Source organism: Triticum dicoccoides, chromosome 7B (assembly GCF_002162155.2).
Source record: "Triticum dicoccoides isolate Atlit2015 ecotype Zavitan chromosome 7B, WEW_v2.0, whole genome shotgun sequence".
NCBI classification, from domain to species: domain Eukaryota; kingdom Viridiplantae; phylum Streptophyta; class Magnoliopsida; order Poales; family Poaceae; genus Triticum; species Triticum dicoccoides.
In genome coordinates, this window is record NC_041393.1 from 704,038,232 (window position 1) to 704,088,860 (window position 50,629).

General features: G+C 46.5%; 1 pseudogene; it reads left to right on the top strand.

The window, feature by feature from the left end:
- The first annotated feature begins 25,810 nt into the window (after positions 1 to 25,810).
- Positions 25,811 to 41,538, top strand: LOC119339458 (annotated as a pseudogene).
- The last annotated feature ends 9,091 nt before the right edge of the window (positions 41,539 to 50,629 follow it).

The following is a 50,629-nucleotide window of genomic DNA, read 5'->3' on the forward strand; positions in this document are numbered from 1 at the left end:
TTGGGCCCATGCGCCTAGGGTTGGGGGGGAACCCTAGAGGGGGCGCCCCCTTGCTTGGGGGGCAAGTCCCCCCTCCCTGGCCGCCGCCCCCCTCTAGATCCCATCTAGAGGGGCCGGCACCCCTTGCCCCTTCCCCTAGAAATAGAGGGGTGAGGGGAGGGCTGAACACCCAAGCCAAGGCGCGGCCCCTCCCCTCCCCAACACCTCTCCTCATCCGTTGTGTGCTTGGCGAAGCCCTGTCGGAGTACTGCCTCTCCACCATCATGACGTCGTCGTGCTGCTGCTGGAGCCTTCTTCCTCAACCTCTCCTTCCCCCTTGCTGGATCAAGAAGGAGGAGACGTCGCCCGTACCGTACGTGTGTTGAACGCGGAGGTGCTGTCTGTTCAGCACTTGGTCATCAGTGATCTGAATCACGGCGAGTACGACTCCATCATCACCGTTCCCTCGAACGCTTCCGTACGCGATCTACAAGTGGTATGTAGATGCAAACTCACTCCCTTGACTCGTTGCTTAGATGAACTCATAGATGGATCTTGGTGAAACCGTAGGAAATTTTTTAATTTTCTGCAACGTTCCCCAACACGGGCCCTCTCGATGGAGGTAAAACCCTACTTCCTGCTTGATTAATATTGAAGATATGAGTAGTACAAGAGTAGATCTACCACGAGATCGTAGAGGCTAAACCCTAGAAGCTTGCCTATGATGGTATGATTGTAATTGTGATTGGCCTTGTATGTGATTACCGAAAGTTGTTCGGAGTCCCGGATGGGATCCCGGATGTCACGAAGAGTTCCGGAATGGTCCGGAGGTAAAGATTTATATATGGGAAGTTGTCATACGGACACCGGAAGGTTTCGGGGGCATATCGGTATGTACCGGGGCCACCGAAAGGGTTCCGGGGGTCCACCGGGAGGGGCCACCCCTCCCGGGGGGGCACATGCGCCGCGTGGGGCAGGAACCAGCACCTAGAGGGCTGGGCGCCCCCCCCTTGGGCCCATGCACCTAGGGTTGGGGGGGGGAATCCTAGAGGGAGTGCCCCCCTTGCTTGGGGGGCAAGTCCCCCCTCCCTGGCCGCCGTCCCCCCTCTAGATCCCATCTAGAGGGGACGGCCCCCCTTGCCCCTTCCCCTATAAATAGAGGGGTGAGGGGAGGGCTGAACACCCAAGCCAAGGCGCAGCCCCTCCCCTCCCCAACACCTCTCCTCCTCCATTGTGTGCTTGGCGAAGCCCTGTCGGAGTACTGCCTCTCCACCATCATCACGCCGTCGTGCTGCTGCTGGAGCCTTCTTCCTCAACCTCTCCTTCCCCCTTGCTGGATCAAGAAGGAGGAGACGTCACCCGTACCATACGTGTGTTGAACGCGGAGGTGCTGTCCATTCAGCACTTGGTCATCGGTGATCTGAATCACGGCGAGTACGACTCCATCATCACCGTTCCCTCGAACGCTTCCGTACGCGATCTACAAGTGGTATCTAGATGCAAACTCACTCCCTTGACTCGTTGCTTAGATGAACTCATAGATGGATCTTGGTGAAACCGTAGGAAAATTTTTAATTTTCTGCAACGTTCCCCAACACGGGCCCTCTCGATGGAGGTAAAACCCTACTTCCTGCTTGATTAATATTGAAGATATGAGTAGTACAAGAGTAGATCTACCACGAGATCGTAGAGGCGAAACCCTAGAAGCTAGCCTATGATGGTATGATTGTAATTGTGATCGGCCTTCTAAGGACCATCCTCTCCGGTTTATATAGACACCGGAGAGGGCTAGGTTTACATGGAGTCGGTTACAAGGAAGGAAATACAATATCCGGATCGCCAAGCTTGTCTTCCACGCAAAGGAGAGTCCCATCCGGACACGGGATGGAGTCTTGAGTCTTGTATCTTCACACTCCAATTGTCCGGATGATGCATATAGTCCGGCTGGCCGGATACCCCCTAATCCAGGACTCCCTCAACGGCCTCGGTCGGCCATAGACATACTATTATGTCCTTCATGGCCAGTCCGGCCACCTTGTGCAGCTCGGACAGCTACTTCAGAATATCGCTTAGGGGCACTGGAAGCTCTGGCGCATGGTACTGCGACTAGAACAGCTTCTTCGTTGAGCTCCCCTCTTTCGGCTCGGAAGAATGCGGCGGCATCCGCAATACTCCGTGGCACATCCGCAAAGTCGCCTGGAGAACTCTGCACTTGGGTTAGTAAAATATATCTTCTACTGGTATATCTACTCCGCATAATAAAGGCCTTACCAGCCGCAATCTGTGTTGCACTTGGATTTCCTGATGAGCGCCCTGGGCATCAACCCGGGCTTCCTTCAGGCTCCCAAGAGCTTTGGTGAGCTAGGAGGCCTGCTCTGAACTCTTCTGATACAAGGACTCGCATCTAGCGATGGCATCCTTGAGCTATTTTTCAACCTCACCCACCCTCGCCTCATGTCGTTGGCGGGTGGTCTGCTCCTCCTCTAAACTTTTTTCCGCCTTGCTCGCCGCTACCTCCTTCTTGGCTTTGGCAAGGGCGCTTTTGAGGGACTCGACCTCATCGGCGCCAACTGCGAGCATAGTTAAAACATTTTTAGTCTATTTAAAACGACTAACACATATACAATTGGAGACATATGATCAAATTACTCAATGCACACATACTGTGCGTCTCCTCAAACCGCTTATTGATGTAGACAATCTCTTCATCGGCCAGCCGCAGCTTCCGGGTGAGTTCGGAAACTTTGGCGGCCTGGGCGCTCGCCGCCAGCAAGGAAGCCTGTTGTACAATAGAGTATTGTGTCACCTCTTCTGAACACTATGTGATCCTCTGTCCGGCTTCGTCAAACCCAGACAAAGTCTCAAGGGCTATTATCTATACACAGGCATATCCCTTTATTAAAATTGGTTAGAAAATTATATCGCATACCTCAAAGCCTATTAATATGCTGGTAAAAGCTTCGTTCAGCCCGCTCTTGGCGGACTGAATCTTCTCAACCACCATACCCATCAGGGTATGGTGCTCCTCCACGACGGAAGCACGACGAAGTGCTTCCGCCAAAGTATCTGGCGCCTCCGTACTTTTGGAAGCCGCCGGTGGAGTCGACGCTCCCCCCTCAATCGAAGGGGGTCGCTTTCCCAATTTCGTAGCCATATGGGTCTATGGAAAAGTGTCCGACTAGGGGCCGGATTGGTCATGGCCCCCGTCATCAGTCTCCATGGGGGTTGGTCCCCCCATGTCTTCAGCAGCCGAGGTGTTACCCTCTGGCGCCGCCTTGACGGCCTCCCGCGTCTCTCTATGGCCTGGAGAGGCTCTTCGGGACAAGACTTCAGTGTCGTCCGTAGCAGTTGGCGGAGAGGCCGACGGAGGCGTCTCACTCTCCAACATCCCCGGCTCCAGCGAGTTCCCCGGAGATGATAGTTGGGGGAGATCGCGGGTCGGACTGATGCATACAATATAAATGTATTAAAAAACTACAATCATAAACACCGATATATGTAAGGTATCCTTGGATACTTACGAATTGGCCAGGGGCTTCGACCTGGGGCGCCGCTCGGTGATGACTTCAGCATCCAAATCTGAGTCGTCTGAGAGTGATATCTTCCCCCTCTTGGAAGCCTCCACCTCTGGGTCTTCGGAGGCCGCTCTTTTTTTCCTCCTCCCTTAGGGGGAAAATCGCTCTCTTCCTCCTCCTCCTTTTCAACTTCATCTCCCTTGTGGGAGGAAAGGGCTTCGGTATCCGCGGCGGGGGCCGTTTTTGGCTTCCTTGCCCTTCTTCTTGGTTTTCTTCTCTGGCGCTTGGTACGGCGCCGGAACAAGTATCTTCGTCAGCAGAGGATCTGCCAGGTTTTCAGGCAGCGGAGTCGGACACTTGATCCGCTCTGCCTTCTTCGTCCAGCCCTGATTAAAGTATGAAAGTCTCAATACACCCCTGTGATTTCTGAACTAAGTTATGTTCGGAAACTAAAACTTACCCGGGAGGCTGGGTGAGCACAGTCGAGGCCGATATCATCGGCCGTCTCCGGCCACGACTTCTGGGCCTTGAAAAGCAGCCTCCTGATATCTTCGTGTGTCTTGCCGAAGAATCGCTGCAGGGTCCGCAGCCCTTCCGGATTGAACTCCCACATATGGAGAGGCCGGCACTGACAGGGAAGGGTCCGGCGGAATAGCATCACCTGAACCACGTCAATGAGGCTGGTGTTCTTTGCTATCATATTTTTGATGCGCTTTTGCAGCATCAATACCTCATCGGCCGACCCCTAGTCCAGAACCTAATATAAATAAGAAAAGGAAATCTTATTTGAATGCATGCTCAGTATGAAGGTCCCATCTAGCTACTCGTCGAATATAAAGGGAATAATAAATATGGCAGAGAAAAAGTTCTAGAACCTAATGTCTCATGACGGCCACGTGATTATGACGCAACTGCTTCCGCCTTGGCTTCTGAAGGATATATGCCCTAGAGGCAATAATAAAGTTATTATTTATTTCCTTATTTTATGATAAATGTTTTTTATTCATGCTAGAATTGTATTAACCGGAAACAAGATACATGTGTGAATACATAGACAAACATATAGTCACTAGTATGCCTCTACTTGACTAGCTCATTAATCAAAGATGGTTATGTTTCCTAACCATAGACATGTGTTGTCATTTGATTAATGAGGTCACATCATTAGGAGAATGATGTGATTGACATGACCCATTCCGTTAGCCTAGCACTTGATCGTTTAGTATGTTGCTATTGCTTTCTTCATGACTTATACATGTTCCTATAACTATGAGATTATGCAACTCCCGTTTACCGGAGGAACACTTTGGGTGCTACCAAACATCACAACGTAACTGGATGATTATAAATGACTACTACAGGTGTCTCCAAAGGTACATGTTGGGTTGGCGTATTTCGAGATTAGGTTTTGTCACTCCGATTGTCGGAGAGGTATCTCTGGGCCCTCTCGGTAATGCACATCACTATAAGCCTTGCAAGCAATGTAGCTAATGAGTTAGTTACGGAATGATGCATTACGTAACGAGTAAAGAGACTTGCCGATAACGAGATTGAACTAGGTATTGGATACCGACGATCGGATCTCGGGCAAGTAACATACCGATGACAAAGGGAACAACGTATGTTGTTATGCGGTTTGACCGATAAAGATCTTCGTAGAATATGTGGGAGCCAATATGGGCATCCAGGTCCCGCTGTTGGTTATTGACTGGAAACAAGTTCTAGGTCACGTCTACATAGTTCTCGAACCCGTAGGGTCCGCACGCTTAACGTTTCGTTGACGATATAGTATTATATGAGTTATGTATGTTGGTAACCGAATGTTGTTCGGAGTCGCGAATGAGATCATGGACATGACGAGGAACTCCGGAATGGTCCGGAGATAAAGTTTGATATATGGGATAATAGTGTTTGATCTCCGGAAGAGTTCCGGAATTCACCGGAAGGGGTTCCGGATGTTTCTCGAAATGTTTGGGTACGAGAACACGTTATTTGGGCCAAAGGGGAAAGCCCACAAGGTTTTTAGAAAGCGCAAAAGGAAATTTTGCGGAGTCCAGGGGCCAGACGCCAGAGTCCCTGGCGTCTGGGTCCAGACGCCGGGAACCCTGGCGTCTGGCCCTGGAGTCAGAGAAGGACTCTTGCCTTTCGGGTGAAACCGACTTTGTGGAGGCTTTTACTCCAAGTTTCGACCCCAAGGCTCAACATATAAATAGAGGGGCAGGACTAGCACCAAAGACACATCAAGAAACACCAAGCCGTGTGCCGGCAACCCCGTCCCCTCTAGTTTATCCTCCGTCATAGTTTCTTAGTGCTTAGGCGAAGCCCTGCGGAGATTGTGCTTCACCAACACCGTCACCACGCCGTCGTGCTGCCGGAACTCATCTACTACTTCGCCCGTCTTGCTGGATCGAGAAGGCGAGGACGTCATCGAGTTGAACGTGTGCAGAACTCGGAGGTGCCGTGCATTCGGTACTTGGATCGGTCGGATCGTGAAGACGTACGACTACATCAACCGTGTTGATAAACGCTTCCGCTTAGCGATCTTCAAGGGTATGAAGATACACTCCTCCTCTCGTTGCTATGCATCACCATGATCTTGTGTGTGCGTAGGAAAATTTTGAAATTACTACGTTCCCCAACAGTGGTATCAGAGCCTAGGTTTTATGCATTGATGTTATATGCACGAGTAGAACACAAGTGAGTTGTGGGCGATACAAGTCATACTACTTACCAGCATGTCATACTTTGGTTCGGCGGTATTGTGAGATAAAGCGGCCCGGACCGACATTACGCGTACGCTTACGCGAGACTGGTTTCACCGCTACGAGCACTCGTTGCTTAAAGGTGACCGGCGGGTGTCTGTCTCTCTCACTTTAGATGAACCGAGTGTGGCTACGCCCGGTCCTTGCGAAGGTTAAAACAGCACCAACTTGACAAACTATCGTTGTGGTTTTGATGCGTAGGTAAAAACGGTTGTTGCTAAGCCCGTAGCAGCCACGTAAAATTTTGCAACAACAAAGTAGAGGACGTCTAACTTGTTTTTGTAGGGCATGTTGTGATGTGATATGGTCAAGACATGATGCTATATTTTATTGTATGAGATGATCATGTTTTGTAACCGAAGTTATCGGCAACTGGCGGGAGCCATATGGTTGTCGCTTTATTGTATGAAATGCAAACGTCCTGTAATTGCTTTACTTTATCAATAAGCCGTAGCGATAGTCGTAGAAGCAATAGATGGCGTAACGACAACGATGCTACGATGGAGACCAAGTTGTCGCGCCGGTGACGATGGTGATCATGACGGTGCTTCGAAGATGGAGATCACAAGCACAAGATGATGATGGCCATATCATATCACTTATATTGATTGCATGTGATGTTTATTCTTTATGCATCTTATCTTGCTTTGATTGACAGTAGCATTTTAAGATGATCTCTCACTAATTATCAAGAAGTGTTCTCCCCGAGTATGCACCATTGCGAAAGTTCTTCGTGCTGAGACACCACGTGATGATCGGGTGTGATAGGCTCTACGTTCAAATACAACGGGTGCAAAACAGTTGCACACGCGGAATACTCAGGTCATACTTGACGAGCCTAGCATATACAGATATGGCCTCGGAACATGGAGACCGAAAGGTCGAGCGTGAATCATATAGTAGATATGATCAACATAGTGATGTTCACCATTGAAACTACTCCATCTCACGTGATGATCGGACATGGTTTAGTTGATTTGGATCACGTGATCACTTAGATGACTAGAGAGATGTCTGTCTAAGTGGGAGTTCTTTAGTAATATGATTAATTGAACTTAAATTTATCATGAACTTAGACCTGGTAGTATTTTGTAAATTATGTTGTAGATCAATAGCTCGCGTTGTTGCTTTCACATGTTTATTTTGATATGTTTCTAGAGAAAACTGTGCGTTGAAAAATGTTAGTAGCAATGATGCAGATTGGATCCGTGATCTGAGGTTTATCCTCATTGCTGAACAGAAGTATTATGTCCTTAATGCACCGCTAGGTGACAGACCTATTGCAGGGGCAGATGCAGACGTTATGAACGTCTGGCTAGCTCAATATGATGACTACTTGATAGTTTAGTGCACCATGCTTAACGGCTTAGAATCGGGTCTTCAAAGACGTTTTTGAACGTCATGGACCATATGAGATGTTCCAAGAGTTGAAGTTAATATTTCAAGCAAATACCCGAGTTGAGAGATATGAAGTCTCCAACAAGTTCTATAGCTAAAGGATGGAGGAGAATCGCTCAACTAGTGAGCATGTGCTCAGATTGTCTGGGTACTTCAATCGCTTGAATCAAGTGGGAGTTAATCTTCCAGATAAGATAGTGATTGACAGAATTCTCTAGTCACCATCACTAAGTTACTAGAACTTCGTGATGAACTATATTATGCAAGGGATGACGAGAACAATTCCCGAGCTCTTCGTGATGTTGAAATCGACGAAGGTAGAAATCAACAAAAACATCAAGTGTTGATGGTAGACAAGACCACTAGTTTCAAGAAAAGGGCAAAGGGAAGAAGGGGAACTTCAAGAAGAACGGCAAGCGAGTTGCTGCTCAAGTGAAGAAGCCCAAGTCTGGTCCTAAGCCTGAGACTAAGTGCTTCTACTACAAAGGGCTTGGTCACTGGAAGCGGAACTACCCCAAGTGATTGGCGGATAAGAAGGATGGCAAAGTAAACATAAGTATATTTGATATACATGTTATTGATGTGTACTTTACTAGTGTTTATAGCAACCCCCCAGTATTTGGTACTAGTTCAGTTGCTAAGATTAGTAACTCGAAATGGGAGTTGTAGAATAAACAAAGATTAGTTGAAGGGGAAGTGACGATGAGTGTTGGAAGTAGTTCCAAGATTGATATGATCATCATCGCACACTCCCTATACTTTCAGGATTAGTGTTGAAACTAAATAAGTGTTATTTGGTGTTTGCGTTGAGCATGAATATGATTTGATCATGTTTATTGCAATACGGTTATTCATTTAAGTAAGAGAATAAATTGTTGTTATGTTTACATGAATAAAACCTTATATGGTTACACACCCAATGAAAATGGTTCGTTGGATCTCGATCGTAGTGATACACATATTCATAATATTGAAACCAAAAGATGCAAAGTTAATAATGATAGTGCAACTTATTTGTGGCACTGCAGTTTAGGTCATATTGGTGTAAAGCGCATGAAGAAACTCCATGCTGATGGGATTTTGGAATCACTTGATTATGAATCACTTGATGCTTGCGAACCATGACTTATGGGCAAGATGACTAAAGACTCCGTTCTCTGGAACAATAGAGCGAGCAACTGACTTATTGGAAATAATACATACTAATGTATGCGATCCGATGAGTGTTGAGGCTCGCGGCAAGTATCATTATTTTCTGACCTTCACAGATGATTTGAGCAGATTTGAGTATATCTACTTGATGAAACATAAGTCTGAAATAGTTGAAAGGTTCAAAGAATTTCAGAGTGAAGTGGAGAATCATCATAACAAGAAAATAAAGTATCTGTGATTTGATCGCGGAGACAAATATTTGAGTTACGAGTATTGGTCTTCAATTAAAAGAATGTGGAATAGTTTCACAAAATCACGCCACCTGGAACAGCACAATTTAATGGTGTGTCCGAACATCGTAATCGTACTTTACTAGATATGGTGCGATCTATGATATCTCTTATTGGTTTACCACTATCGTTTTGGGGTTATGCATTAGAGACAGCTGCATTCACGTTTAAAAGGGCACCATCTAAATCCGTTGAGACGGCATCGTATGAACTATGGTTTAGAAGTAAACCTAAGCTATCGTTTCTTAAAGTTTGGAGTTGCGATGCCTATATGAAAAAGGTTTTCAACTTGATAAGCTCGAACCCAAATCGGAGAAGTGCGTCTTCATAGAATACCCAAAGGAAACTGTTGGGTACTCCTTCTATCACAAATCCAAAGGCAAAAACATTCGTTGCTAAGAATGGATCCTTTCTAGAGAAGGAGTTTCTCTCGAAAGAAGTGAGTGGGAGGAAAGTAGAACTTGATGAGGTAACTGTACCTGCTGCCTCATTTGAAAGTAGTTCATCACAGAAATCTGTTCCTGTGACTACTACACCAATTAGTGAGGAAGTTAATGATGATGATCATGAAACTTTAGATTAAGTTACTACAGAACCTCGTAGGTCTTACAGAGTAAGATCCGCACCAGAGTGGTATGGTAATCCTGTTCTAGAAGTCATGTTTCTAGACCATGATGAACCTATGAACTATGAGGAAGCGATGATGAGCCCAGATTCCACGAAATGGCTTGAGGCCATAAAATCTGAGATGAGATCCATCTATAAGAACAAAGTATGGACTTTGATTGACGTGCTCGATGATCAGCAAGCCATGTTAAATAAATGGATTTTCAAGAGGAAGACGGACATTGATAGTAATGTTACTATCTACTAAAGCTCGACTTGTTGCAAAAGGTTTTCGACAAGTTCAAGGTGTTGAATACGATGATATTTTTTCACTCGTATCTATGCTTAAGTCTGTCTAAATCATGTTAGCAATTGCCGCATTTTATGAAATCTGGCAAATGGATAAACAAAACTGCATTCCTTAATGGTTTTCTTAAAGAAGAGTTGTATATGATGCAACCAGAAGGTTTTGTCAATCCTAAAGGTGCTAACAAATTGTGCAAGCTCCAGTGATCCATCTATGGACTGGTGCAAGCATCTCGGAGTTGGAATATACGCTTTGATGAGTTGATCAAAGCATATGGTTTTATACAGACTTTTGAAGAAGCCTGTATTTACAAGAAAGTGAGTGGGAGCTCTGTAGCATTTCTAATATTATATGTGGATGACATATTGTTAATTGGAAATGATGTGGAAATTCTGGATAGCATGAAAGGATACTTGAATAAGAGTTTTTCAAAGCAAGACCTCAGTGAAGCTGCTTACACATTGAGCATCAAGATCTATATAGATAGATCAAGACGCTTGATAAGATTTTTCAATGAGTACATACCTTGATAATTTTTGAAATAGTTCAAAATGGAATAGTCAAAGAAAGGAGTTCTTGCCTGTGTTACAAGGTGTGAAGTTGAGTAAGACTCAAGACCCGACCATTGTAGAAAATAGAAAGAGAATGAAAAGTCATTCCCTATGCCTCAGTCATAGGTTCTATAAAGTATGCTATGCTGTGAACAGACCTATTGTATACCTTGCTCTGTGTTTGGCAAAGGAATACAATTTTGATCTAATAAGTAGATCACTGGACATGGGTCAAGAATATCCTTAGTGAGGACTAAGGAGATGTTTCTCGATTATGGAGGTGATAAAAGAGCCCGTCGTAAAAGTTACAACAATGCAAGCTTTTACACCAATCCAGATGACTCTAAGTCTCCATCTGGATACATATTAAAAGTGGGAGCAATTAGCTAGAGTAGCTCCGTGCAGAGCATTGTGGATATAGAATATTTGCGAAATACATACGGCTCTGAATATGACAGACCCGTTGACTAAGCTTCTCTCACGAGCAAAACATGATCATACCTTAGTACTCTTTTGGGTGTTAATCACATAGCGATGTGAACTAGATTATTGACTCTAGTAAACCCTTTTGAGTGTTGATCACATGATGATGTGAACTATGGGTATTAATCACATGCAAATGTGAATATCGGTGTTAAATTACATAGCAATGTGAACTAGATTATTGACTCTAGTGCAAGTGGGAGACTGAAGGAAATATGCCCTAGAGGCAATAATAAAGTTATATTTATTTCCTTATTTCATGATAAATGTTTATTATTCATGCTAGAATTGTATTAACCGGAAACATGATACATGTGTGAATACATAGACAAACATATAGTCACTAGTATGCCTCTACTTGACTAGCTCATTAATCAAAGATGGTTATGTTTCCTAACCATAGACATGTGTTGTCATTTGATTAATGAGGTCACATCATTAGGAGAATGATGTGATTGACATGACCCATTCCGTTAGCCTAGCACTTGATCGTTTAGTATGTTGCTATTGCTTTCTTCATGACTTATACATGTTCCTATAACTATGAGATTATGCAACTCCCGTTTACCGGAGGAACACTTTGGGTGCTACCAAACATCACAACGTAACTGGGTGATTATAAAGGACTACTACAGGTGTCTCCAAAGGTACATGTTGGGTTGGCGTATTTCGAGATTAGGTTTTGTCACTCCGATTGTCGGAGAGGTATCTCTGGGCCCTCTCGGTAATGCACATCACTATAAGCCTTGCAAGCAATGTAGCTAATGAGTTAGTTACGGAATGATGCATTACGTAACGAGTAAATAGACTTGCCGATAACGAGATTGAACTAGGTATTGGATACCGACGATCGGACCTCGGGCAAGTAACATACCGATGACAAAGGGAACAACGTATGTTGTTATGCGGTTTGACTGATAAAGATCTTCGTAGAATATGTGAGAGCCAATATGGGCATCCAGGTCCCGCTGTTGGTTATTGACCGGAAACAAGTTCTAGGTCATGTCTACATAGTTCTCGAACCCGTAGGGTCCGCACGCTTAATGTTTCATTGACGATATAGTATTATATGAGTTATGTATGTTGGTAACCAAATGTTGTTCGGAGTCGCGAATGAGATCATGGACATGACGAGGAACTCCAGAATGGTCCGGAGATAAAGTTTGATATATGGGATAATAGTGTTTGATCTCTGGAAGAGTTTCGGAATTCACCGGAAGGGGTTCCGGATGTTTCCCAAAATGTTTGGGTACGAGAACACGTTATTTGGGCCAAAGGGGAAAGCCCACAAGGTTTCTAGAAAGCGCAAAAGGAAGTTTTGCGGAGTCCAGGGGCCAGACGCCAGAGTCCCTGGCGTCTGGGTCCAGACGCCGGGAACCCTGGCGTCTGGCCCTGGAGTCCGAGAAGGACTCTTGCCTTTCGGGTGAAACCGACTTTGTGGAGGCTTTTACTCCAAGTTTCGACCCCAAGGCTCAACATATAAATAGAGGGGCAGGGCTAGCACCAAAGACACATCAAGAAACACCAAGCCGTGTGCCGGCAACCCCGTCCCCTCTAGTTTATCCTCCGTCATAGTTTCCGTAGTGCTTAGGCGAAGCCCTGCGGAGATTGTTCTTCACCAACACCGTCACCACGCCGTCGTGCTGCCGGAACTCATCTACTACTTCGCACGTCTTGCTGGATCAAGAAGGCGAGGACGTCATTGAGCTGAACGTGTGCAGAACTCGGAGGTGCCGTGCGTTCGGTACTTGGATCCGTCGGATCGTGAAGACGTACGACTACATCAACCGCGTTGATAAACGCTTCCGCTTAGCAATCTTCAAGGGTATGAAGATACACTCCTCCTCTCGTTGCTATGCATCACCATGATCTTGTGTGTGCGTAGGAAAATTTTGAAATTACTACGTTCCCCAACAGCTTCCACCGAGCTCATTCAGCAGTCTGACTTCACGACTCCTAGCTACCCCATGGATGCTATGACGGAGTCACACCAGTGCCAGCTTATGATGCAATGGTAGAACCTCAAAGTCAAGGCGGCTGCCGGCTCTGTGTTCCCTCTTGAACCCGATGCAACTTTTCATTGCCTTCTGATCCCACAAGGCTATGTTGTTGTGATAGTGGATGAAATAACGGAGGGATTTGAGGAGCTCCAGCTTGACTACCCTACAGGTGAAGAGGAGACTTAGCTGGGTCTTGCTCCGAAGACTCCATGTCTATGGCGGAAGGAGCACATCAAGCTTCTGAACTTCACGCCTCTGCCTCCTCCTCCTCCTCCGTCGAGTCAGCTGGGCACTCCGCCTCCTCCTCCTCCTCCGACGGGGACTCCGCCTCCTGCTCCACCGCGTGAGGGCGGCACTACGCCTCCTTCTCCGCCTGCTCCGGCGCATCCGAGCAGCCCGTCTCCTCCTTTGCCTCGTCGGCAACGGTGGAACACAGATGCCGCCGCTCCGGCTGCTCCGGCGCGTTGGACCACTCCGCCTCCTTCTACTACTCGTCAGCAGCAATGGAAGAGAGCTGCCGCCGCTACGGCGTTTACACTACTAGGAAAAGGGCTATAGATAATATGGACATTAATGACGCGCCGCATTTGTGGTGCGCCACTGCTATATTGCAGTTGCGCACCATATATAAGTACGCCATTAAACTCAAAATACTAATGTCGCACCACATCCACAGTGCGCCACTACTAATATTTTTTTTTCAAAACAAGTAATGGCGCACCAGGAGATATTGCGCCATTACTAGTTAAACTAGTAATGGCGCACTACACCCTCGGTGCGCCACTACTAACAATTTTTTTCAAAACTAGTAATGGCGCACCAGAGGATAGTGCGTCATTACTAGTTTTAACTATTAATGACGCACCACTCACTCGGTGCGCCACTACTAACAATTTTTTTCCAAAACTAGTAATGGTGCACCGGAGGATTGTGCGTCATTACTAGTTTAACTAGTAATGGCGCACCACACCCACGGTGCGCCATTACTAATTTTGACCAAAAATTCCACCGAATGCACCCTCCTTGGACCACCTTTTTAGTTTTGAAAAAAATAAAAGAAAATGATGGAAATTTCAAAAAATAAAAGAAAATAAGTTTCCCATGTGATATGTGCTCTATTTGTTGGGAAATTTACAAATATGAATTTCGACTTTATTTGTAAAATCTCTCTGGAATTTGTAAAATAGGCATACCTTTTGCATACTAACTCAGATTAAAAAGTTTTTATATGAAAAAACATCTACTTGGATTAAAAAGTTTTTTATATGTAAAATGGTCATGAAGAGTGTGGCGTCTTGTGGTCAGATTAACCGGAAGATCGTTCCGTTTGAGTTATATTGGCCAATACTGTAATTATTTTTATTCTTTGCACTCGATAGATGCACACCAACTATGAATTTGACTCGAAGAAACTGTTGGAATTTCTTTATTTATTTTGCTTTTAGAAATTGTTGGATTTTATATTTTTGAAAAGGAGGATGACCTCGTCCTCGGTATGTGGGCGATGCATGAAGCCATTTTTATTAATTATTCACACAGCCTTAAAGTAATACAACAGTAAGTCTGAAGCTCGCTACAGCTTTAGCAACATCTGTCACTACTCCGATTCAGTTGATGAAGGGGTGCTGATTGTCCGTCACGAATACCAAATGGACCTCGCACCAAAGTCTAACATCTAAAGACGGAGGCCCCAACCAAGCCGATTGCCGGGTCTGGGGCACACACCGGTCCGACGCACTCTCAGAGTCCGTCGCCGCTGTCTTTCATCGATCCATCTTCAGACCAGATGCTGACGCATCAACCTTGCTAGGCCTACCATCGACGCCACCATGGCGCCAGACAACGCCACACCGCGCGTCCATTGTCACACATCCATTGCCAAGACCCTGCTATGCCACGCCGCTAAGATCCATCGTCTTCGATGCCGGGACTAGATGCGAGATGCCACAACCAACCGGCCAACCACCTCCGTCGAAGGAGATGGGCACCACCGCCACGCCCAGCGCCGGAGCCCCCGAAGTCCTCGTGTTGCGGGCCTAGCCCAGAAGCCGCTTGTCGTCGCTGGATCGGAGGAGATGGACGACAGCCTGAGGTGTGGACCGTTGAAGCCCATTTACGGCTAGATCAGGTGCTCTAGCGCCCGCCGTCGAGCAGATCTCGTCGTCGCCGCCACCAGCACGCCAACCTTGCTCGCCGCCAGCCCGCGCTGCTACCCATGATCTGGCCGGAGTTTACCGCCACCACCCAGATCCGATCGTTGGCTGAGGAGAATTGCCGCCACCGCCGCTGAGGCACGCATTCTTAGTGTGCAAAGCCCTCGGCGGCGGTGGCGGGAGGGGGGCATCCGTCGCTGGAGGCAGCCGGCGGGGTTGCCTCGGTGCGGCGCGGCGCGGCCGCACGGGGGAGGAGGTGGGGTGGGGAAAAGTTGTTACTTCCTCCAATCCAAAAATCAGTGTTGTAGTTTTTGTTTGAACTAAAACCACAATACTTATTTTGGACTGGAGGTAGTATGTATTTGTGTGGTTGAATCGAACCGGTGAACTTAGTAGTTAGTCCAAAGTATGTTTTATGATAGTGGATCCCATCCTCTCTTTCTATTGATTGTGGAACTTTCTCTTCTCTTTTTTTTCAGAGGACTGCTTCTGAGGTCCAATGGAACTTCAAACTCATCATAAGTTTGCCTTCCGTATTTAGCGGGCTACCCGGCCGGGGCCAATTGATTTCTCTCGATAAAGTATTTGGTCCAGATTTGTATACACAAAACCCAAACGGTCAAACTGATAAAGTGCTGAAATGACCCTAAAAAGCCATTCCAGGAAAAATGGATAGCAAAAGCTGAACGATATTACAGGAGACACCACACCTAACACGAAGAATCCACAACCCAAATAGAAATGGAGACAACAACCGAAAACACTCCACGCCGAAGCCGAGGACGTTGTGTCGGCTCATTATGTTGGAGGTGCTCACAGTTGGAGGGTGTGCATGTGTTTATAGGGGTGAGCGTATGTGCCTGTATGCGGGCATCTGCATTGTACTATGTTCAAAAAGCCGAGGATGTGACACACCAAGATACCGCCAGCAAGCTGCAACAGAGAGGAACCGGCACTCCAAAAAGACACCCCAACAGGGAGAGGACACCACGAGGGTGCTGCCTTTGATGTTGAGTAACGTGATTGTATAGGAAAGTTAGGATGGCATAGGTTATTATTCTACCTGCCCTTGTACTCCAAGATGGTCATGTACTCCTATATATATGCCCACGAGGCTCAAGCAATATAATCGAACTATTCCACCAATCCCTCTTTCCCTTTTAACATGGTATCTATCGCAAGTCGATCCTAAAACCTAGACGCCGCCGCTTCCGCACCTGCGCGCCGCCCCCGAGGCGGTCGGCCTCCATGACCGCCGTCGGGGGCCGCGCAGCCCGTACCTAGGGTTCGTCCGCCGGCCGTGTTGGTCGGCTGCCCTAGAGAGTCTTTTTCCCGAGCCCTTGCTCCGGGTTTTTTCGCTCTCTCCCCGGGCCTGGCAAGCCTGGCGCGGCGCTTCGTCAACTTCGTCTTCGTCTACGATGTGTCCCTAGGGTTGTATTCCCTAGGGTTGTGACTGCGGGGGGTGTTGAGTAACGTGATTGTATAGGAAAGCTAGGATGGCGTAGGATATTATTCTACCTGCCCTTGTACTCCAAGATGATCATGTACTCCTATATATATGCCCACGAGGCTCAAGCAATACAATCGAACTATTCCACCAATCCCTCTTTCCCTTTTAACATTTGAGCCCTAGAAGCCGTACTACATTTTCACCTCGAGCCCTAGCATAGTGGAGGTAATCATACGATGCCCCTAATAGGGAGGAGACACCCACATGCATCATTGTTGTCGGCACTAAAGAGTGGAGCTTTGCTCAGAACCTCACTGACACCAACCACGGTATCAAGGAATCTGACCCAAACCGAGAGGACAACCACTGCTGCCAATTGATTTCGCTCAATAAATGAAGAATTGTAACCAAAACATGAAGTAACATTGAGGATACTCAATTTTCCTCCATGTCCCTTGCACATTGCACACACAATCATGGGCATGATGTAGCATGGATGACCTCCCAACCTCGATATGTTCTTATGTAGTGAGGCCAGGTGGAGCACACCAGCAAAACAAAGTTTTGGCACTGCCAAGGGAATCCGCTGGTGTAGGCCTGTCAGGAATCCAGGCACAGTCATCTTTCCTGGTAAGGTGCATTGAGGCATTGGGGAATGGACACACTACCAGTCAGATTATATACTCTTGAGGTGAGCATGGAGACGTATCAAGCCTCTCGGGTGTGGATGCGAAGTACCCAACACTATGATGAACAACAATTGAGGGTCACAATCAATGGGGCACTCTCGGTGTTATTTCTATCGAGGTCAAGCCTTGGCTAAAGATCTTCATGTGGCAAGACGAAAAAGAAGAATGAGGATGGTGCTACTTACGGATGGCTCTACAGTCGCACTGTCAGGTTGGAACCACCTAGGCAGATTGAAAGAAAAGCAAAGCAAATATACTTAAGCTTGTTACACAAGGATAGCCAGGGCACACGTACATCGGTCACCTTCAGACTGGAGCGATGGAGGAGGTGACATAACTGTTTCGATCGGGTTAACCATCGGAAGGCCGTCTTGTTGGCTATGGACTGACTTGCGTTCTTTATTTCCCAGCTTGGTATGTGGTGGATACGTGCATGTAATGTACTTTGAGTCGACACGAAGAAGTTACCCCGGGGATTGATAGCTTTTTTATTCTCTTTATGCTACGACATTGAATGAATCCAGATTATCATCGTTGGGTCAATTCATGCTCGTTATTGGTTTTGACGAACATCAAGTTCAAAATATCTAGTGCTAAATTTTGAATGAAAGATACTTCTGAGATTTATGGATTTATTTTCCATTTTCACTAATTTTGAGCATGGGCGAAAGATTCATGCGCGCGTGCTTATGTTTTTGAGAGTGTTCTTCACAGTAAAGAAAAATACTCTTAAAATACGCCATTAGCGCACGCTTTGACAAAATAACCTGACCCTTAAAATACGCCATTAGCACGCTATAGCATGTCTGGTTCCTTTGGTTGTGGATGGCTGTGAGTATCTGTGTTGCTGGTGTGGCGATCCTTGTGGGGTGGTTGATATTTATGAAGCTTGGGCGGAAGTCTAATTTTGGCGCTTTGGTCGGAACCGACAACAGTGATGTCCACGACGACGTTACCTCCTTGGAAGCGTTGTTGTGTACCACCTGCTCTCCTGTCCCCGAGGTCCAGGCTCTAGGGTAATCCCTAGATCTAGGCCTTAATGGATTGGACAATGGTGGCATTGCTGGTTTGTTTCCCTTCTACAAAGATTCTCTTTGGAGTAGGATCCTAATGCAGATGAGTCAGCTAGGGCTCGAGAGGGTGCCAAGGGTCGCTGCCTCGAGTTTGGTAGCGCAACTATTATCGCTGCTTGTCTCGTCAATGTCCTAATTTGGGTGCTTGAGGCATGCATGTCGTGCATGGCGGTAGGTCGCAGCGATCCAATGTGGCGGTGAGGCATTAGGGACGTGGTGCGTGACGGCAGTGCAGGCGATGATAGCCCGCGGCGCAAATGGCCGAGCTATGGATCCGGGTGCTCTGCGAGGTTGGTGGTTGTCAATCACCCCATGATGTTTTCTTATTCTCGTAGCCGCATCAACAAGAAGAGCATGATTAAGTTACTAATTTTAAGCTGGTCAAAATTATAACCAAATCGAGGGGACTTTGGTACCACTATCATGATTACTATGTGAACCTTGTACACGCAATTAAGTACACAAGTACTATACTTCTTTTTTTCGATCAATGTGATATAGGTGGACGTTTGGTTCTTACAAATGAAAGACGACAATGTGAATTGGTTTCATGTGAAGCCATGTTTTTTCTCTGAAATGTTACCCTTTTCTGCCAAGAAACATGTTTCAGCTAACTGACTTGAGCCTGGCATATCTTGTACTCGGCCACGTTTTCCTGTTTCTCGGATACAGAAAGAATAACTGAGCATGTAGTATTATGATGTCCCTGAATCCGAGGTTGTCTAACGTGATTGCGAAAACAGGAAAACAAGTAGAGAAAAAACGTGATCGCCTACACCAGCCGAAGTGGCAAAAGGCCCTTTTAACTTCACGGAGTCCAACCAAACCAGCCAGCCGCGGCCGGCCCTGGGTTTCCAAATCTACGCAAAACCTACCTCGAGGCTCCTCCGGTCGCACAGCCCCCGGAGGAAGAGACGACAGCGATGTCGCTCCCAGAGGACATGGTGTGCGAGGTCCTCGGGCGCGTGAAGGACGAGGGCGACCTCTTTACCTGTGCCAGGACGTGCAGGCGGTGCACTACCAGAATAACCTTATATGCCTACGGCCTTATCTATGCCGACGGGTGCCGTAGGCATAGTAAGGCCGTCGGCATAGAGGTGTCCCCAGTGGCCAGTGGACAGACGGCGGGCTGACGCTGTCAAATCTATGCCGACGGTCCTGACGGCGGCCGTCGGCATAAATATCATCTGTTTTCTTTACTAGGAGCAGCCACGTGGCAGAGCTATGCCGACGGCAAAGCCGTAGGCATAGTTTTCCATCTATGCCTACGGCAAGGCTGTAGACATAGCCCCGCCACGTGGCGCCTCCTGGTAGCCCCGAGAACTATGCCTACGGCATAGCCGTAGGCATAGATATCATCTGTTTTTTATTTTAATTTTTTAAGTTTGAATAATTTAAATCTAACTTATCTAAACTTAAACATACACAAATTATACACCGACTTGGGGTAGAATTTTCCATAGTTTATGAATATCCATTTTGTTTTTTTTTTTGAGTATGTTAGAAATGTGACCTCGTGTACTTTTGCATATAGGTCCTTATACTTTGTTAAAAGCATAAGTAATTGATACTTGGATCGATTTTCACAAATTTTATAAGGTTTTTTATCATAATCTTGAAAGGATTCTGTTGCTATACTATGTTTCAAATTTGAATAAACTTAAATCATGTTTGCTTCAAATTTATAGAAATTTGTTTTGAATTTTTTGTATATTTTTTATTCCTTGGCCAATCGAGACAAATTTTATATCTACATCCATCAGATTGTTTCAAGGATTGTGGTGGCACGCACAAACACCCGACAAGTGTTCCTATGGGCCGACCACGTTGGGTCGTCACAGAGGGAATCTTATGGTGGGTTTGCCCCAAACCTTATTCTCAAGTGTTCCTATGGGCCGACCTACCATAACCAGGTGAAAACATCGATTGGTCAAATCTCGTCCGGTGAAAGTCAAAGGCGTACATCTCTGGGTCAACTAGTCCAGGGTTAGGTCGGTCGGGGCCTTCGGGGGGTAGCAATGCCACCAGAGCATCGCGTCAGGTCCTCATACATGTCTTAAGGTGTGGTGGCATGTATGAAGAGGCAATACGCGGCTCCGGTGTGAGCCACCCCCCCCCCCTCAGGGACGGCAATGAAATCGAAGTAACCCCTCTGCGGTTTTGGCATCACATGAAATATTTCTGAATACTCGAAGTGTGATCAATTCATGAAATTTCTACACAGTGCAGACACATGTGATATAATAGGCGTGGCAATTTCTTATATTTTTTGAACATGCAAGAGTATGTGAAAAAAATCCCCCACTACAGATTGTTCTTCGCATGTCTACGAGTGTGGCCATGGGGCCTTCGGGGGCTAGCTATGCCACCAAATCTTGTGTTGTGTCCTCTTACATGTCTGGACGTATGGTGTCAGGTGCAAACACCCGTCATGCGACTCTGGATTGTGACCCGCCTTCACGAGGGGGGTCTGATGGCGGGTTGGGCCCAGACCTTGTTCTGAAATGTTCCTATGGGCTGACCTATCACAACCAGGTGGAAAAGTCCGGTGAAAGTCAAAGGCTTAGATCTCCGGGTCAACGGGGCTAGGGTAAGGATGTTCGGGGGCCTTCGGGGTAGCAATGCCACCAAAACTTGCATTGAGTCTTAATATATGTATACAAGTGTGATGGAGGGTTGAAATAGCCAACGGAGCAACGGGCAGCCCACTTCCTTCACAAAACCGGACACGTTCTCTCTCGATAACCAAATACTACCTTGGAGATGGTGCAGTTTACAAGTGACCTTCGGTCAAGCTTTGGCTAAACGCGTTAAAACTTTCACCGCACCCTACAAGGGCCATATGATGACACAGTGCTAGGTCCCGAGGATTTTGGGCATCGTATGATTTTTGGACGATTTTAACGGCTGGATCTGGCATGTCGTCGAGGTACATTTGCCTCCCGGTGGTGGGTCATGCCCCTCCTTCGGTTGCACTAGGCCTACACATACCGCAAAGGCATCATATATGTTTTGACAAACCACTTTTGGACATCATTTCAGGTGGTCGCCATGCAGATCTGCAATTCCCTCATTGAAACCCTACGGATGCAGTAAATGTCTCAAATATTGCAGGCGGGCCCGAAAAATGCCATGTACCGACACATGTCATGCAATTGCCCCATTTGAGATGACGGGAAGTTTCGAGGTCAATGGAGCAACGGGCAACACACTTCCTTCACAAATTGGACACTTTCTCTCTCCATTGCCCGATACTACCTCGGAGATGGTGCAGTTTACAAGCGACCTCCGGTCAGGCTTCTACGAAACGCGCTAAAACTTTCATCACCTTGGCGCGGTCTGGACGACAAGGATGGCAGGAGGGCGCCGTCCTTCCTACTCGAGGAAGCGGAGGACGAGGGGTGCACCTAGCTGGCGGCCCTATCCTGCTCGAGGACGCGGGGGCTTCCTAGCTCAAGCACGACCACGACGACCCACCTCGGCAGGTAGCACCTCCATCTCCGGCCAGGCTTCTACGAAACGCACTAAAACTTTCATCACACCCTACAAGGTCCATATGATGACACCGTGCCAGGTCCCAAGGATTTCCGGCATCGTATGACTTTTGGTCGATTTTAACAATTGGATCCGGCATGCCGCCGAGGTACATTTGCCCCCCGGTGGTGGGGACCTGTCCCTCCTTTGGTGTCGTCGTTCGATGGTGAGGGACGTCACACGTGTCGTCGTCGACGGTGATGGGGAAAGCCGAAGAGATGTTCCATGCGACTTTCCATAGGTCCCCGCCCGGACTCATAGTCGTCATACCGAACACACCATTCCCCGATCCATTCTCTCCCCACCTCACTAGACCATCTCCTCCTCGCCGCCCTCCTCCCCCCTCACGGACCATTGACGGTCGGTGCAAGGGAGTAGAAAAAATAGAGAGAAACAAAAGGGAAAACACAATTGTATGAGCTTCGTTTCTATTGTTGGAAACGTTTGTCCCACGGATCGATGACGTGGCGCATATCCATCCATCTATCCATCTAGCTGTCCACCCCACAACCATCCATCCATCCATCTAGAGAAAAGGAGAAAAAATAAAAATAATAAAAGCCCACCCAACCCCTACCTCGCTCTCTCTCCATGAACCTCTCTGTCTCTCGCGACTCCTCTCTCCCCCATGAGCCTCTCTCCCTCGCCGCCGCCACCACCCACGCCGGCCAGTTCCGGCGAGCTCCGGCGGCGCGCAGCACGCCCCCGAGCTCCCCTTGGTCCGCTCGACCTCCCCCTCCATCCAGAATCGGCGGTCCCGCCCTCCACCGTCCCCGTGGCTAGCTAGGGTTTCGGCCGCCACCCCTAACATCGCCGGGATCAGCCACATCCGGCGACGGCGAGGCCTGAGCTCGACGGATCCGTTACCGGCATGGCGCAGGTACCTCCTTCCCCTCTTTTCTCACCCGGATCCACCCTCCCCACCTCACCGTCGGCATAGGCATCTATGCCAACGGCCTTTCTATGCCGACGGGGCCCTGGGGTATGCCGACGCATATGTTGCCGACGGCCCTACGCCGACGGGGGCCGTCGGCATAGGCATATGCCGACGGGAATCAGGGCTATGCCTACGGCCTGGGCCGTCGGCATAGGGGCTCAGTGTGGTAGTGGTGGAGCTGCCTCGCGGCCGCCGTCCGGCACCGCCGCTGGCCGGACCACAGGTCGTCGTTCCTCTCTGGGTTCTTCATTGCAAAAAGTTCTGCAAGGTCCCTCTTCCCGACTCCGGCGTCCGTGTTCGGGCGTGATTGCCGACTCCTCCGTTCCTTCTTCCCCGACGCCGACAGAGGCCTCCTCAAACGTGCAACGCCCCTTGCAGCGCGCCACGGCCTTCTCCTCGTGCGCCTCCCTTCCTTCTGTGCCCTGCTTCACCTTGCCGTGTATAATCTGCTTGCCGGCACATGCGACGTTCTGCCCCCGCTGGAGAGCGATTGGAGGTACCATGACAGTGGCTATGCCATCTTTACCAGCGCAGACTGCTCCTCAAGTAGCGAGCAGCAATCTTCGCCGACGCCACGGGGCTACTCAGCTTTGTTCAAAGTTCTGGTCATCTGCAGCAATAGCTATCACCAGCCGTGCAGCCTCCACACGTTCTCATACAGCGAGGCAATGTGGAACACGCCTACAGAAATAGTCTCCGACCCTACCAGTGATGGCATCCGCGGGCCGCTCATGCATCACAACGCCGTTGTGTGCTACAGCACGGCACACTGGCTCGTTGGGTGGAATTTCTTGCCTCCTTATGACTCTAGCTTGCATACTATTGATGTGGATGCTGAGACCTGCAAAGTCTCCCTAACGAAGATTGTGAGCCCGATCAGATCCAATTTACACATATACGATGAACCACAACTTAGTGTTGCTGCTAATGGGGCACTATCATTGATTTACATGGAAAGGCCAGGCAATAATGTTCAAGGATTCCGGCTAAAAATATGCACACGGAAAGACGACGAAAAAAGCGAGGACGATGGTCCTGTAGGATGGCTTTATAGTCGAGTCGTTGAGCTAAAACTACCAAACCAGATTCGAGCAGAAGGGCTGCACTTGACCTTTCTGGGAGAGAAGGGTGGCACGGTGGTTGTCAGGGACAACTACATGGACTTCTACGCTGCTGATCTTGAGACAGGAGTGATGGAGAAGTTGATGTATCATGGCTGCGTTAGTAGACGGATGTTCATACCCTTTGAGATATATTGGCCGTGAACTTGAATCGAAGAGACAATCCTCCAAGATTTTTAATTATTTTACTTCCATATAAATTGTTGGGAAAACTCCTATGTTTGTGCTTGGATGAGTCCTGATAATTGAGCTACTAGTAGCTAATACAAAGTATTTTTTGGGTGTGTTTGATGTAGATACTGTACTAGTTTTTAAAGTTAAAGCCGTCATGCATGTACTTGGCAAAGTGCTGGCTTTGCATCCTGCACATCCTTTACTGAGTTCTTTATAGCCGCACTCAGTATTCTGTTGCCTTTGCTCAGTGCCCAACAGGATGCACTAGGCTAACAGCTTGAAACTCGGCAATGAGGCCGATTCCAGTAGTGATGACAAGTTTTGTTAAATTTAATTGATAATTACGTAGGTTGGAATTTCACCCAAAGAGAAACCAGGGGGTTCACTGAGCCAACCACTCATCTGTATTTTGCAATAACAAAAGGTCACTAGGTCAGGAGCCACATCATTATTTGTTTCTCAAAATCAAAACTTCAGCAAGGCTCCGGGAGGACTTTCTGGCTTGGCACCCGGAGCGTACTGGTGTGTTCACGGTACGTAGTGCATATCTATTGGCAACATCCCATCATGATGAAGTTTTTGCGGGTGGGGCGTGTAGCGCGTAGCCGGATGGGGAACGGACAGTATGGAAGGTCATCGGGCAGTCTGCAGTACCACAGAAGATGAAGATTATGGTGTGGAAAATTGTGTCCGGAGCGCTGGCAACGACAGAGAACGGAATGAACGGGCACATCTCCACGCACGCTACATGTCCGGTCGGATGCGATGGGTGCAGTCTGGCCCATACCACGCAAGGAGGAGATTACAAATTTTGATTGTGTTTGGTTATTGCTGCTACTTGCTCGCTGCTGCGGCGTCGTTCCTTGCATGATTATCATGCTAATATGGCGTGCATGGCAGCTTCGACAGGGAATCACTCATGGGAAGGAGTGCGGCCCTACCCATGTGTCTGTGGATTATCTAACCCTCTACATGAGATCAATCTTAGATGCTCAAAGGTATACCACGGAGGAATTATAAAAGGAAAGAAAAATGTGGAGGATCCGTGGGAACGACACAATATGACGGCGTTATATATTGATGGTTCTTTTTTGGAGGAGGATGGTGCGGCAGCAGCTCGAATGATTCTGCGAAGACATGACAGCTCGGTCATTTTCTCGGCATACCTTTTTTGTTTAATTGCAATGACGCTGTGGACACTAAAATCCACACGCTAATGATCGGTATGGCGCTTGGCCGTCAACATACAAAACTACCAATTATGGTTCAGTGTGATGCTTCTACTGCCCTATCTTCTTTATCCAGTTGTACCTTAGATCATTCGGCTTATGGTCATTTTCTAGCAGAGATTAAGTCTCCAATGATCTATATAGTGTTTATTCCCCAGAAAGTGCATAGGCCCCAAAATAGTGTTGCAGATTGTCTGCCAAGGTATACTCGCTCTGAGCGAGCTCTGGCTATGTGGCTCGGTAAAGGACCCCCATGTGCATCTCGAGCCCTGGGGGTCGCGTGAGTTTGGTAGCTTGACAAGGACAGTCAGAAACTTGCAAAACGACTGGACAAGCTACACCAACGATTGGTAGGGCGAGGCCCTACGGATGAGGAGAAGAATGGCATGCAGAAACTCCGAGAGGCGATGCGCCTCGAAGAGATATGGCTAAGACAGCGCTCCCGAGTTCCATGGCTGCGAGAAGGTGATCGTAACACGGCATATTTTCAAGCTCAAGCCAGGGAACGGAAGCGGGCTAACAGGATCGTGGGACTCAAGCGAGCGGACGGCTCTGTTTGTGTCTCGGAGGTGGAGGACAAAGCTGAAATCCAAGCTTTCTACCAGGCCTTATATACAACGCAAGGTGCTAATGACACTAGTGCGTTGTTATCCCATGTTCCATACCGGGTAACTCCAGAGATGAATGAAATGCTATGTAAACCATACGAGGCCGAGGAGGTACATCGTGCATTGTTCCAGATGGCCCCGTCGAAAGCGCCTGGAGTGGACGGCTTCACTGCCGGCTTCTTCCAGCGCCATTGGAAGTTACTGCGGGAGGAGGTGACCCAGGCGGTTCTTGCTTTTCTCAACGGTCGTGAATTACCGGTGGGCCTAAATGACACGTCGATCACATTGATCCCCAAGGTATGTCACCCCCAGAGCATAACGTAGTACCGTCCTATTGCTCTTTGCCCTGTTCTTTATAAGTTGGCAGTCAAGGTGATCGCTAACAAGTTACAACTATGCATGAATGATATTGTCAGTGAAGAACAGAGTGCATTTGTTCCGGGTCGTTTGATAACGGACAATGTTCTCGTTGCTTTTGAAAGTGTGCACACTATGAAGCGACGGAAGAAAGGGAAAAATTACACTTGCGCAGTTAAGCTGGATATGATGAAGGCTTACGATAGAGTGGAGTGGCACTTTTTGGAAGCAATGCTGCTGAAGTTGGGCTTTCACGCGGATTTGGTCAGGCTGATTATGAAATATGTCACTTCAGTTAGGTTTTCAGTTCGTGTCAATGGCGAACTTCAACCCTTCTTCAACCCATCGAGAGGGCTTCGGCAGGGATGTCCAGTGTCCCCATATCTTTTTCTTCTCTGCGCTGAAGGCTTCTCATCGCTGCTGAAACACTACGGAAACTTTGTTGATCGAGGAATCAGGGTGAACTTCAGAGCACCATGGGCGAGTCATCTCTTGTTCGCCGACGACAGTCTTATTCTAGAGATTTACGGTGAGGCGTCGGGACAGAGTGTCAACAGGAGCAAAAGCTCGATCTTCTTTAGTCCCAACACACCTGCATCTCTTAGACGAGATTTGAAGCTAACACTTGGGGTTCCAGTCGAGGCTTTCTCGGAGCGGCACCCGCATCTACAGCTGTTGGCAAAATCAACAGTGGTACTTTTGATTACCTAGGGGACAGAGCCCGCGGGTATATGCAAGGTTGGTCGGAGAGGCTATTTGCATGCGCTGGGAGAGAAGCACTCCTCAAATCCATTGTCCAAGCAATACCGACGTTTAGCATGAGCTGCTTTCTCCTGACTAAGAAGGTGTGCAAGGGTCTGACCTCGAACATGGCAAAATTCTGGTGGGGGAGTTCCATTGACAGGAGGTCACTCCATTGGATTGCATGGGACAAGCTTGCAACACCAAAGTGTAATGGCGGAATGGGCTTTTGCGATCTTCGGATCTTCAACCTAGCACTATTAGGAAAGCAAGGATGGCATTTCATGACAAATCCAGACTCCTTATGTGCCAGGGTTATGAAAGGGAAATATTTCCCGGACACCGACTTCATGCACGCCTCGGTACCGAACACCTCCTCGGCGACGTGGAGAGCCATCGTGGCAGGTCGGACAGCTTTGCAGACGGGACTGGTGAAGCGACTTGGTAATGGGTCCTCTATTTCAGTTTGGGAGGACAAGTGGATCCCTTCTATGGTGACAATGTCCCCGATGCTATGCCCCGCAGGTGCGACAATACAAACTGTTGATGAGTTGATTGACATTGCTAGTTGGAGCTGGCGAAGGGATGTAGTGAGGGAAATTTCATTGCACTGGATGTGACAGCAATTCTTAACATCCCGATACGGCGTGCAGGAGGTGAAGACTTCCTTGTGTGGGCTCATGAGAGATCAGGTATTTACTCGGTTAAATCAGCGTACCGGGCTCTAGTGAATCAAAAAGAGTGTTTAGCTTTGGATGAAGGGCAGGTTACCGACACCTCAGTGAATCAACAACCGATGTGGAATGCAATCTGGAAGCTAAAAGTGGCTCCGAAAGTGAGGGTTTTCTGGTGGCGGGTAATGAGGGGCATCTTACCAGACGAATGGACTCTAAAATATCGCCACATAAGACAGATTAGCACCTGTAAGATTTGTCTAGCCATGGAGGAGGATATGGAACATGCACTGATACACTGCTCGCATGCTCGGAGGTTTTGGGAGGAAACAAGACTGTTATTTCATGTTGATCTACCCTGACTACATCCTCTTACTTGGACGAGAGACATCCTATGCGATCTCCGTTTATCTGACAAGGAACGGGGCGATCTTCATCACGGTGATGTGGGCAATTTGGACTTCGCGAAACCGTTTGACTGATGACAAGGAGGGATGGAACCCAACATATTTAGTCAGACGGGTTAGAGAGGATCTAGCCATCTTGGAGTTTCCTTGGCAGCAGGAAATCCCACTACCAGGCTTCGGCTGGGAGCCTCCTGATGATCCTCATATCAAGATCAATACTGATGCTGCGGTTCACGTTGATGATGGCAATGCAGGAGCGGGAGGCGTCGCCCGTTCGTCCTCAGGCTTCAAGGGTGCATGGTGCAAGCCGATATTGGGTGTTACGGATCCTCTCATCACGGAGGCTCTAGTGCTGAAGGAAGGAGTCCTTCTTGCTACACTTTGAGGCTTCACGCATGTGATCATGGAGACTGACTGTCTAGAGGCAGTACAGCTCTGGAACTCTCGCTATACCGACCGGTTGGTAATAGCACCTATCTTGTTTGAAATTGGAGAGCTAGCCCTTAGTTTTACTTCCTTTCGTATTCAACATGTAATGAGAGCAGCCAATGGTCCTGCACACCTGTGTGCTAAGCGTGCATGTACGCTTAATGTGACCGAAAGTTGGCTCGATACCACTCCTAGTTTCCTGATCAGCAACCTTCTGGCTGACTGCTCAGCGAACGCTTTTGTTGAATAAAAGCTCCCTAAAGTTGCCCGCAAAAAAAGGACCCCCATGTATTGAGGATATATGTTGGGGAACGTAGTAATTTCAAAAAAATTCCTACGCACACGCAAGATCATGGTGATGGCATAGCAACGAGAGGGGAGAGTGTTATCCACATACCCTCGTAGACCGTAAGCGGAAGCGTTATGACAACGTGGTTGATGTAGTCGTACATCTTCACGATCCGACCGATCCAAGTACCGAACGTACGGTACCTCCGAGTTCAGCACACGTTCAGCTCGATGACGATACCCGGGCTCCGATCCAGCAAAGCTTCGGCGATGAGTTCCGTCAGCACGACGGCGTGGTGACGATGATGATGCTCTACCGGCGCAGGGCTTCGCCTAAACTCCGCGACGATATGCCGAGGTGGAATATGGTGGAGGGGGGCACCGCACACGGCTAAGGAATGATCCGTAGATCAACTTGTGTGTCTATGGGGTGCCCCCCGCCCCCGTATATAAAGGAGCCAGGGGGAGGAGGCGGCCGGCCAAGGAGGGCGCGCGAAGGAGGGAGTCCTACTCCCACCGGGAGTAGGACTCCCTTCTTTCCTAGTTGGAATAGGAGAAGGGGGGAAAGAGGAGGAAGAGGGGAAGGAAAGGGGGGGCGCCGCCCCCCTTCCCTTGTCCTATTCGGACTAGGAAGGGGAGGGGAGCGCGGCCCCCTCCTGCCTCCTTCCCTCTTCTCCCTCGAGGCCATTGTAGGCCCAATAACCCCCCGGGGGGTTCCGGTAACCTCCCGGTGCTCCGATAAAATGCCGATTTCACCCGGAACAATTCCGATGTACAAATATAGGCTTCCAATATATCGATCTTTATGTCTCGACCATTTCGAGACTCCTCGTTACGTCCGTGATCACATCCGGGACTCTGAACAAACTTTGGTACATCAAAACTTATAAACTCATAATAAAACTGTTATCGTAACGTTAAGCGTGCGGACCCTACGGGTTCGAGAACTATGTAGACATGACCTGGAACTATTCTCGATCAATAACCAATAGCGGAACCTGGATGCCCATATTGGTTCCTACATATTCTTCGAAGATCTTTATCGGTCAAACCGCATAACAACATACGTTGTTCCCTTTGTCATCGGTATGTTACTTGCCCGAGATTTGATCGTCAGTATCCAATACCTAGTTCAATCTCGTTACCGGCAAGTCTCTTTACTCGTTCCGTAATGCATCATTCCGTAACCAACTCATTTGGTCACATTGCTTGCAAGGCTTATAAAGATGTGCATTACCGAGAGGGCCCAGAGATACCTCTCCGACAATCGGAGTGACAAAACCTAATCTCGAAATACGCCAACTCAACATGTACCTTCGGAGACACCTGTAGTACTCCTTTATAATCACCCAGTTACATTGTGACGTTTGGTAGTACCCAAAGTGTTCCTCCGGTAAACGGGAGTTGCATATTTCTCATAGTTACAGGAACATGTATAAGTCATGAAGAAAGCAATAGCAATATACCAAACGATCAAGTGCTATGCTAACGGAATGGGTCATGTCAACCACATCATTCTTCTAATGATGTGATCCCATTAATCAAATGACAACACATGTCTATGGTTAGGAAAGATAACCATCTTTGATTAACGAGCTAGTCAAGTAGAGGCATACTAGTGACTATATGTTTGTCTATGTATTCACACATGTATCATGTTTCCGGTTAATACAATTCTAGCATGAATAATAAACATTTATCATGATATGAGGAAATAAATAATAACTTTATTATTGACTCTAGGGCATATTTCCTTTAGTCTCCCACTTGCACTAGAGTCAATAATCTAGATTACATAGTAATGATTCTAACACCCATGGAGTCTTGGTGCTGGTCATGTTTTGCTCGTGAGAGTGGCTTAGTCAACGGGTCTGCAACATTCAGATTCGTATGTATCTTGCAAATCTCTATGTCTCCCACTTGGACTTGGTCCCGAATGGAATTGAAGCGTCTCTTGATGTGCTTGGTCCTCTTGTGAAATCTGGATTCCTTTGCCAAGGCAATTGCACCAGTATTGTCACAGAAGATTTTCATTGGTCCCGATGCACTAGGTATGACACCTAGATCGGAAATGAACTCCTTCATCTAGACTCCTTCATTTGCTGCTTCCGAAGTAGCTATGTACTCCGCTTCACATGTAGATCCCGCCACGATGCTTTGTTTAGAACTGCACCAACTTACAGCTCCACCGTTTAATAAAAACACATATCCGGTTTGCGATTTAGAATCGTCCGGATCAGTGTCAAAGCTTGCATCGACGTAACCATTTACGACTAGCTCTTTGTCACCTCCATATACGAGAAACATATCCTTAGTCCTTTTCAGGTATTTCAGGATGTTCTTGACCATTGTCCAGTGATCCATTCCTGGATTACTTTGGTACCTTCCTGCCAAGCTTATTGCTAAGCATACGTCAGGTCTGGTACACAGCATTGCATACATGATAGAGCCTATGGCTGAAGCATAGGGAACATCTTTCATTTTCTCTCTATCTTCTGCTGTGGTCCGGCATTGAGTTTGACTCAACTTTACACCTTGTAGTACGGGCAAGAACCCTTTCTTTGCCTGATCCATTTTGAACTTTTTCAAAATTTTCTCAAGTTTTGTGCTTTGTGAAAGTCCTATTAAGCGTCTTGATCTATCTCTATAGATCTTGATGCCCAATATGTAAGCAGCTTCACCGAGGTCTTTCATTGAAAAACTTTTATTCAAGTATCCCTTTATGCTATCCAGAAATTCTATATCATTTCCAATTAATAATATGCCTTCTACATATAATATCAGAAATGCTACAGAGCTCCCACTCACTTTCTTGTAAATACAGGCTTCTCCAAAAGTCTGTATCAAACCATATGCTTTGATCACACTATCAAAGCGTTTATTCCAACTCCGAGATGCTTGCACCAGTCCATAAATGGAACGCTGGAGCTTGCACACTTTGTTAGCACCTTTTGGGTCTACAAAACCTTCTGGCTGCATCATATACAACTCTTCTTTCAGAAATCCATTCAAGAATGCAGTTTTGACATCCATTTGCCAAATTTCATAATTATGAAATGGAGCAATAGCTAACATGATTCGGACAGACTTAAGCATCGCTACGGGTGAGAAAGTCTCATCGTAGTCAACTCCTTGAACTTGTCGAAAACCTTTCGCAATAAGTCGAGCTTTATAGACAGTTACATTACCATCAGCGTCAGTCTTCTTCTTAAAGATCCATTTATTCTCAATTGCTTGTCGATCATCGGGCAAGTCAACCAAAGTCCATACTTTATTTTCATACATGGATCCCATCTCAGATTTCATGGTCTCTAGCCATTTGGCGGAATCTGGGCTCATCATCGCTTCCTCATAGTTCGTAGGTTCATCATGGTCAAGCAACATGACTTCTAGAATTGGATTACTGTACCACTCTAGTGCGGATATTACTCTGGTAGACCTACGAGGTTCAGTAGAAACTTGATCTGAAGTTTCATGATCAATATCATTAGCTTCCTCACTAATTGGTGTAGTTGTCACAGGAACCGGTTCTTGTGATGAACTACTTTCCAATAAGGGAGTAGATACAGTTATCTCATCAAGTTCTACTTTCCACCCACTCACTTCTTTCGAGAGAATCTCCTTTTCTAAAAAGGATCCGTTTTTAGCAACGAAAATCTTGCCCTCAGATCTGTGATAGAAGGTGTACCCTATAGTCTCTTTTGGGTATCCTATGAAGACACATTTCTCCGATTTGGGTTCGAGCTTATCTGGTTGAAGTTTCTTCACATAAGCATCGCAGCCCCAAACTTTAAGAAACGACAACTTTGGTTTCTTGCCAAACCACAGTTCATAAGGCATCGTCTCAACGGATTTTGATGGTGCCCTATTTAACGTGAATGCGGCCGTCTCTAAAGCATAACCCCAAAACGATAGCGGTAAATCAGTAAGAGACATCATAGATCGCACCATATCTAGTAAAGTATGATTACGACGTTCGGACACACCATTTCGTTGTGGTGTTCCGGGTGGCATGAGTTGCGAAACTATTCCGCATTGTTTCAAGTGTAGACCAAACTCGTAACTCAAATATTCTCCTCCACGATCAGATCGTAGAAATTTTATTTTCTTGTTACGATGATTTTCCACTTCACTCTGAAATTCTTTGAACTTTTCAAATGTTTCAGACTTATGTTTCATCAAGTAGATATACAAATATCTGCTCAAATCATCTGTGAAGGTGAGAAAATAACGATACCCGCCGCGAGCCTCAACATTCATTGGTCCACAAACATCAGTATGTATGATTTCCAACAAATCAGTTGCTCGCTCCATAGTTCCGGAGAATGGCGTTTTAGTCATCTTGCCCATGAGGCACGGTTCGCAAGTACCAAGTGATTCATAATCAAGTGATTCCAAAAGCCCATCAGTATGGAGTTTCTTCATGCGCTTTACACCGATATGACCTAAACGGCAGTGCCACAAATAAGTTGCACTATCGTTATCAACTCTGCATCTTTTGGTTTCAACACTATGAATATGCGTATCACTACTATCGAGATTCAATAAAAATAGACCACTTTTCAAGGGTGCATGACCATAAAAGATATTACTCATATAAATAGAACAACCATTATTCTCTGATTTAAATGAATAACCGTCTTGCATCAAACAAGATCCAGATATAATGTTCATGCTCAACGCTGGCACCAAATAACAATTATTTAGGTCTAAAACTAATCCCGATGGTAGATGTAGAGGTAGCGTGCCGACCGCGATCACATCGACTTTGGAACCATTTCCCACGCGCATCGTCACCTCGTCCTTAGCCAATCTTCGCTTAATTCGTAGTCCCTGTTTTGAGTTGCAAATATTAGCAACAGAACCAGTATCAAATACCCAGGTGCTACTGCGAGCATTAGTAAGGTAGACATCAATAACATGTATATCACATATACCTTTGTGCACTTTGCCATCCTTCTTATCCGCCAAATACTTGGGGCAGTTCCGCTTCCAGTGTCCAGTCTGTTTGCAGTAGAAGCACTCAGTTTCAGGCTTAGGTCCAGACTTGGGTTTCTTCTCTTGAGCAGCAACTTTCTTGTTGTTCTTTTTGAAGTTCCCCTTCTTCTTCCCTTTGCCCTTTTTCTTGAAACTGGTGGTCTGGTTAACCATCAACACTTGATGCTCCTTCTTGATTTCTACCTCCGTGGCTTTTAGCATCGCGAAGAGCTCGGGAATAGTCTTGTTCATCCCTTGCATATTATAGTTCATCACGAAGCTCTTGTAGCTTGGTGGCAGTGATTGAAGAATTCTGTCAATGACACTATCATCAGGAAGATTAACTCCTAGTTGAATCAAGTGATTATTATACCCATACATTTTGAGTATGTGTTCACTGACAGAACTATTCTCCTCCATCTTGCAGCTATAGAACTTATTGGAGACTTCATATCTCTCAATCCGGGCATTTGCTTGAAATATTAACTTCAACTCCTGGAACATCTCATATGCTCCATGACGTTCAAAACGTCGTTGAAGACCCGGTTCTAAGCCGTAAAGCATGGCACACTAAACTATCGAGTAGTCATCAGCTTTGCTCTGCCAGACATTCTTAACGTCGTCAGTTGCATCAGCAGCAGGCCTGGCACCCAGCGGTGCTTCCAGGACGTAACTTTTCTGTGCAGCAATGAGGATAATCCTCAGGTTATGGACCCAGTCCGTGTAATTGCTACCATCATCTTTCAACTTTGCTTTCTCAAGGAACGCATTAAAATTCAACGGAACAACAGCACGAGCCATCTATCTACAAACAAACATAGACAAGCAAAATACTATCAGGTACTAAGTTCATGATAAATTTAAGTTCAATTAATCATATTACTTAAGAACTCCCACTTAGACAGACATCTCTCTAGTCATCTAAGTGATCACGTGATCCAAATCAACTAAACCATGTCCGATCATCACGTGAGATGGAGTAGTTTCAATGGTGAACATCACTATGTTGATCATATCTACTATATGATTCACGTTCGACCTTTCGGTCTCCGTGTTCCGAGGCCATATCTGTATATGCTAGGCTCGTCAAGTATGACCTGAGTATTCCGCGTGTGCAACTGTTTTACACCCGTTGTATTTGAACGTAGAGCCTATCACACCCGATCATCACGTGGTGTCTCAGCACGAAGAACTTTCGGAACGGTGCATACTCAGGGAGAACACTTCTTGATTATTAGTGAGAGATCATCTTAAAATGCTACCGTCAATCAAAGCAAGATAAGATGCATAAAGGATAAACATCACATGCAATCAATATAAGTGATATGATATGGCCATCATCATCTTGTGCTTGTGATCTCCATCTTCGAAGCACCGTCGTGATCACCATCGTCACCGGCGCGACACCTTGATCTCCATCGTAGCATCGTTGTCGTTACGCCATCTATTGCTTCTACGACTATCGCTACCGCTTAGAGATAAAGTAAAGCAATTACAGGGCGTTTGCATTCCATACAATAAAGCGACAACCATATGGCTCCTGCCAGTTGCCGATAACTTCGGTTACAAAACATGATCATCTCATACAACAAAATATAGCATCACGTCTTGACCATATCACATCACAACATGCCCTGCAAAAACAAGTTAGACATCCTCTACTTTGTTGTTGCAAATTTTACGTGGCTGCTACGGGCTTAGCAAGATCCTTCTTACCTACGCATCAAAACCACAACGACAGTTCATCAAGTTACTGATGTTTTAACCTTCGCAAGGACCGGGCGTAGCCACACTCGATTCAGCTAAAGTGAGAGAGACAGACACCCGGCAGCCACCTTTAAGCACAAGTGCTCGTAACGGTGAAACCAGTCTCGTGTAAGCGTACGCGTAATGTCGGTCCGGGCCGCTTCATCTCACAATACCGCCGAACCAAAGTATGACATGCTGGTAAGCAGTATGACTTGTATCGCCCACAACTCACTTGTGTTCTACTCGTGCATATAACATCAACGCATAAAACCTAGGCTCGGATGCCACTGTTGGGGAACGTAGTAATTTCAAAAAAATTCCTACGCACACGCAAGATCATGGTGATGGCATAGCAATGAGAGGGGAGAGTGTTGTCCACATACCCTCGTAAACCGTAAGCGGAAGCGTTATGACAACACGGTTGATGTAGTCGTACGTCTTCACGATCCGACCGATCCAAGTACCGAACGTACGGCACCTCCGAGTTCAGCACACGTTCAGCTCGATGACGATCCCCGGGCTCCGATCCAGCAAAGCTTCGGGGATGAGTTCCGTCAGCACGATGGCGTGGTGACGATGATGATGCTCTACCGGCGCAGGGCTTCGCCTAAACTCCGCGACGATATGACCGAGGTGGAATATGGTGGAGGGGGGCACCGCACACGGCTAAGGAACGATCTGTACATCAACTTGTGTGTCTATGGGGTGCCCCCCGCCCCCGTATATAATGGAGCCAGGGGGGAGGAGGCGGCCGGCCAAGGAGGGCGCGCCAAGGGGCGAGTCCTACTCACACCGGGAGTAGGAGTCCCTTCTTTCCTAGTTGGAATAGGAGAAGGGGGGAAAGAGGAGGAAGAGGGGAAGGAAAGGGGGGGCGCCGCCCCCCTTCCCTTGTCCTATTCGGACTAGGAAGGGGAGGGGTGCGCGGCCACCTCCTGCCTCCTTCCCTCTTCTCCCTCGAGGCCCATGTAGGCCCAATAACCCCCCGGGGGGTTCCGGTAACCTCCCAGTGCTCCGGTAAAATGCCGATTTCACCTGGAACAATTCCGATATACAAATATAGGCTTCCAATATATCGATCTTTATGTCTCGACCATTTCGAGACTCCTCGTTACGTCCGTGATCACATCCGGGACTCTGAACAAACTTTGGTACATCAAAACTTATAAACTCATAATAAAACTGTCATCGTAACGTTAAGCGTGCGGACCATACGGGTTCGAGAACTATGTAGACATGACCTGGAACTATTCTCGGTCAATTACCAATAGCGGATCCTGGATGCCCATATTGGTTCCTACATATTCTTTGAAGATTTTATCGGTTAAACCGCATAACAACATACGTTGTTCCCTTTGTCATCGGTATGTTACTTGCTCGAGATTTGATCGTCAGTATCTAATACCTAGTTCAATCTCGTTACCGGCAAGTCTCTTTACTTGTTCCGTAATGCATCATTCCATAACCAACTCATTTGGTCACATTGCTTGCAAGGCTTATAAAGATGTGCATTACCGAGAGGGCGCAGAGATACCTCTCCGACAATCGGAGTGACAAAACCTAATCTCGAAATACGCCAACTCAACATGTACCTTCGGAGACACCTGTAGTACTCCTTTATAATCACCCAGTTACGTTGTGACGTTTGGTAGTACCCAAAGTGTTCCTCCGGTAAACGGGAGTTGCATATTTCTCATAGTTACAGGAACATGTATAAGTCATGAAGAAAGCAATAGCAATATACTAAATGATTAAGTGCTATGCTAACAGAATGGGTCATGTCAATCACATCATTCTTTTAATGATGTGATCCCATTAATCAAATGACAACACATGTCTATGGTTAGGAAACATAACCATCTTTGATTAACGAGCTAGTCAAGTAGAGGCATACTAGTGACTATATGTTTGTCTATGTATTCACACATGTATCATGTTTCCGGTTAATACAATTCTAGCATGAATAAAAAACATTTATCATGATATGAGGAAATAAATAATAACTTTATTATTGCCTCTAAGGCATATTTCCTTCAATATATTGCTTGTAACTCTAAGGCGTTGTTTGGATAGGAGGAATATAGAGAACGCAATCTACGTAAGCCAAGGAAACTGCCTAACCGTAAAAAATCTTGTTTGGCTCGTCCAACAACCCCGTGGATAGGGGAAACTCGTTTCCCAAAAACCCATAATTCCGGGTTTGTGGGAAAACTAGTATTACTCGTTTTTCCACAAACGCGATTAGCATATACAGATGCAACTGCCTTTCTCCACCCCCGCCTATTCCTCAACCACCTCAGATGGCGCCAATTCTGCTTTTTGCATCTCAACTCGCGCCCTTTTCACTGCCTATAAAAGACAGACTTTGTTTCCCGCATGTTATACACCCAGATCGCAAAGGGCTGGTTGTGATCCCCGTGATAGGCAATGAATGGGAGACGTTGACCTTGGATCTGAAGTTGGTCATCTTCAATAAGGCTCCACATCTCCTTCTGGCTTTCCGTGCATCGTCTTCCCACCTTCAATCAGTCTTCCCATCTTCTATCAGGTTCAATGGCTTCACCATCCTACACAGTAGTACGAATTTGTATTTGTAAATATTTTCATGGTACTGTTGATTGAATTAATCTATTTGGTAGTGAACCCTATTTTGCATAAAACCTCTGATAATTTCATATGGGTAATTCCTATGACATAGTAGATCCAACAACCTGGTAATCTGTTAATCTAAATGATAACACGTACTGTTGAAGGAAAAATTAGAGGCACCTCTGATTAGGGAGTACCGTAAATATGAACATGTGGCACATAAGAGAATCAGATTGCACTATGAATGCCTATATACATACTAAAATGATCAAACACCGAGCCACAATTAGATTATCGATGACTATATATATCAAGTGCAGTAGTTAATTTTTCATGACAAGGATGCAGTTTAAAGCACACTGTAAGGATAATTTTCCATAAGTATCAATCATATTTATCCAGAATATATAGTGTGCAGTAAGAGCTAAGAAGTAAGCAGATGAAGATTAGAATACCTTGTGATGTCATCTGATCTTGATAGCAGTACGTGGGGCAAGCGAGACCAGATTTAATAGCAAATTAAAGATCTTGGCAGCAATCTAGGAAAATAACTGATAAGGGATGTGAACATCCCGTTAGACAAACAAGCGACAAAAATTCAAGTGTCCAGTCATAGCATGAACAAAAGATTAGTGGCATGCTCATTTTCTTCCACTTCGTAGATTTATTCCTTTTCAACCAAATGACTCATCTTCCATTATTGCTTCTTCTATCCCCTCTGTAGAAAAATATGGATGATGAGAAGGAAAAAAAATTAAGAAGGAAAACACAGATAAAGCTAAGCGCCATGTATGGAAATCTTCAGAGGACAAAATACTGCTGAATATATTAAAAGAACAAAGCCTACATGGAGGAAAAGAAGGAACATGTTACACAAAGAAAGCATGGCGTGATATCTAAGAACAATTCAATGATTCAAGGGTAGAAAAACTTGAATTACAACAACTGAAAAATCGTCATAAGTACTACAGGAGTTGCTACAGCACCATGGACAGACTTCTAGAACTCACGGGATTTGGTTGGGATGAAGATGACAAAATGATAAAAGCTCCAGAAGATATTTGGGAAGAACTAATTAAGGTAAGTTTGTTCGAGTAGAATTCATATAAATTTTCCAAATCCTATTATTAAAAAAAACATTAAACAACTTGCAGAAGGATAAGGCTATCCAAGAATATCGAGATAAGGTGTGGCCTAGTTGGATAGATCTTCAAGCCATATGTGCTAGTTCAACAGCATCCGGAGCTGGTGCTGTATCTAGCAAAGGAAAAGATGGTACATGTACGACCAAATCTTCACAAATAGATCTCAATACGGAAGTTGAAGTACATGACATCGATTCTGATGAAATCAATGCTTCCACTGGTGTCTTCACCAAGAAGTCAACTACCATTGAGCCAGAAAAAAAGAAGTCCCTTGGAAGTGGATCCAAGGAAACTGCAAGAGGACAAAAACGGACAGCCCATTATGCCATAATAGCAATTGATCGCCTTGCAGATGCATCACTTAGCATTGCTGAAGCAAAGAAAACAGTAGCACAACAAACTGAAGCTTACTCGGTTAAATCTTGTATGGCAATACTAAATAGTATGAGTAATCTAGATCCCAAAGAGAAACTAAAAGCGGTAAAGGCATTTACAGATGGTGATAAATGAGCCATTTTCATTGAGATGGATGAAGAGAAGCGGAAGCTCTGGATTCTTGATCCTTAGAATTTTTGTAATAAACCTTTGAGCATAGTATTTTATTTCAGTTGTTGTCGCACTTTACAAGATTCAGAAAACAATTTCACTTATATTTTGTCAGTTTGTGTGAAGTAATAAATATTGTTTTCAGTTTGGTATTGTTCATTGTCCGGTTCAGCACTATTACATTTTAAAACAATTATCCAGAGATGATATGGTCAACTGTGCAAATCGTGCAGGGATCTATGAACATTTCGGATGTCCCAGATGATGAACTTTCTGATTCCGAGCAAGTGCTTATTAATAACATTTCTGCAGTGTCCTTGTTTCGCGATGTGTTGTTCACAAGGTTATTCAGAACGCCCCGCAACACTTCTATATTAACTGGTGCTCAGAAAATGATAGAGTTTTTAGAAGGACATCCAGTTAGATTTTATGAACAATTTCGTCTTGAGAAGCACACATTCTACTTGTTGCGGGATGCTTTGTGCGAGAGGAAGTTACTCAAGGATACAAATTGAATGACAGTGGACGAACAACTACTCATGTTTCTACATACAATTGGTCACAATGTTAGAAACCGTGTCATCCAAGATAGATATCAGCATTCTGGCGAACCAGTCAGCCGACACTTCAACAAAGTTTTAGACGCCATAAATGGTTCGCGTGATGTTTGCATAACAGATTCAAGTAATCAAGTCCCATCAAAAATATTGGGTGACGCAAGATTCTACCCATATTTCAAGGTATGTTTGCTATTAGAAGCAGATACTCTTTTACATATGATTTTCATATATAGAAGGACAACACCATTTAAACTTTATTTTCTGACTAACAAAAAATCCCAACAGAACTGCCTAGGAGCAATTGATGGGACACATATTGAGGCAAAAGTCAGGCTTGATAAGCAAACTCATTATAGAAACAGACATGGTTATCCGTCTCAAAATGTAATGGCAGTAGTGTCATTTGACATGACATTCGCTTATGTCGCTGCTGGATGAGAGGGTTCTGCATCGGATCAAGCTGTTCTAAGATGGGATGTGACTAGTGGGGGTTTAGTTGTTCCTGAAGGTGAAGAACAATTATTTGTGTATCTACAATATATATAAAGATGCTGAGTTTGATATGAAATTAATGTGCAGGTAAATTTTACCTTGTTGATTCAGACTACGCAAATACTCCCAGATTTATTGCCCCGTATCATGGAGATCGCTATCATATTGCTTCTATTCGTGGAAGTAATCGGCGATATACTGGTGAGAAGGACTTGTTCAACCATCTACATGCACAATTGCGGAATGTTGTTGAACGAACTTTTGGTGTTCTAAAAGCTCATTTTCCAATTCTAAGTAGGAAAGGAGGAATTTCCTTATCCATACAGAACTCAAGTGAAAATTGTTATGGCTTGTTGCATTATCCACAACTTCATAAGGAAGGTTAATCATCCTGATGAGTTATTCGAGCTTTATGAGCATGGGGAAACAGAACAAAATACTAACCATGGTGGTCAACAAGTTCATGGGCAAGCAAGAGAAGATGATAGAGTTGCTGGTGAGAGAGTTCGTGCTGCCATCGCCCGAGAGTTGTGGACTAAACATCAACAACGTAGTGCTCAACTAGAAGATGATTAAATACTGTAATATTTGTTTTCCATCTTCAATTGCAGATATATATCTGCATAATTATTGTTGCAACTTTTAATTCTTTATATGGACATGAACTTCCCATTCTTTTATAGGCTTATATGCTCTATCTATCTCTCTCACCCTCTGCCTCTCCCTCTCTCTATCTGGAGCTAAAAGATGAAATGTTATTGTCTACTAATCTTTTCAGCATGTAAAGCAACCAATAAACTACTTCAAATTTGTGCATTTTTATGTGACATTCAAGTGTTCCCCTTGTACCTACGCACCAGATTCTTCAATGGACCAAGTAGATATGTAGCTAATTGCTAAGTCCTGTGAGTTATGAAGTAGTATACTCTCCGCAAGTGCGTGATGTAGACCATGAAAACATGCTAAGAAACCAAAAAGGGAGATAACTGTAGCTTCTCTCGTCAAGTGCATGATGTAGTTCATGTTAATTTACTAGTACAAAACTTGAAAATAATCCTCAAACATACCTGCTCCTCTGAATCCCCATCCGCTAGCTTGGAATCCCCATCCGCTACAGCTGCCTGCTGCCCCCGGCGCTGCCGATACAGGCTGATGTCGGTGCAGCCTGCATGGCCAGCGTTGAGGGGAGGCAGGCTTGTGCGTTGACCTGAAGCAGGACCGCTCGCGAGGTAGAGCTTGTGCGGCGTCGACGCCGACGAAACGGAGTACGCCTGGGGACCTAGCCGTCCAGGGGAGGGGAGGCGAGCAGCAACCAACATCCAGGGGCGGAGGCGCGCAGTAGTAGGCGTCCGCGCGCGGCGGCGTGTACCTGGCGACCTGGGAGTCCAGCAGCAACCAGTGTCCAGGACGGCGGAGGCGCGCCGTACCGGGCGTCCGCGCGCGGATTGTTTTACCTATGTGTGGTTTTACTGGTGCCAGGGTAGAAGTTCTTGATGGGCCAGATCCATCCCTCCTGATTCGACCAAGGGGCAACCCTCAAGGCCCATTGTTGCCCAACCCTATATCTGGCCCCACTGATTTGGGGGCATCCATTAGTAGCTAGGATTCCCTTACGACCGACACGAAGTGGGGTTCGTAGGGGGTGGCTGACTAGCAATACTATGCTTTTGTACGACAGGTGCCAAATCGAAGTTCTGCATTTGGTATTCGAACATCAAATCACCCTTTTCATACATATGTTTGGTCCACATGCAAGTGTGTTCGTGTTCTGATCCTCTCCCGCGTTATTCTTTTTGCCAAATTTATAAACAGCAGACGAGCGGGCGAGACGAGGGAGCAGCGGTGTGAGTGAGCGGAGGAGGAATCGGAGGGCAGCAGCAGCTCAACGAGCTTGGATGGATGAGGCCATGGTATGCGATTTGGGGAAAATGAGTCACTCACGGGAGGAGAATAGAATAGGAGCAGCTAGTGGTCGTGGGCATCCAAACAAGGAACTGGGCCGACCAGTTTTCCAAATTTCCATACCAAACGTAGTTATTTATAAACCGGTTATTCGTAAAAACTGACGTAAAACGGGTTTTCCTAGAAATCGGCTAAAAACTCATTTTCTATAATCCTATCGCTAATCTTCACTATCCAAACAACGCCTAACGTATTGGAATAAACTACTACTGTTCTCGGAAAAAAACAACATTGTCCGCGTAGAAATAATTAGGGACCTTCAAGAGTCTTTGTCTCCGCCTGCACCATCTTGGAACCATACAATCAGCTGGGTCTGCGTGCAACCTTTCTCGCAATTGCTATGCTTCAATGACATTGATTACGTACAATCAAGGGCGGGCAACTACCAAGGCACGCAGAACAAATATATCTTTCCTCGTCTACAAGAAAAGCTCTACTCCTCCTGTCGGCATCGTCACCGGTCCGCTCCATCCCCGATGACCTCTAGGCCATGGAAGTGCGGAGGATCTTGGCCCCCGCCGGTGGGAGGGGGGCCGTTTTTGTTCTTATTAGATTCAGCGTCTCGGTTGGGGGTGTGTGGCGTCGGTGATGTCCCTTAATAGAAATAGTGCCTCCCACGTTTTATCCCCGTCCCGATGGTGCGTCTAGCGTCGCCGGAGGGCGTGTGGTGCTCCGTCGGATCTCGCGGGATTCGGTCAGTGTTGGTCTTCGATGGATCTAATTGGATGCGGTCTTCGTTCGTCTTCGTTTGACTGTTTACGGGTTTGACCCTTGTGATCTATGACTTTCTTCATCGGCAATGGTTGCTACTCTGGTGCGCTGATCCTATGAGGACTTAGTACGACGACTTGCCAACTGTCTACTATAACAAGGTTTGCCCCACTCCGGTGTGGGAGCGGCGGTGACGGCCTTATAGTCGTCGATAGGTGGTTCACGAACATGGTTGTAATTTATATTACCTCTATTGTTATCTGTACTGATTGAAGATGAATAGATTGAAAGTTTTTTGAAAGAAAAATATCAATTAAAAAGCAAAGCCACAATAATAAACTACAAAATTGCATTGTTGGACATAAAAGGATAATAATTGATTAATGACTGAAGATTAAGAGAAACTTAATTATATTGAGCAGGAGATATTCTTCAGTTAGCAGGCTTTGCGTAGCCATGGGCCAGATGCAATTGGTTTGGCCTGAGAAGAAAAATCAGCCATGGCCCAGCTCGAGATACTTTCTAGTCATAGTTTGATTGACATCAGGTATAACCTAGCAGATCCTCGATCCTCGTCCAGTCTCACGTACGTTGCACCCAATCGATCCCACTACAGATCGAAGATGGATGAAACGGCGGCGGCCACCGGGGTGTCGCTCCCGGAGGACGCGATCCGCGGGGTCCTCGTCCGCTTGGAGGACACCGCCGCTCTCTTCCGCTGCGCCGTCACGTGCAGGCAGTGGAGCCGCCTTGTATCAGACGCCTCCTTCCTCCGTCGTTGCTGGCCGGATGATCAGGCGGCGTGCCGCCGCATGTGGTCGACCATCCTGGCCGGGTTCTTCACCCTGAAACGGCTGGACCGAACGGACCCCACCTTCGTGCCGGGGGAGGTAACCTTCACAACGTTCTTTGTCCCGACGCCGTGGTCGGTGTTCGGCCCCAGCCCCGGCTCCCTCTCCTCCTTCTTCCCGGACACCGATCCATGCCTTTTCTATGACGCGGTGCCACTCGCCGCACGCCGTGGCCTCCTTCTCGTGCGGATCGGTGTCCATGGCGATTTCGGCTATCAATATCGTCTTGCCATGTGCAATCTGCTTGGGGGCACATGCACCGTGCTTCCCCTACTAAGTGGTGGTTTGAATTTTGGCAAAAGCGGCTACGCAATCCTAACCAGTGCAGACTGCACCACAGAGCAGCAACCTTTGTTGTCGTCAGCAGGCTACTCGACCTTTTTCAAAGTGCTAATCCTCGGCATGGTGTATGATGGGCTCGATCCCAACTGTACACGTTCTCATCCAGAGAGGCCAGATGGAGAAAGCCTACAAAAATAGCTTTTGGAACCTATCGGCAGATTGGTGATTGTAGACATCCTGATGCTGTGGTGTCTCGCGGCAAGGTGCATTGGAGGGTCGGGCCCTGGTCAGTCGACGTGGACACTGAGACGAATCACATCTCTGGTATAATGATCATGCACTCGTATTCCGAAATGCACGACGAGCCACAGCTCACGGCCACCGCTGATGGGACGCTCTCAGTGTTATCGCTATCGAGGCCGGGTCTCAGTCTTGACATCTACACACGACAAAAAAAGAAAAAGAGTGACCATGGTGGTAGTTCCAAGTGGCTTAGTGCCGGCACTATCACATTGAAACCACCTGGGAGTATGGAAAGAAGATCAAGGCCAATATTCTTGAGCTTGTTAGGAGAGAAAAGTGGCACGATGCTACTCAAGGATAACCAGAAGCAAATTTATATGGCTGACCTTGAGACAGGAGTGATGGAGGAGTTGACTGACTGTTTGGATGGGCTTAACCGTCGGAAGATCATATTGTTGGAGTTGGACTGGTCTGCGTTATTCATTTCATGAGTTTCTAGGTGGTAGGTGCATGAATGTATGTCCAGATGATATGAAAAAAAAAATAGCACGGGGATTGTTGGCTTTTCCATTCTTGCCATGTTGCATCCTTGGATGGATCATGATCGTCATCATTAGGCCAAGCCACGCTTGTTACTTGTTCGGACCAACATGAACTCCAATTTCCGGTCCTTAGGTTTGTATTAATGGTAGTAATTTTGATAAATTTATGCATTTAGTTTTGATTTGCATTCTCTTTTATCATGTGGACGAATCTGCCTCATGTGTCTCTGGGTGACAATGTTGTACAATATGAACTTCCAAAACTGTTGAAGAAATCAAAATTAACAAATGTTGACGTTTCAAAGCAAAGATTTATCGACGTGCTATAGCATGAGGTCCGACCAACATCCAGGTCACCATGATCTCATCATGACCTAACGTGTGGAGAAATACGATCAGACCTGGCGGGCTGACATCACATGGTACAGTGATACTCTTGAAATCTTGTCCAGATATTTCTTTATAGAGGAAAATATATGTCGGTGCAGAGTGTTCTGTTAACCAACAAATTAAACTTTATATACAAAATCAGTTTCCGTCGATTCATATCCAGAACCAATTTCTACCGGTTCATACCACAAACCAATCTGTAACGACGGCAATCGATGAAGCGATTGCCATGAACCATTGCACGAGACTCACATTGTCTCATGTCACTTAGTCGACCGGGCGAATGATAGACGACCCGTGTTCGATCATCATGGACCAGTGCTTAATTTGGTCCACATGCACATGTGACGAGGAACAATTTCATTGTATATCATGTCGGTCGTTTGCCCCTGGCACTAGCACTAGTAAAAAGAGTTACAAGTGTGTGGATGAGTCAGGCGTTTGTTCGTCCCTTGGTCGTTGGTGACCATGAAAATTTTCATGTGAAACGGAGTAGTAGTGCTTCGTTGGTGAAAAAGCAGATCTGGGGTAGCATTTGGTATTCAATTTGTTTTTATTTCTGCACATGCCAAAATGTTTAACCCTTTTTCCTAAAACTTTGCAAGTAGCATTTGGATGTGACTATGAAAAAAAAATAAAATTGTTAGGATTTTGTTGATATTTTAAAAATCATTTTTCACACAGGAGCACGTGTTCCCGTGAGCCAAATTAGATTTCCACTAGGTAACATTTGTTTTTCGCCGGTGGGGCCAGCGAGGGTAAGCAAGCGTTGCAATGCAGCTGGTTTTAGACTCGAGCTATCATTTTCCTTACTTCACGCTCTTGCTGCTCATTCTCTAACACTGACAGAGAGGCCAATTTGGATTGCAAGGGTCTTAGAGTTTTTCAAAATTATAACTTGTCAGATAGCTTCACGATTTCATGTACATAACGCAAGCCCTATGGGCATTCGATCCTTCATTAGATCTATCTCAAGTCGAACAGACCATTCTACTACGGATATGAAGAAACCTCAACGGAGGTGGCAGACAATCACTGCCAATTCGCCATGCTACTAATGGAGGATGTTTTCCTCAACATACTCAAATCGCGTGGACAACGTGGCTCTCTTCTTTTCTTTATCTTTATCTTTATCGGTACCTAATATTGAAGGGAGAATAGTTTCTCCACTTTTTTTTGGTTTGTGGTGGGACCCTGATGTTTTTCGTCCGTCATGGGACTACTGTTTTCTGTGCGTCACAAATCCTCTCACACGAGTTTGCTTTTCGTCTGGTGGAAAATCAACAAAAGAAGTGCCCAGGTGAGAATCGGACCCGCGACCAGCGGCTACACCCACACTCCTAGACAGTACGGCAACCTAGCTTTAGTGCAATGTTTGTAGTGCGGTGGTTCAAGAAACGAACGGCAATGGCAAAACATAATAGCGGCTAGCAAAAAGTTGTGCGTGAGTGAGACCAATCACATGAACTCCCGTGAGTTAACAGCGTCCCTAGCCACTAGTTGTTCGATTTTTGGTCTTAAAATTGCAGCGAAAATTTAAACATTTGAGTTTTCAATTATTTTTTGAAAAGAAGTGATTTTTTTGGAATACTAAACTATTTTCGAATTTCTGGACATAATTGGAAAAAAAGGATTATTTTTTTTCCAAAAAAGGATTCTTTTATTGAGAAAAACACGAAATGATTTTGAAAAATACAATAAAAATAAGATTCTGAACATTTGTTGAAAAAGAAACCTTGAGTGAGTCACTCCAAGCCGTCAACTTGGGTCCAATTAGCACTTTCCACGTTAAGGTTGGCTTCGTCCAGTCGTGGATTTCTCTATTTTCGCGACCTTAAGATGGTTTTGTAATCCAACAGGAACGTATAATTAACCAACGACTGCAATCTCTGATGTCTCTTGGTCCTCAAGTCTACAGCTTTAATTTGCGTACGTAGCCCTTACGGATGCTCGATAGCCGATCCATATCACCAGCCGCGCACGCGATCACGCTACAGATCGAGGATGGACGAAACGTCCGCGGCGGAGGCGGCGGCCACCGTAGCGTCTCTCCCAGAGGACGTCGTCCACGAGATCTTCGTTCGCGTGGAGGACCCGGCCACTCTCTTCCGCTGCGCCGTCACCTCCAAGCGGTGGATCCGCCTCGTGGCCGACTCCTCCTTCATCCGCCGTCGCTGGCCGGATCACGTGCCCTGCGGCCGCACGTCCTCGACTTTCCTCGCCGGGTTCGTCACCCGGAGACAGGTCGAGCACCGGACGGACCTTGCGATGTCTTTCATCCCGACGTCGCGGTCCTTCGGCACTGGGCGCCGCCGCCTGGGCTCCTTGTTCCACAACGCCGCGTTCCTCCTCGACCACGCGGTGCCCCTCGCTTCACGCCGCGGCCTCCTCCTCGTACGCCTCGCCCTGCCGCGATTGGCCGTCGTTCATCTAGCCGTGTGCGATCTGATCGCTGGCGCCTGCCACGTGCTTCCTCCGTTAATCCACAGTTCGGAAGTCCCCAAAAGCGGCTACGCAATCTTAACGGATGCTGACTGTTGCTCGAGCACAGAGCGGCAACTTCAGTCATCATCGGGATACTCATCCTTCTACAAAGTGGTGGTCCTCGGTGTCAACAAGTGGTCCGGCCGGCCGGAAAACCTGCACACGTTCTCATCCAGCGAGGCCAGGTGGAGCACCCCTCAAACATTACTTTTTGACTCATCACAGATCGTCCTCAGTGGATTGCCCAGGCATCACGATGGTGTCGTGTGTCGTGGCACGGTGCACTGGCTTGTTGGGGACTGGTCAAACGCCGGCTCGACAAATTTATATACTCTTGGCGTGGACTTGGAGACGTGCCGCCTCTCTTGGACGAAGGCCCCGGACACATTGAATTACTTTTCTTCCCTAAGCTATGATGAGCCACAACTCAAGGTTGCTACCGACGGGACGCTCTCGTTGCTAGTTCTACATAGGCCAGGCCTCCAGCTGCAGATCTACACACGCCATGACAGTAAAATTATTGAGGATACTGCCAGCGACGGCTGGATATGCACTCATGTAGTAGAGCTGAAACCACCCGAGCAGATTCAGAGAAGGCCATTGCACTCGAGCATCCTGGGAGTGAAGGGTGATATGATCCTACTCAAGGATAACAAGGGGCACGTGTACGTCGGTGACCTTGAAACTGGAGCTATGGACAAGATGGATGTATTCGGTTGGCTCAATCGTCGAAGTGTTGTTCTGCTAGAGATGGACTGGCCCACGTACTTCATTTCTCGGCTTGTTATAGCGAGCAAGTGTTTGCATGTAAAATAACTTAACACAAAGAAGATGGCCTATAGCCCTATAGGATCGTCATAGGATTTTATTCCTGTCGTGCTGCAATATGGATGAATCAGTAACCATCATAATTAGATTCTTCGCTTTTTGCACTCTCTGCGTCTACAGGTCTGGTGTTTTCGACGTAAGAAACTAGTAGTATATTGTAAGATAGAAAGCCATATCAGAAAATATTGATGCTAAGATATTAATGTTTCGTGATCATATGTTCGTGATTCCTATTAACTAATCATTCAAGATATTTTTTAAATTTTGACTATGACGATGTTTGACCAGAAACCTGACGCGAACTTTTGTTGGAAATATGAGCAATTTACCGAATGATTTTATTAATAGAAATAGTAGATAAAACATGACTAGTATAGCAGTGATAAAACAAGTCATGTGATTTGACAAAGTGAAGGTAAATAATATCTGCATATATGAGCTAGAACCGATCATCTCTCGAGCAGACAGTACATCAAGATGCATATATGAGGTAGATCCTAACATGTGTAGGGTAAACACTAGAAGAAAGAACTGTGGCAGGACCTCTAACAGGAAAAACAAGAACACGTACTGGACAGCAGCTGGAGTAGAGGCACTGGACTTGGGGGCGGTGTCCTCCATGTCGTCGAGGAGGCTGTCGACGTCGGGGAAGTAGTCGTCATCGGGGAAGTGGTCGTCGGAGTCCGGGGCGTCCGTGACGAAGAAGTCAATAGTCGCGCAGAGCGCTCCCCAAAAACCTTATCACCCTTCTCCCGTACAGGACTCAAAGAGGTGCGGTTTCGGAGGCCTACTGTCGTAACCTGCGGTGCACGCCGCAAGCCAGGATGCACTAGTAGAAAAAGGACCTAATATGAGACACATTAGTGCCGGTTTGATTTTGAGCCGGCACTAATGTGTTCAATAGTGCCGGTTCCAACGGCGAGCCGGCCGTTTTCATTAGTACCGGTTCGTGGCGAACCTATAGTACCGGTTCATGCCACGAACCACTAGTAGAAAACCATCCATTACTCCCGGTTCGTAAGGGCCTTTAGTCCCGATTCATGAACCGGGACTAATGGGTCGTTACTAATACCTCCACCCATTAGTCCCGGTTCAAACCAGAACCGGGACCAATGTGCCTCCACGTGGCCCTGTGCGCCCACCCCAGTCAGGGGGCCTTTGGTCCCGGTTGGTGGCTCCAACCGGGACCAAAAGTCAATTTTTTTTTAAAAAAGTGGCTGCTTTAGGGGTTATTTTTAGGTTGTTATTATAGCTAGCTAATAGAGAGAAGTGTCCTCTCTTATATCTTCGTCCTTGGTTTATCAACGCTGCTGCTATGTTCATTGCACCCCCACAGATATAAAATGCTCATGCATGATTGCATCATACATCATC